Here is a 72,089-nt window from a genome sequence, read left to right as displayed (position 1 = left end):
GAAACAATGAAGTTCGCATAGCAGGGCAAGCATAAGAACATAAGAACAAAGGTAACTGCAGAAGGCCTATTGGCCCATACGAGGCAGCTCCTATTCTATAACCACCCAATCCCACTCATATACTTGTCCAACCTGTGCTTGAAACAATCGAGGGACCCCACCTCCACAATGTTACGCGGCAATTGGTTCCACAAATCAACAACCCTGTTACTGAACCAGTATTTACCCAAGTCTTTCCTAAATCTAAACTTATCCAATTTATATCCATTGTTTCGTGTTCTGTCCTGTGTTGATACTTTTAATACCCTATTAATATCCCCCCGGTTATGTCCATTCATCCACTTGTAAACCTCTATCATGTCACCCCTAACTCTTCGCCTTTCCAGTGAATGTAACTTAAGCTTTGTTAATCTTTCTTCATATGAAAGATTTCTAATTTGGGGAATTAACTTAGTCATCCTACGCTGGACACGTTCAAGTGAATTTATATCCATTCTATAATATGGCGACCAAAACTGAACTGCATAATCTAAATGGGGCCTAACTAGAGCAAGATATAGCTTGAGAACCACACCAGGTGTCTTGTTACTAACGCTGCGATTAATAAATCCAAGTGTCCGATTTGCCTTATCGGACAAGCGAAGACAAATCCTAAAGGGATTTTACAGTTATATCGAACTAAGACTAGGGAAAGGATAGGTCCATTAAAAACTAAGACAGGTCATACAACGGATAATGACAAGGTGATGAGTAGTATTTTTAATAAATATTTGATATCTGTATTTACTATAGAGGAACTTAACAATATGCCTTCAGCCAAATAAGTATATGTGGGTGGGGACGAGGACAGGTTGACTAGTTTAGCAGTTACCAGGGAGGACGTAATTAAAGAAATAGTAAAACTAGAACCAAACAAATCCCCAGGGCCGGATGAAGTGTTTGCCAGGGTGCTTAAAGAATGCAAAGAGGAGCTTTCCGAGCCACTGTCTACCATATTTAATAAATCAATAGAGTTAGGTAGAGTGCCAGAGTAAGAACATAAGAACATAAGAACAAAGGTAACTGCAGAAGGCCTATTGGCCCATACGAGGCAGCTCCTATTCTATAACCACCCAATCCCACTCATATACTTGTCCAACCCGCGCTTGAAACAATCGAGGGACCCCACCTCCACCACGTTACGCGGCAATTGGTTCCACAAATCTACAACCCTGTTACTGAACCAGTATTTACCCAAGTCTTTCCTAAATCTAAACTTCTCCAATTTATACCCATTGTTTCGTGTTCTGTCCTGTGTTGATACTTTTAATACCCTATTAATATCCCCCTTGTTATGTCCATTCACCCACTTGTAAACCTCTATCATGTCGCCCCTAACTCTTCGCCTTTCCAGTGAATGCAACTTAAGCTTTGTTAATCTTTCTTCATATGAAAGATTTCTAATTTGGGGAATTAACTTAGTCATCCTACGCTGGACACGTTCAAGTGAATTTATATCCATTCTATAATATGGCGACCAAAACTGAACTGCATAATCTAAATGGGGCCTAACTAGAGCAAGATATAGCTTGAGAACCACACCAGGTGTCTTGTTACTAACGTTCGATTAATAAATCCAAGTGTCCGATTTGCCTTATTACGAACATTTATGCATTGATCCTTATGTTTTAAATTCTTACTAATCATAACTCCCAGATCCCTTTCGCAATCCGACTTCGCAATCACAACACCATCTAGCTCGTATCTTGTAACTCTATCATCATTACCTAACCTCAGAACTTTACATTTATCAGCATTAAACTGCATCTGCCAATCCTTTGACCATTTCAAAACCCTATCTAGATCAACTTGAAGTGATAGTGAGTCCTCCTCCGAATTAATTTCCCTACCGATTTTCGTATCATCGGCAAATTTGCAAATGTTGCTACTCAAACCTGAATCTAAATCATTTATATATATTATAAACAACAGAGGTCCCAGGACATGCAGAGCCTTGAGGCACTCCACTTACAACATTTTCCCACTCTGACTTGATTCCATTTATACTAACTCTCTGTTTCCTTTGGTATAGCCATGCCCTAATCCAGCTTAATATAGCACCCCCAATACCATGAGACTCTATCTTTTTAATCAGTCTTTCATGTGGCACTGTATCAAAAGCTTTGCTAAAGTCAAGGTATACAACATCGCAATCCTTACCACTATCAACTGCCTCAACAATGCTAGAATAAAAGGATAACAAATTTGTTAAACATGAACGGCCATTTATAAAACCATGTTGCGACTCAATTATTAATTTATGTTTTTCAAGATGAAGACGAATTTTATTTGCTATTATGGATTCGAGTAACTTTCCCACAATAGACGTTAGGCTAATTGGTCGATAGTTAGACGCAAGTGATCTATCTCCTTTCTTAAAAACTGGTATCACATTAGCAACTTTCCAAAACTCTGGCACTCTGCCTGACTCTATTGATTTATTAAATATGGTTGACAGTGGGTCACAAAGCTCCTCTTTGCATTCTTTAAGCACCCTGGCAAACACTTCATCCGGCCCTGGGGATTTGTTTGGTTTGAGTCATGGAAGGTAGCTAATGTGGTACCAATTTTTAAGAAAGGAGATAGATCACTTGCGTCAAACTATCGGCCAATTAGCCTAACGTCTATTGTAGGAAAGTTACTTGAATCGATAATTGCAAATACAATTCGTTTTCATCTTGAAAAACATAAATTAATAAATGAGTCGCAACATGGTTTTACATATGGCCATTCATGTTTAACAAATTTGCTATCTTTTTATTCCAGCTTAGTTGAGGCAGTTGATAGTGGTAAGGATTGTGATGTTGTGTACCTTGACTTTAGCAAAGCTTTTGATACAGTGCCACATGAAAGAGTGATTAAAAAAATAGAGGCTCATGGTATTGGGGGTGCTATATTAAGTTGCATTAGGGCATGGCTATTCCAAAGGAAACAGAGAGTTAGTATAAATGGGGTTAAGTCAGTGTGGGATAATGTTGTTAGTGGAGTACCTCAGGGCTCTGTCCTGGGACCTCTGTTGAATATAATATATATAAATGATTTATATTCAGGTTTGAGTAGCAACATCTGCAAATTAAGAACATAAGAACAAAGGTAACTGCAGAAGGCCTATTGGCCCATACGAGGCAGCTCCTATTCTATAACCACCCAATCCCACTCATATACTTGTCCAACCCGTGCTTGAAACAATCGAGGGACCCCACCTCCACAATGTTACGCGGCAATTGGTTCCACAAATCAACAACCCTGTTACTGAACCAGTATTTACCCAAGTCTTTCCTAAATCTAAACTTATCCAATTTATATCCATTGTTTCGTGTTCTGTCCTGTGTTGATACTTTTAATACCCTATTAATATCCCCCCGGTTATGTCCATTCATCCACTTGTAAACCTCTATCATGTCACCCCTAACTCTTCGCCTTTCCAGTGAATGCAACTTAAGCTTTGTTAATCTTTCTTCATATGAAAGATTTCTAATTTGGGGAATTAACTTAGTCATCCTACGCTGGACACGTTCAAGTGAATTTATATCCATTCTATAATATGGCGACCAAAACTGAACTGCATAATCTAAATGGGGCCTAACTAGAGCAAGATATAGCTTGAGAACCACACCAGGTGTCTTGTTACTAACGCTGCGATTAATAAATCCAAGTGTCCGATTTGCCTTATTACGAACATTTATGCATTGATCCTTTTGTTTTAAATTCTTACTAATCATAACTCCCAGATCCCTTTCGCAATCCGACTTCGCAATCACAACACCATCTAGCTCGTATCTTGTAACTCTATCATCATTACCTAACCTCAGAACTTTACATTTATCAGCATTAAACTGCATCTGCCAATCCTTTGACCATTTCAAAACCCTATCTAGATCAACTTGAAGTGATAGTGAGTCCTCCTCCGAATTAATTTCCCTACCGATTTTCGTATCATCGGCAAATTTGCAAATGTTGCTACTCAAACCTGAATCTAAATCATTTATATATATTATAAACAACAGAGGTCCCAGGACAGAGCCTTGAGGCACTCCACTTACAACATTTTCCCACTCTGACTTGATTCCATTTATACTAACTCTCTGTTTCCTTTGGTATAGCCATGCCCTAATCCAGCTTAATATAGCACCCCCAATACCATGAGACTCTATTTTTTTAATCAGTCTTTCATGTGGCACTGTATCAAAAGCTTTGCTAAAGTCAAGGTATACAACATCGCAATCCTTACCACTATCAACTGCCTCAACAATGCTAGAATAAAAAGTTAACAAATTTGTTAAACATGAACGGCCATTTATAAAACCATGTTGCGACTCAATTATTAATTTATGTTTTTCAAGATGAAGACGAATTTTATTTGCTATTATAGATTCGAGTAACTTTCCCACAATAGACGTTAGGCTAATTGGTCGATAGTTAGACGCAAGTGATCTATCTCCTTTCTTAAAAACTGGTATCACTCAAACTGGTATAAATTTGCAGATGATACAAAAATCAGCAGGGAAATTAACACGGAAGAAGACTCACTATCACTTCAAGTTGATCTAAATAGGGTTTTGAAATGATCAAAACATTGGCAGATGCAGTTTAATGCTGATAAATGTAAAGTTCTGAGGCTAGGTAATGATGATAGAGTTACAAGATACGAGCTTGATGGTGTTGAGATTGCGAAGTCGGATTGCGAAAGGGATCTTTGGGCTATGATTAGTAAGAATTTAAAACAAAAGGATCAATGCATGAATGTTTGTAATAAGGCAAATAGGACACTAGGATTTATTAATCGAAGCGTTAGTAACAAGACACCTGGTGTTGTTCTTCAGCTATATCTTGCTCTGGTTAGGCCCCATTTAGATTATGCAATTCAGTTTTGGTCGCCATACTATAGAATGGATATAAATTCACTTGAACGTGTCCAGCGTAGGATGACTAAGTTAATTCCCCAAATTAGAAATCTTTCATATGAAGAAAGATTAACAAAGCTTAACTTGCATTCACTGGAAAGGCGAAGAGTTAGGGATGACATGATAGAGGTTTACAAGTGGATGAATGGATATAACAAAGGGGATATTAATAGGGTATTAAAAGTATCAACACCAGACAGAACACGAAACAATGGTAATAAATTGGATAAGTTTAGATTTTGGAATGTTTGAACTGAGAGGATTAATTCATTAGCTCTCCCACCTCCCATTAATCTAATCGCAGAGGCTATATTTATCTCAGAAATTCTTTCCTCAGTGCTCTGTAGGTTCAATTCCATCCTCAAGTTCAAGTTCAAGTACGTTTATTTAGACAATATTAATACATCTCAAAGGGATAGAGTAGCTTGGGCTATTTCTACCCTCCTCTACTTCAAGTCCCTCAAGGGCGCACAAATCCAGTGAGTAAAAATCTACAAATCACAATACAAAAATCCCATTTAACATTGCAGGTTAATATAGTGAACACAGCATATAAGTGTTAGATTTAGGAAAGACTTGGGTAAATACTGGCTCGATAACAGGGTTGTTGATTTGTGGGACCATTTACCGCGTAACGTGGTGGAGGTGGGGTCCCTCCATTGTTTCAAGAGCGGGTTGGACAAGTATATGAGTGGGATTACGTGGTTATAGATAGGAGCTGCCTCGTATGGGCCAATAGGCCTTCTGCAGTTACTTAAGTTCTTATGTTCTAAGTGTTACACTCTTGGGGCAAAATGCTTGTAGCTCCTAAGTATACTGTCTATCATACCATAATCACACATCCAAACAATTTGATGTGGTACGCTACTTATTTCCTTATTTTTATAGTTATCACACACAGAAATCACAATAACGTGATGCATCAAATGAACAACTTCACTGAGCTCGATCATGTCGTAGCTCAGTCGATTAAGGCAGCGTCTGGGATGCTCTTGGACGCAGGTTCGAATCCTCGTCACGGCCCTTGTGGATTTGTTCTATAGTTGTCAATAAGTTGACACTCTAATGCATAATGCTCCAAGGTGTGTCCGTGTGGCATACTACATAATTTACACTCCTTATCTTTTTCACCGACATCAACACCGTATTGCCAGATATATATTTGTATCCTACTGTTCATCTCATGTAAATTGAATACTTTACATACATACTTTACTTCCAAGTAGACTTTTCCTCTACCATAAGTGAAGGACGAATTTGTATTTATTATTACATAATGCTTAAAAGTGTTACTGCTGTTCACCATTGCCATTCTCTTAACCTTTCCTTCATCCTCTTGGATCATTTTGATTCTTATCTTTATTTGTTTCAACGTTTTCTGACATACAACATTGACAAGATTTCTTTCCGTGGCTCTCTTGGCTATTTCATCAACTGTCTCATTCGACAATATTCCCACATGTGAAGGGATCCACATGAATCTTACTTTATACCCAGTTTTGTCTAATGTCTTAACATTCTCTCTACACTCAATCACAAAATGCCGGTATACTGGTCGCCTGCTATTTAAAGACTAACGCCCCTCTACTATCTATAAAGAAATAGACATTTTTACCACATTTGACTACTTCCTGTAATCCTGCTAATACACCTTGGAGTTCAGCCTGTGTTGAAGAGACATTGGCAGTTAAGCGGCGTCCAATAACAGTACATATAGTGCCAATGTCAGTGTACTCCCAAATCAAGACTTCACATCCTGCTATTCCATCTCCAGCTTGACCCAATTCCACCCTCATAATCTCAATCACAGCATTTCTTCGGACCTCCTGAGATTATTCAAATGACTTCATATTGTACCTTCTCTAACAAGAAATGAGAGGTGCAGCATAATCAATAAGGGATCTCTCAGTACTTAAGTATATCATTCGTAGCACAGGCATGATAAATGCTGATAAATGTAAAGTTTTGAGGCTAGGTAATGATAATAAAGTTACAAGATACAAGCTAGATGGTGTTGAAATTGCGAAGTCGGATTGCGAAAGGGATCTGGGAGTTATTATTAGTAATAATTTAAAACCAAAAGATCAATGCATGAATGTTCGCAATAAGGCAAGACCTACAACGACTACACATCTTCACAGACGGATCAGTTGATCAAGAAAGAGGTTCTGCTGAGGCAGCAGTTTACACTACCAACCATGAAGCTTACTGGAGCATGAATAGTGGGTGCTCAACATTGCAAACAGAATTATATCCCCTGAAGGAGGCAATAAACTATACAATTGGAATAATTTACATGATGTCATCATTCATACAGACTCTAAATCTTCGCTCCAGGCATTGTTATCCAGTCAGCACAGAGATAATATACAACTCCTCACAGAAATTCAACATATAGGAAAAGAAGCCCATAATCTAGTCAATCACCCTAAATTGGATACCAAGTCACATTGGCATAGATGGTAATGAAAAGGCAGACTCACTAGCAAAAACTGCCACTGCTTTACCTGTTGTACAGGTTCAAATACCTCCAAGTTTCTCACAGATAAAGGAGCAAATCAAGAAGAAAATATTCTCAACTATCAAAAGTCGCCACAGAGCCAAAGTAGCAGAAGGAAGATCCACTGCGATATGGTACGAACAAGCCACTGGTTACTCCTCTTTCAAGCCTGGCAAAAAGATATCCAGAGACATTGCAGTAGCCATACACAGACTCAGACTTGGTTACAAGTGCTGCTGGAAGGTAATAAACCCAATAGTTAAAGAGTGTCACATATGTGGAACAGAAGCAGAGGCGCCGTTATTGCACTACTTACTGGAATGTGAAGCTACTGAAGCCCTGCGCATCAAACTAAACATTAATCCAACGACAGCAGCTGCATTAGATGCATATTCCACCGCGACTACACTGATTAGAAAAGCCGTTGAGAAATGGAATTCACTAGTGAGCTTCTGCTTCTACATCCGCCTCCAAGATAATGTTTATAAAACAAGACTAAAACCAATGCACTAAAACAGAAGCGATAAATAAACAGGGAAAAAGGAGGAATCTCCTCCTCCATTTTAAACTTAGACCCAAATATCACTGAAACAAGGTTATCGCGAATAACCGAACTCAATTACGGGCTCACCATAGCCCGTGCTACAGGGACACTTCGTTCTGAGTAGTTAAATCTGAAACAACAACAAAGCACAGGCACTCCCACTTCCTTTCCACTTCATGCCAAGGCCTTCAGAGTTTGTAATCTCTTCCGATATTGGCCCAACACTGTTCATCTCAGCTTCCAAACTCTCACGGGTATATCCAACATATGTGTCTAAATATTTATATATCTTAACTCTCTATTTTTTTACCATTTATTTTCAATATAATAGGCCTCCGACTTCTTCATTCGAACTTAGTTTTGTCTTCATTAACTGTGTGAATACTAAACTTAATAAAGTAAATCTTTGTGTAACTTCCAATGATTGATTTATATGTCACCATATCAATCAATCATTAGCTGTTAGACAAAGATTTACTTTATTTATTTAAGTACTCACTGTGTCATTCAGAACAAGAGGGTTAGGACTGGAGAAAATTAAGGTTGTGTCAAAAAGCAATTAATATGGGCTTGAGATGTTAAAAGACATTCGGAAGGTCGTTAGTGTAGATGATAAAGAGTAGAAGGCCAAGTATACTGCCCGGTGGAATACCAATGTTAATGGGTAGGGTGGGAGAATTGGAATCATTCACAGAGACATAGTTCATTCTGTCACTGACGTAAGATTGTTGGTATTGGAGGGAGTGACCTCTGACTCTGTAGTGTTGGAAGTTTAAAAGAAAGTTATTGTGGTTAATAGTGTCAAAAACCTTACGTAGGTCAACAAATAAATCAACAGGGTACTAATTTTTGTCAAGAGCTGCATGTATCAATCATGTACATGCATGTAAGTTGCATGTACACTTACACTAATAAGTGTATCTTTAATGCATTTTTTAAGCCAAATTGGCAGTTGTCTTTTTATCGGTTTCTTTTTAATATTAGTTGGCGTTTTCCAACTTCTCCACAACACCATTTGGTCACCACTTGGTCCGGGAGACATCTCCCGTTACGAAGGGTGCAGTTGCACCTCCACAGATCTCCAGTATCAGCTCTTGATACTGGTAATGGCTCAAAAGGGCCACCACTTACGGGCTATTCATGCCCGTGCCACCTTTTCGATGGTTTAATCGTCATCTTGGACACATTCATGGGAGACATCTCCCGTCACCCGGAAAGGATAGGTCCATTAAAAACTGAGACAGGTCAAATAACAGATAGTGATGAAGAGATGAGTAGTATTTTTAATAAATATTTTGTATCTGTATTTACTAAAGAGGAACTTAACAATATGCCTTCAGCCGAACAAGTCTATGTGGGTGGGGACGAGGACAGGTTGACGAGTTTAGCAGTTACCAGGGAGGATGTTCTTAAACAAATAGTAAAACTCAAACCAAACAAATCCCCAGGGCCGGATGAAGTGTTTGCCAGGGTGCTTAAAGAATGCAAAGAGGAGCTTTGTGACCCACTGTCAACCATATTTAATAAATCAATAGAGTCAGGCAGAGTGCCAGAGTTTTGGAAAGTTGCTAATGTGATACCAGTTTTTAAGAAAGGAGATAGATCACTTGCGTCTAACTATCGACCAATTAGCCTAACGTCTATTGTGGGAAAGTTACTCGAATCTATAATAGCAAATAAAATTCGTCTTCATCTTGAAAAACATAAATTAATAATTGAGTCGCAACATGGTTTTATAAATGGCCGTTCATGTTTAACAAATTTGTTATCTTTTTATTCTAGCATTGTTGAGGCAGTTGATAGTGGTAAGGATTGCGATGTTGTATACCTTGACTTTAGCAAAGCTTTTGATACAGTGCCACATGAAAGACTGATTAAAAAAATAGAGTCTCATGGTATTGGGGGTGCTATATTAAGCTGGATTAGGGCATGGCTATACCAAAGGAAACAGAGAGTTAGTATAAATGGAATCAAGTCAGAGTGGGAAAATGTTGTAAGTGGAGTGCCTCAAGGCTCTGTCCTGGGACCTCTGTTGTTTATAATATATATAAATGATTTAGATTCAGGTTTGAGTAGCAACATTTGCAAATTTGCCGATGATACGAAAATCGGTAGGGAAATTAATTCGGAGGAGGACTCACTATCACTTCAAGTTGATCTAGATAGGGTTTTGAAATGGTCAAAGGATTGGCAGATGCAGTTTAATGCTGATAAATATAAAGTTCTGAGGTTAGGTAATGATGATAGAGTTACAAGATACGAGCTAGATGGTGTTGTGATTGCGAAGTCGGATTGCGAAAGGGATCTGGGAGTTATGATTAGTAAGAATTTAAAACAAAAGGATCAATGCATAAATGTTCGTAATAAGGCAAATCGGACACTTGGATTTATTAATCGCAGCGTTAGTAACAAGACACCTGGTGTGGTTCTCAAGCTATATCTTGCTCTAGTTAGGCCCCATTTAGATTATGCAGTTCAGTTTTGGTCGCCATATTATAGAATGGATATAAATTCACTTGAACGTGTCCAGCGTAGGATGACTAAGTTAATTCCCCAAATTAGAAATCTTTCATATGAAGAAAGATTAACAAAGCTTAAGTTGCATTCACTGGAAAGGCGAAGAGTTAGGGGTGACATGATAGAGGTTTACAAGTGGATGAATGGACATAACCGGGGGGATATTAATAGGGTATTAAAAGTATCAACACAGGACAGAACACGAAACAATGGATATAAATTGGATAAGTTTAGATTTAGGAAAGACTTGGGTAAATACTGGTTCAGTAACAGGGTTGTTGATTTGTGGAACCAATTGCCGCGTAACATTGTGGAGGTGGGGTCCCTCGATTGTTTCAAGCACGGGTTGGACAAGTATATGAGTGGGATTGGGTGGTTATAGAATAGGAGCTGCCTCGTATGGGCCAATAGGCCTTCTGCAGTTACCTTTGTTCTTATGTTCTTATGTCACGCTGAGTGCACTTGCACCTCCACAGATCTCCAGTATCAGCTCTTGATACTGGTGATGGCTCGAAAGGGCCACCACTTACGAGCTATTCATGCCCGTGCCATCTTTTGGGTGGCTTCATCTTCATCTTCTTCATCTGTTTAAAACACGGGAGACATCTCCCGTCACGCTGGGTGCAATCGCACCTCCACAGATCTCCAGTATCATCTATTGATACTGGTGATGGCTCAAAAGGGCCACCACTTACCAATTCATGCCCGTGCCACCTATTGGGTGGCTTCATCTTCATCTTAACACATTCACAAGGGAGACATCTCCCATCATGCAGGGTGCATTCGCACCTCCACAGATCTCCAGTATCAGCTCTTGATACTGGTAATGGCTTAAAATGGCCACCACTTACGGGCTATTCATGCCCGTGCCACCTTTTGGGTGGCTTAATCTTCATCATCATTCTCCACAAGTTGGAGAAGGTACAAAACTAAGCCATGCGAATTAATTTAGGATACCAAAGAAATGCAAATGATTAAGGTATTGAAGATGAAATTGAACTTACGGAGTATTAGGGACAGAGTTTCTGAGATAAAATGTAGCTTCTACGATTATACTAATGAGGGGTCGGGAGCTAATGAATGACATCAGAACATAAGAAGGAAGGTAACTGTAGAAGGCCTTTAGGCCGTGCAAGGCAGCTCCTGTTTATATCACATTCGTAAGAATATAAGAATGAGGGTAACTGCTGAAGTCCTATTGGCCCATACGAGGCATGTAATATGTATATCCACCCAATCTCATTTATATATATATATATATATATATATATATATATATATATATATATATATATATATATATATATATATATATATATATATATATATATATATATATATATATATATATATATATATATATATATATATATATATATATATATATATATGTGTGTATATATATATATATATATATTAGTATATTTTGGTAGCAGTCTTTCCTGTAGACATATTTTATTAAATATGACCGAAAAAGTAAGATTAATAATTCTAACACGAATTTTCTCAATCTTTCGTACATTATGCTTCACTATTGGAGGTAAATCAAAAATCACTTCTCCAAAATTCATTTTTATTTCTAGTCTGACGCGACACGGGCGCGTTTCGTAAAACTTATTACATTTTCAAAGACTTCACAAATACACAACTGATTAGAACTTGCGTTCCCTGGTTTTATATCTACATTTGAGTGAGGTGGGAAGGGTGATGTGGCATTACATTTGAGTAAGGTGGGAAGGATGATGTGGCATTAGAGGATATTAATAGGGTATTAAAAGTATCAACACAAGACAGAACACGAAACAATGGATATTGAATAGAAGTGTTTGTAGAAAGCCTATTGGTCCATATTTCTTGATGCTTCTATATTGGAGCGGGGTCTTGAGGTGGGTAGAATATAGTTGTGCAATAATTGGCTGTTGATTGCTGGTGTTGACTTCTTGATGTGTAGTGCCTCGCAAACGTCGAGCCGCCTGCTATCGCTGTATCTATCGATGATTTCTGTGTTGTTTACTAGGATTTCTCTGGCGATGGTTTGGTTATGGGAAGAGATTATATGTTCCTTAATGGAGCCCTGTTGTTTATGCATCGTTAAACGCCTAGAAAGAGATGTTGTTGTCTTGCCTATATACTGGGTTTTTTGGAGCTTACAGTCCCCAAGTGGGCATTTGAAGGCATAGACGACGTTAGTCTCTTTTAAAGCAACGCTTTAAAAGAGACTAACGTCGTCTATGCCTTCAAATGCCCACTTGGGGACTGTAAGCTCCAAAAAACCCAGTATATAGGCAAGACAACAACATCTCTTTCTAGGCGTTTAACGATGCATAAACAACAGGGCTCCATTAAGGAACATATAATCTCTTCCCATAACCAAACCATCGCCAGAGAAATCCTAGTAAACAACACAGAAATCATCGATAGATACAGCGATAGCAGGCGGCTCGACGTTTGCGAGGCACTACACATCAAGAAGTCAACACCAGCAATCAACAGCCAATTATTGCACAACTATATTCTACCCACCTCAAGACCCCGCTCCAATATAGAAGCATCAAGAAATATGGACCAATAGGCTTTCTACAAACACTTCTATTCAATATCCATTGTTTCGTGTTCTGTCTTGTGTTGATACTTTTAATACCCTATTAATATCCTCTAATGCCACATCATCCTTCCCACCTTACTCAAATGTAATGCCACATCACCCTTCCCACCTCACTCAAATGTAGATATAAAACCAGGGAACGCAAGTTCTAATCAGTTGTGTATTTGTGAAGTCTTTGAAAATGTAATAAGTTTTACGAAACGCGCCCGTGTCGCGTCAGACTAGAAATAAAAATGAATTTTGGAGAAGTGATTTTTGATTTACCTCCAATAGTGAAGCATAATGTACGAAAGATTGAGAAAATTCGTGTTAGAATTATTAATCTTACTTTTTCGGTCATATTTAATAAAATATATATATATATATATATATATATATCTAACCTATGCTTGAAACAATTAATGGATCTTACTTCTATTATGTTACGCGGTAATTGGTTCCACAAATCACACGCAGGGTGCAGTCGCACCTCCACAGATCTCCAGTATCAGCTATTGATACTGGTAATGGCTACAAAAGGCCACCACTTACGGGCTACTCATGCCCGTGCCACCTTTTGGATGGCTTAATCTTCATCAATCATCAATCCACAAATCACTCAAATCAATACTGTTACCGAACCAATATTTACCCAGTTCTTTCCTAAATCTAAACTTATAAAATTTATACCCATTGTTTCGATTTCTATTGTGTGTTGATATTTTTTGTATCCCATTAATATCCCGTTTGTTCACCTCACATTTGTCAACATTAAACTGCATTTGTCAGCCTTTAGACCATTTCAAATTCGTATCTAGTTCGTTTAGAAGTGATTTTGAGTCTTCTTAGTTAATTTATTTCTAGATTTTTTTGTATCGTCGGTAAATTTTGCTGTTCAGACTTGGAACTAAATCATTGATATATAATATAAATAACAGAGGTCCATGGACAGAGCCTTGAGGCACTCCACTTACAACAGTTTCCACTCTGACTTAACTCCATTTAAACCAATTCTCTGTTTCCTCTGTTATATGCCATGCCCTAATCCAACTTAATATATTACCCCCCAATCACACGAGCCTCTATTTTTTTTTAATTAATCTTTCAAGTTGAATTGTATCAAGAGCTTTGCTAAAGTCAAGGTACACAACGTCACAGACCTTTTTATGATCAACTGCCTCAATTATGCCGCAATAGAATGAGAGTAATATTTTTAAACATAAAATATATTAATAAGGTGTTAAGTATGTCAACACAAAGCAGAGCAAAAAAAAGGATATTAATTGGAAAAGTTTAGGTTCAGTAAAGATCAGGGCAGGTACTGGGTGGGAACAGGTGTGGGGCAGGTACTGGGTGGGAACAGGTGTGGGCAGGTACTGGGTGGGAACAGGTGTGGGGCAGGTACTGGGTGGGAACAGGTGTGGGCAGGTACTGGGTGGGAACAGGTGTGGGGCAGGTACTGGGTGGGAACAGGTGTGGGGCAGGTACTGGGTGGGAACAGGTGTGGGGCAGGTACTGGGTGGGAACAGGTGTGGGGCAGGTACTGGGTGGGAACAGGTGTGGGGCAGGTACTGGGTGGAAACAGGTGTGGGGCAGGTACTGGGTGGGAACAGGTGTGGGGCAGGTACTGGGTGGGAACAGGTGTGGGGCAGGTACTGGGTGGAAACAGGTGTGGGGCAGGTACTGGGTGGGAACAGGTGTGGGGCAGGTACTGGGTGGGAACAGGTGTGGGGCAGGTACTGGGTGGGAACAGGTGTGGGGCAGGTACTGGGTGGGAACAGGTGTGGGGCAGGTACTGGGTGGGAACAGGTGTGGGGCAGGTACTGGGTGGGAACAGGTGTGGGGCAGGTACTGGGTGGGAACAGGTGTGGGGCAGGTACTGGGTGGGAACAGGTGTGGGGCAGGTACTGGGTGGGAACAGGTGTGGGGCAGGTACTGGGTGGGAACAGGTGTGGGGCAGGTACTGGGTGGGAACAGGTGTGGGGCAGGTACTGGGTGGGAACAGGTGTGGGGCAGGTACTGGGTGGGAACAGGTGTGGGGCAGGTACTGGGTGGGAACAGGTGTGGGGCAGGTACTGGGTGGGAACAGGTGTGGGGCAGGTACTGGGTGGGAACAGGTGTGGGGCAGGTACTGGGTGGGAACAGGTGTGGGGCAGGTACTGGGTGGGAACAGGTGTGGGGCAGGTACTGGGTGGGAACAGGTGTGGGGCAGGTACTGGGTGGGAACAGGTGTGGGGCAGGTACTGGGTGGGAACAGGTGTGGGGCAGGTACTGGGTGGGAACAGGTGTGGGGCAGGTACTGGGTGGGAACAGGTGTGGGGCAGGTACTGGGTGGGAACAGGTGTGGGGCAGGTACTGGGTGGGAACAGGTGTGGGGCAGGTACTGGGTGGGAACAGGTGTGGGGCAGGTACTGGGTGGGAACAGGTGTGGGGCAGGTACTGGGTGGGAACAGGTGTGGGGCAGGTACTGGGTGGGAACAGGTGTGGGGCAGGTACTGGGTGGGAACAGGTGTGGGGCAGGTACTGGGTGGGAACAGGTGTGGGGCAGGTACTGGGTGGGAACAGGTGTGGGGCAGGTACTGGGTGGGAACAGGTGTGGGGCAGGTACTGGGTGGGAACAGGTGTGGGGCAGGTACTGGGTGGGAACAGGTGTGGGGCAGGTACTGGGTGGGAACAGGTGTGGGGCAGGTACTGGGTGGGAACAGGTGTGGGGCAGGTACTGGGTGGGAACAGGTGTGGGGCAGGTACTGGGTGGGAACAGGTGTGGGGCAGGTACTGGGTGGGAACAGGTGTGGGGCAGGTACTGGGTGGGAACAGGTGTGGGGCAGGTACTGGGTGGGAACAGGTGTGGGGCAGGTACTGGGTGGGAACAGGTGTGGGGCAGGTACTGGGTGGGAACAGGTGTGGGGCAGGTACTGGGTGGGAACAGGTGTGGGGCAGGTACTGGGTGGGAACAGGTGTGGGGCAGGTACTGGGTGGGAACAGGTGTGGGGCAGGTACTGGGTGGGAACAGGTGTGGGGCAGGTACTGGGTGGGAACAGGTGTGGGGCAGGTACTGGGTGGGAACAGGTGTGGGGCAGGTACTGGGTGGGAACAGGTGTGGGGCAGTTACTGGGTGGGAACAGGTGTGGGGCAGTTACTGGGTGGGAACAGGTATGGGCAGGTACTGGGTGGAAACAGGTGTGGGCAGGTACTGGGTGGGAACAGGTGTGGGGCAGGTACTGGGTGGGAACAGGTGTGGGGCAGTTACTGGGTGGGAACAGGTGTGGGGAGGTACTGGGTGGGAACAGGTGTGGGGCAGTTACTGGGTGGGAACAGGTGTGGGGAGGTACTGGGTGGGAACAGGTATGGGCAGGTACTGGGTGGAAACAGGTGTGGGCAGGTACTGAGTGGGAACAGGTGTGGGGCAGGTACTGGGTGGGAACAGGTGTGGGGCAGGTACTGGTTGGGAACAGGTGTGGGGCAGGTACTGGGTGGGAACAGGTATGGGCAGGTACTGGGTGGAAACAGGTGTGGGCAGGTACTGAGTGGGAACAGGTGTGGGGCAGGTACTGGGTGGGAACAGGTGTGGGGCAGGTACTGGTTGGGAACAGGTGTGGGGCAGGTACTGGTTGGGAACAGGTGTGGGGGTAGGTACTGGGTGGGAACAGGTGTGGGCAGGTCCTGGGTGGGAACAGGTGTGGGGCAGGTACTGGGTGGGAACAGGTGTGGGGCAGGTACTGGTTGGGAACAGGTGTGGGGGCAGGTAATGGGTGGGAACAGGTGTGGGCAGGTACTGGGTGGGAACAGGTGTGGGGCAGGTACTGGGTGGGAACAGGTGTGGGGCAGGTACTGGGTGGGAACAGGTGTGGGGCAGGTACTGGGTGGAAACAGGTGTGGACAGGTACTGGGTGGGAACAGGTATGGGCAGGTACTGGGTGGGAACAGGTGTGGGGCAGGTACTGGGTGGGAACAGGTACTGGGTGGGAACAGGTGTGGGGCAGGTACTGGGTGGGAACAGGTGTGGACAGGTACTGGGTGGGAACAGGTGTGGACAGGTACTGGATGGGAACAGGTATGGGTATATACTGGGTGAGTTTATACAAATCTTCCACCATTTGGTCACCACTTGGTCCGGGAGACATCTCCCGTCACGCAGGGTGCAGTTGCACCTCCACAGATCTCCAGTATCGTCTTTTGATACTGGTAATGGCTCGAAAGGGCCACCACTTACGGGCTATTCATGCCCGTGCCACCTCTTGGGTGGCTTAATCTTCATCAATCAATCAATCAACAAATCTTACGGGCTATTCATGCCCGTGCCACCTCTTGGGTGGCTTAATCTTCATCAATCAATCAATCAACAAATCAATCAACAACCATGGACCTCTGTTATTTATATTATATATCAATGATTTAGTTCCAAGTCTGAACAGCAAAATTTACCGACGATACAAAAAAGTCTAGAAATAAATTAACTAAGAAGACTCAATCAATCAATCAACACGTTAGGCTTATATCAAGGTCCCCTCCACAGATCTCCAGTATCAGCTCTTGATACTTGATACTTGATACTGGTAATGGCTCATAAGGTCACCACTTACGGGCTATTCATGCCCGTGCCACCTTTTGGGTGGCTTAATCTTCATCAATCAATCATCGAGGTCCCCGCCCTCCCCCCCCCCCCAGGTCATATTACTGACCTCCCCCAGGATGCAACAACCCCCACGACAGGCTCACTAACTCATGGGTACCTAATTACTGCTTGAACAGGTACATTAAGTAATAAGAAATGTGTCCAACCATTTCTGTTCCACCCAGAAGTCGAACCCGGCATTCTCGATTGAGTTGACAACAAACCCAACTGTTCTACTGGGATCCTAAACGCAATTTAGCTTACCTAAATGAAGACCCTTAATGCAATTTTCAATAAACTGCAGCTTCACTTATGGATCAATAGGCCTTCTGCAATGTATTCTTATGTTCTGATTCCAGGAATTCTTGAGAATATACATTCTTAAAAGAGGCGAACAGTAAGGGGTGAAATGGAGACACTTATTACAAGGTGAGGTGTCACACTGCTATATAAATCGAGGGAAGGGGCACAATCTCCAGGTACGGTCTACTCGTGCCCGTGCCAGCTCTTGGATGGCTTAATCTTCATCACTCGAGCACAAAGTAGGCTAAGTTAACCATGATGGAGGAGGAAGAAGATCACGTTACAAAGAGCGATGACAGCCCCCCAGGAGCCAGGAGGAGTGAGGCAGCTGACGTAGTTGACCAGGACTGGCGCCATCTCTCCAGGCCTCGCTACGTGCCTCAGTCTGCACTTACTGTGGCAGGTTAGTACCTTACAATTGTTTATTGTCCTCATCAAATTGGCTTACCTCGTTATTTGTGGTATAATGGTTCAGGACGGACTTGGAACGTCGTCGTTTATTCAATTTCAGATGTGAGGATTGAGTATCAATTAGATGTAGATGGTTTTAGTTACGTCTGGATATCAGAAAATGTTATTGAAATGTTAGATGTAAATCAAGATGGTTTTATTAGGATCTTGGATGCTTGTAGAAGATTTAACCAAATTGTACCATTAGAGATATTTGCAAAAGTGTTTTCAGTTTAACATTAAAAAATTGCATTTAAAAGATCTAGATTTTCAGATAGATATCTAAAATACACGTTACTAATCCTCCGGCACAGTTTATGAGAATATAAATAATAGCACTGAACATCAGGAAATGAAGAAAACACGAGGTTTTGGACCATGGTCGTCTTTACATGACTTGATAATGGTCTCGGACCATTTTATGGTGTATGGTGTAGAAATATCTTCAGCTATGTTATTGGAGTTCATCATCACAGTGCTATCGTCACCAATAGCATTATCAAGTCGATTGTGTTATCACAATCTATTTGATAATGGTCCAGGACGGACCGAAACGTTGTTATTATTATTATTATTATTATTATTATTATTATTTATTGTTTCACATGACATAGTGGATGTAAAACGGAAATTTGAGTTGGCAACACTGCAATGCTTAGCATATTCACTATTAAGAAATGTTCAAATACTTGTAATAATCTTAGTCATGTTTATTTAACCATATACTGTTTTCTACAGTATTATAATTGTTTATTTTATGCTCAATTGGCCATCAGAGCTTAATTTATTTCAAAGGCGTAAGTGAAATCTTCCGTGTTGAGGCCTGAAGGTCACACTTGAGACAAATTCGTGAATTTCCTTCATGTCTTGAAAAATATTGTTTATGTACCTATCAATTTTTATTTTGGCATTCATATTTAAAGTTTATTGCCATTACAAACTAAATTATAATATAACTTTCCAGTCACGTTTTTACTGGCGCATTTTGATATAGTTGAATAACAGATGTTGACTGTATTCACTATCCAATTATCCTACATTGAACTGTGGTCGATCTTTGTGTCACTGATATTGCCATAGTTGCCAACATTTACATACACTGTTTGACACCAGTACCCCGATTCACTCAATGAAATACTCTATTTGTACATGCTGCTATGGCGGTGTGTCCACTCATAAGATGAGTGGCGCTGCCCAATAAACTCGCCCCTCGGGGCAAAATTAAAAAAAAATTAAATGGTATATTGCACAAGTATACCGAGTGTTCACATGTACATTTAATATGTATTATTCAATTGGATTTTTTTTTATTGGATTTAGCAATATTATGACATATTCTAATTATTTTTTAGGTTTGATAACATCATGCTGGGAGACGATCACTAACAGGCCCGGCATTGACTCCGCAGCGCTCAGCGGCCCTACAATGGCTCACTGGCACTCACTCGCTGGCACCACGATATGGCACCTTAGCATGGTTTCTTGGCGGCTTGGCACTGTGACTGGTCCCTGGGGCTCAATCGCCGGTCCTATGATTTTTCCCTGGAGCGTGCTCACTAGGCCTAAGATGGATCCCAGGTACTCATTTATTGGCCCTACGACGGACCCTTGGCGCTCATTTGCCAGCACACCAATGATTCCCTTGCACTCTCTTTCCGGTCTTATGATGGGTCCTTGGTGCTCGCTTACTGGTCATGCAGTGGGTCCCTGGCGCTGGAATACCTCCTCAACTATGATTCCATGGTACACATTTACAGGCTTTTCGCTCATGTCCTGGGGCTCACGTGCTGGCCTCACGCTGGGTCCCTGGGGCTCACGTACTGGCCTCACTCTGGGTCCCTGGGGCTCACGTGCTGGCCTCACGCTGGGTCCCTGGGGCTCACGTACTGGCCTCACGCTGGGTCCCTGGGGCTCACGTGCTGGCCTCACGCTGGGTCCCTGGGGCTCACGTACTGGCCTCACGCTGGGTCCCTGGGGCTCACGTACTGGCCTCACGCTGGGTCCCTGGGGCTCACGTGCTGGCCTCACGCTGGGTCCCTGGGGCTCACGTGCTGGCCTCACGCTGGGTCCCTGTGGCTCCCTTACTGGCCTCGAGGTGAGTTCCTGCGACTCACTTACTGGCCTCGAGGTGAGTTCCTGCGACTCACTCACTGCCCTCGAGGTGGGTTCTTGCGACTCACTCACTGGCCTCAGGGTGAGTTCCTGCGACTCACTCACTGCCCTCGAGGTGGGTTCTAGCAACTCACTTACTGGCCTCGAGGTGGGTTCTTGCGATTCACTTACTGGCCTCGAGGTGAGTTCCTGCGACTCACTCACTGCCCTCGAGGTGGGTTCTTGCGACTCACTCACTGGCCTCAGGGTGAGTTCCTGCGACTCACTCACTGCCCTCGAGGTGGGTTCTTGCGACTCACTTACTGGCCTCGAGGTGGGTTCTTGCGATTCACTTACTGGCCTCGAGGTGGGTTCTTGCGACTCACTTACTGGCCTCGAGGTGAGTTCTTGCGACTCACTCACTGCCCTCGAGGTGGGTTCTTGCGACTCACTTACTGGGCTCGAGGTGGGTTCCAGGGGCTCACTTACTGGCCTCGAGGTGGGTTCTTGCGACTCACTTACTGGCCTCGAGGTGGGTTCCTGCGACTCACTTACTGGCCTCAGGGTGAGTTCCTGCGACTCGCTCATTGCCCTCGAGGTGGGTTCCTGTGACTCACTCACTGCCCTCGAGGTGGGTTCCTGCGACTCACTTACTGGCCTCGAGGTGGGTTCCTGCGACTCACTCACTGCCCTCGAGGTGGGTTCTTGCGACTCACTTACTGGCCTCGGGGTGGGTTCCAGGGACTCACTTACTGGCCTCAGGGTGGGTTCCTGCGACTCACTTACTGGGCTCGAGGTGGGTTCCAGGGGCTCACTTACTGGCCTCGAGGTGGGTTCTTGCGACTCACTTACTGGCCTCGAGGTGGGTTCCAGGGGCTCACTTACTGGCCTCGAGGTGGGTTCCAGGGGCTCACTTACTGGCCTCGAGGTGGGTTCCAGGGGCTCACTTACTGGCCTCGAGGTGGGTTCCTGGGGCTCACTTACTGGCCTCAGGGTGGGTTCCAGCGACTCACTTACTGGCCTCAGGGTGGGTTCCAGGGACTCACTTACTCTCCTCGAGGTGGGCTCTTGCGACTCACTTACTGGCCTCAGGGTGGGTTCCTGGGGCTCACTTACTGGCCTCAGGGTGGGTTCCTGCGACTCACTTACTGGCCTCAGGGTGGGTTCCTGGGGCTCACTTACTGGCCTCGAGGTGGGTTCTTGCGACTCACTTACTGGCCTCAGGGTGGGTTCCAGGGACTCGCTTACTCTCCTCGAGGTGGGTTATTGTGACTCACTTACTGGCCTCAGGGTGGGTTCCTGGGGCTCATTTACTGGCCTCAGGGTGGGTTCCAGGGACTCGCTTACTCTCCTCGAGGTGGGTTCTTGCGACTCACTTACTGACCTCAGGGTGAGTTCCAGGGGCTCACTTACTGGCCTCAGGGTGGGTTCCTGGGGCTCACTTACTGACCTCAGGGTGAGTTCCAGGGGCTCACTTACTGGCCTCAGGGTGGGTTCCTGGGGCTCACTTACTGGCCTCAGGGTGGGTTCCTGGGGCTCACTTACTGGCCTCAGGGTGGGTTCCTGGGGCTCACTTACTGGCCTCAGGGTGGGTTCCTGGGGCTCACTTACTGGCCTCAGGGTGAGTTCCAGGGGCTCACTTACTGGCCTCAGGGTGGGTTCCTGGCGTTCGCATGCCGGCCTTACGATAAGTTCCAGCCTCATGCTTACCGGCTTTATGATAGATCACAGGCACAGATATAATAATAGCCTTATGAGGATCTGTTGGCGCATACATTCTGACCATGCGATGTCTTCCTGGTGCTCACTATATGATATTACGATGGCACCAAGGCGCTCACAAACTGGCCTCGCCTGGCACCAAGGAATGTCACAAACAGGCACTACGATGGTTCCCAGTCACTTACCTGCCGACCTGACGGTGGTGCCCTGCGACTCACTGACCTGCACTACAGTGGCCCCATTGCATTCACTCAGTAGTCCTACGAATGTCAAAGGGCGCTCATTCACAAGTAATATCGTGGCTCTCTTGTGCTCAATTACAGACTCAGTTACACACTCTTTGAAGACCTTATGGAGGTTACTCAACGACACAGCAAAGAATCTTTGTCGTTCACTCACTGTTTCTACAATAGCTTTTTGGGGCTCATTTACCAACTCTATGATGGCTCTTTGCCGCTCATTTTCCGACCCTATAAAGTCTGTATCGTACATTCGATTTTTTGTGTAATTAAAGAATGTCTCTAGATAAAGTATCCAATAACGTTTTTGAAATTTCAATTAGCCAGCAATTGTGCAGCGTCTGTAAGAAAGTACACAATCTCATACTCTCTGGTAAAGAGTTTTCAAGATAAATTTGAAAATTTATTAAAGATAAAGTATATTTTTCGTATAGGTACAAAAGTATAAGTATACGTTTGTACTTTAAATGTGCAGTTTAACACTAATTGTTTAATAAAGTAACTAAATAATTTGCATTTATTTTACCAATCGTCTTGTAGGATATAAGAACATGAGAAAACACTGCTTTCTCGTACTATACAAAATAAGCCTGGGACCGTTTCTTGCAGTTTACGACCTCTGTGGCTCTCCTAATTTTTTGCAGTAGTGCCCCACTAGTATCTTTTTTAATGACTGCAAGACAAAGACACATACTGCTTTAGAGTGTCTTAAGACAAATAGAATGCTTTATTCATGAACATATAATTAATTTCCATATCATAACATATCAATATGGTATGATATCTCACCTATGGTATGACACATAAAATAGGTGAGATATGAATAACTAAGTAAATAACACAGTAACTAGGACAGGGCGAGGAATATAGTATCTGACTATGGAGAAAATGCCTACTGTTTAAAAACCTTTTTAGTAATATTTTGTAAATGGCAATGGAAATTTTGTTTGCTGTGAATGTGAACACCAAGATGGCTTCCCAACTTCGCTGGTTAGATGGGAAGCGAAATTACTCTGGCAGTTTGTGTATTGTTAATTCTCTGATTAATTTGATGGACTTGTTACCAAACAAAATGTAAAGTCGGTCTCAAGCCCATTTTTGATGTGACGATATTAGGATTGAATTTTGTTTTGTAAATGAATTTTGTTTTGTAAATGAACTAATTCCTGAGCCCATTATGTGCTTCTGTAACCTTTTCCACTACCACCCACCAGATGAGATTGGGGTGCATAATAAATGAACTAAACTAACTAAAATGTCTTATCGATGCTAAGGATATGTTTGTTAGCAGTCAACCACTAACAGACTTAAGTTCAGTATTCACAATGTCGTTTAGAATAAGTGGGTTAGCATGTGAGAAAATGAAGGTTGTATCATCAGCAAATAGAATTGGCTTCATTAAATTGGTATTTAGAAGATCATTAATATATATAAGAAAAAGGAGTGGACCAAGTATAAGAACATAAGATCATAAGAATGAAGCTATCTACTGAAGGCCTATTAGCCCCATTCGAGGCAGCTCCTATTTATATCCACTGTGAGATTTTTCCTACACTTACCTCTCTAGGAGGTGGACCTCAAACAGAAGGGATTGCTTAGCCAACATATTAAGTGTTGTAATAGCAGATTTTACTTTAGGCAAGAGACCATAGGAAGGCGGGAGCAACCGCCGGGATTTACTTAGGGTGAAATCCCTATCACAAGGTTGTGGATCTCTGCCAATGCAAGTACAATATAACAGGTAGGTTCTCACATCAAAATTTAATATGATGTGTGGCGCTATGAATCAGGATCGAATTCCCAGAACGGGCCTTCATTAAAGATCACATTACTGGAACAAAAGTGCAATGCACAACATATGTGGAACAATTATTTGGAAGGGTTGACATAAAGACTGTTTTCTGTAACAATAACAAGTTTATTGACAAAGGGACTAGACTACTAAAACAACGATTTTACGTTACATTAATGTCTCTCGGTGGCACGTTAAATACATCTAATTAACAATTGAGTGTAGCAACGAGTATTGTCAATTGCCGCGAAGCTGAATACTGAACTAACCTGAACACAGGTGTGCCCACTGACGACACTAACCTGAACACAGGTGTGCCCACTGACGACACTAACCTGAACACAGGTGTGCCCACTGACGACACTAACCTGAACACAGGTGTGCCCACTGACGACACTAACCTGAACACAGGTGTGCCCACTGACGACACTAACCTGAACACAGGTGTGCCCACTGACGACACTAACCTGAACACAGGTGTGCCCACTGACGACACTAACCTGAACACAGGTGTGCCCACTGACGACACTAACCTGAACACAGGTGTGCCCACTGACGACACTAACCTGAACACAGGTGTGCCCACTGACGACACTAACCTGAACACAGGTGTGCCCACTGACGACACTAACCTGAACACAGGTGTGCCCACTGACGACACTAACCTGAACACAGGTGTGCCCACTGACGACACTAACCTGAACACAGGTGTGCCCACTGACGACACTAACCTGAACACAGGTGTGCCCACTGACGACACTAACCTGAACACAGGTGTGCCCACTGACGACACTAACCTGAACACAGGTGTGCCCACTGACGACACTAACCTGAACACAGGTGTGCCCACTGACGACACTAACCTGAACACAGGTGTGCCCACTGACGACACTAACCTGAACACAGGTGTGCCCACTGACGACACTAACCTGAACACAGGTGTGCCCACTGACGACACAACATTGCAATCAAAATTAATCAACAAGAACTTCGTCTGCTACAAAAATACAAGAACTACTTGCTGTTGTAATTAATTGCATTGTCATTAATTACAACAGCAAGCATTATGTTACGTTAATGTCCACTCAGTGACATATTTTAAAACAGATATTCAATAAGACTATTCGCCTTATTACAATAGCCAATCAAGAATAACAACAGTCTCCATTCTGTTGTCGCTTTGGTCTGGATAAATGAACTAGCTGAACAATGGTGTGCTCTCTGATGACACAAGATTGCAATAAAGAAACCCCCTGCAGTATTCTGCAATACAATTACTGTGCAAACAACATCCAGGCAGGTTATAATACAAGTCTCCATTCGGTTACGCTAACACTTTTTGCAACACCCTGCAATTAAGTTGCAAATGTAAACAAAGCTAGGCAAGGTCAGGAGGCCTGGTCGACGACCGGGCCGCGGGGACACTAAGCCCCGGAAGCACCTCAAGGTAAGGTGGGATCATAAGACACTCCTCCGGTAATCCCGAAGTTAAGAACATAAGAACAAAGGTAACTGCAGAAGGCCTATTGGCCCATACGATGCAGCTCCTATCTATAACCACCCAATCACACTCATATACTTGTCCAACCCGCGCTTGAAACTGTCGAGGGACCCCACCTCCACCACGTTACGCGGCAATTGGTTCCACAAATCAACAACCCTGTTACTGAACCAGTATTTACCCAAGTCTTTCCTAAATCTAAACTTATCCAATTTATACCAATTGTTTCGTGTTCTGTCTTGTGTTCATATTTTTAATACCCTATTAATATCCCCCTTGTTATGTCCATTCATCCACTTGTAAACCTCTATCATGTCACCCCTAACTCTTCGTCTTTCCAGTGAATGCAACTTAAGCTTTGTTAATCTTTCTTCACATGAAAGATTTCTAATTTGGGGAATTTGGAGAATTAACTTAGTCATCCTACGTTGGACACGTTCAAGGGAATTTATATCCATTCTATAATACGTTGACCAAAACTGAACTGCATAATCTAAATGGGGCCTAACCAGAGCAAGATATAGCTTAAGAACCACACCAGGTGTCTTGTTACTAACGCTTCGATTAATAAATCCCAGTGTCCTATTCGCCTTATTACGAACATTCATGCATTGATCCTTTTGTTTTAAATTCTTACTAATCGTAACTCCCAGATCCCTTTCGCAATCCGACTTCGCAATCTCAACACCATATATCTTGACCATCGTATCATCTTGTAACACCATCAACACCATGCAACACCATCGTATCTTGTAACTCTATCATCATTACCTAGCCTCAGAACTTTACATTTAACAGCATTAAACTGCATTTGCCAATCCTTTGACCATTTCAAAACCCTATCTAGATCAACTTGAAGTGATAGTGAGTCCTCCTCCGAATTAATTTCCCTACCGATTTTCGTATCATCGGCAAATTTGCAAATGTTGCTACTCAAACCTGAATCTAAACCATTTATATATATTATAAACAACAGAGACCCAGGACAGAGCCCTGAGGTACTCCACTAACAACATTATCCCACTCTGACTTAACCCCATTTATACTAACTCTCTGTTTCCTTTGGAATAGCCATGCCCTAATTCAACTTAATATAGCACCCCCAATACCATGAGCTTCTCTTTTTTTAATTAGTCTTTCATGTGGCACTGTATCAAAAGCTTTGCTAAAGTCAAGGTACACAACATCACAATCCTTACCACTATCAACTGCCTCAACTATGCTGGAATAAAAAGTTAGCAAATTTGTTAAACATGAACGGCCATTTGTAAAACCATGTTACGACTCATTTATTAATTTATGTTTTTCAAGATGGAGACGAATTGTATTTGCAATTATTGATTCAAGTAACTTTCCCACAATAGACGTTAGGCTAATTGGCCGATAGTTTAACGCAAGTGATCTATCTCCTTTCTTAAAAATTGGTACCACATTAGCTACCTTCCATGACTCTGGCACTCTGCCTAACTCTATTGATTTATTAAATATGGTAGACAGTGGCTCGGAAAGCTCCTCTTTGCATTCTTTAAGCACCCTGGCAAACACTTCATCCGGCCCTGGGGATTTGTTTGGTTTTAGTTTTTCTAATTGTTTAATTACATCCTCCCTGGTAACTGCTAAACTAGTCAACCTGTCCTCATCCCCACCCACATAGACTTGTTCGGCTGAAGGCATATTGTTAAGTTCTTCTTTAGTAAATACAGATATAAAATATTTGTTAAAAATACTACTCATCTCCTTATCATTATCCGTTATTTGACCTGTCTCAGATTTTAATGGACCTATCCTTTCCCTAGTCTTAGTTCGATATAACTGAAAAAACCCTTTAGCATTTGACTTTGCTTGTTCTGCTATACGAACTTCATAGTTTCTTTTTGCTCTCCTAATCTCTTTTTTAACATTTCTAACCAGTTGTATGAATTTCAGTTCTAAACTGACTTCCCCATTCTTGATCCTTTTGTACCAAGCTCTCTTTTTACCTATAAGGTTCTTTAAATTATTTGTTATCCACTTTGGGTCATTAGTATTCGATCTATTCAATTTGTATGGTATACTACGTTCCTGTGCTTTGTTTAGAATATTCTTAAATAAGTTATATATTAAATCCACATCGAAATCCCCTTTTACGTCACCTATCGCTGGGTTCATGTCTCGCTCTAAGACCGGCCCACACCCCATACCCAAGACTTTCCAATCTATTTGACCCAAAAAATTTCTTAGGCTGTTAAAATCAGCTTTTCGAAAATCTGGCACTTTAACAGAATTTTCTCCTACAGGTCTATTCCATTCTATGCTAAATCTGATTACTTTGTGATCACTGTTCCCTAGCTCACTCCCTATTTCGATGTCATTAATTTGTGTTTCCCTGTTAGTTAACACTAAATCTAAAATATTATTTTCCCGCGTTGGTGCCTTAATGTGTTGCGTAAGAAAGCAATCGTCAATTAATTCTAGAAAATCTATTGCTTCACTATTCCCTGTTTTGTTCACCCAGTTTATTCCACTAAAATTAAAGTCACCCATGACATAAATACTGTTAGATCTAGATGCTCTAGATATTTCATCCCATAGATGCTTTGCTTCCATTCTGTCTAAATTTGGTGGCCTATATATAACTCCTATTATAATATTATTTGCTTTTTCGTTTAATTCTATCCAAATAGTTTCTGTGTGTGGCTCAGTTTTGATTCCCTCTTTGAGACTACATTTCAAATTGTCCCTAACATATATGGCTACTCCCCCTCCTCGTCTAATATATCTATCTGTGTGAAATAGTTTAAATCCATTTATCTGATATTCAGCTAATAGTTCTCTATTTTCTACATTCATCCACGTTTCGGTAAGTGCAATAATATCTATTTTTTCTGTGCAGACAAGAGCATTTAATTCATTAATTTTATTTCTTAGACTTCTACTGTTAGTGTAATATATCCTAAGTGAATTGTTATTTTGAGGCCCTTTTCTTTCCCTGATCATTTTGCCAATTCTTTTCTCCCACGAACACATGCTTTTATTATCTCCTTCCTCCAAATCAATTCCCATACCACTATTTACTAACAGTTTAAACCCAAACAAACACCTCTAACCACTTCTTCCAACGAGTTCGCAACAGCAACAACCCCAGCCCTTGATAGATGCACCCCATCACGAGCATACATTTCATTTCTTCCATATAAGTGTCCCCAGTTGTAAACTGGGAACACTTCTTTACTTTACTTTACTTTAACTCTTTGTCTCCAGAGACGATAATCAAGCAATTGCCTTAATCAATTACACTATTTGATAGTGATTAATTACGTTAAACACAAACACTTGTCTCCCACAGACAAGAAAACAACAATAGTATAACAAATTATATTAATTGATCTTGGTGATTAATTACACCAAGACTATCAACTGGCAGTCAGCAACAAAGTACTCTACATTAATATATATAAGAAAGAGGAGTGGACCAACATACAATTGTCTCCTACATACAAATCAACTGAAAAAACAATAACTCGCTCATCCTTAATTACATTACACTTGACCCATCAAGCATTCAGTGAGTAATTACTAATTACTGTCAAGCAGACAGCTAATTAATCCCAATCGCGTTACGTTCACCAAGCTTACCACCCTCTTGGTAGTTTCTCCACATTCTATGTCAAGTTTCCTTTATTGAGCGTTAATTACCCCCTAATTAACAGTGAGCAATTAATTAAACGTTCCACGGACCGATAATTAATTATTCATGAATATATCCCACTCCACACGGCCTAAGTAGGTCTCATGAAACAATGTGAATTCACGGTAAAAGTGTTAATTACCCTAATTAAGTTTTTGTGTTCAATCATTTGTCTCACAGACGGATATAATTAATCCAACAAATTATGCTAGCCCATATGATTTCGCCCTACAGCAGTCAAACCCTGCGACGTTAATTATCCATCATTTAACTTGAGCTACCAATTAGTTACTCCACAGACAGATAATTAGTCGCAAGCAATTACGTTAACACAAATACTATCACTCCATCGACACACTATGTGAATTTACGATGAAAATGTTAATTACACAATTAGCTAGAGTGATCAGTTAGCTGTCCCACAGACAATTAATTGCACCTGAAACGTATCTCGTTAACTCAATGTCGCTATCCTTTCAGCAGTTCCCTCATTAAAGCATTGTTTAACCCCTTGGGTGACGTTAATGACCCCCCCCCCCCCCATATTAACTTTCACTGAATCCTTCATCATTAAATAACAATTAAAGATCTGGCCAAGTAACCTCAGGTTATATAGGTCACACTCTCAGTAACATATATATAAATATCACTGGTCAATTATACCTGCAGCATCCTGCACTGTTATTTACTATGAACACTTCGCCTTTCCAGTGAATGCAACTTAAGCTTTGTTAATCTTTCTTCATATGAAAGACTTCTAATTTGGAGAATTAACTTTGTCATCCTACGCTGGACACGTTCAAGTGAATTTATATCCATTCTATAGTACGGCAGCGATCCCTTTTACCCTTATTTAAATCGACGTTAGCTTGGTTTCTAGTCTTAGGTTCAGTATTTTAGTCCATCTGGGAGCTCCTGTTATGATTCGTAATGCATCATTTTGAATAACCTCAACGTTTGCCCACTGACCAGGAGAAAGAGTGAGTAAGGCAGGCGCTGCCTAATCAACTAGGGAACGAACGGCGTGTATGTAAAACATTCTTAACACTTTGTATCCTGCTCCTAGACGGGGCCCTGTGATTGCTCTCATTATATTTAGTCGTGATTTTGCTTTCTCCTTTAGATATTGAATTTGCTTGTTGAATGTCATTTTAAAATCTATCCAAACTCCGAGATATTGATATTGTGTAACCCACTGAAGGTTAATGTCTTGAATGCGTAGGTGCCTGTATGGAGTGTTGCCGCCTAGTCTCATTGCCTTAGACTTCTGTGCAGATATTTTTAGCCCTAAAACGCTGCATTCAGATGTTACTTTATCTTATGCACCTTGTGCTTTATTTAGAAGTGAAGGACCTGTAATGACTAATGCTAGATCATCAGCATAGCTTAGCAATTTAACCCCTTCTGTAAATGTCATGGTAACAAGGTTTTCCATAAGGATGTTAAAAAGACTAGGACTGAGGACTCCTCCGTGTGGAGTCCCATTCTCATGCAAGTGGTAGTCCGACACTTGTCCTTGCAACTTTACTCTGGCATACCTGTGACTTAGGTAATCTTGAATCCATGCTAGCAAATTTCCCTTTACACCTTTTTTAACTAAGGTGTGTAAAATTGCTTGCGGGCTTGCAAGTTCGAATGTTTTTTTCTAGATCAAGGAAGATCACTATAGCTGTACCTGAGTTAACTGTTCCTAGTAATGTTGCTATGCAGTTGGCAGTACCTACTCCTCTAGTGAAGCCGAATATGTGTTTATGAAGGTCTCCAGTCTTCCACAATAGCCTATTTAAGACCATCCGTTCTGCAGTTTTACTAATGCATGATGTTAATGAAATGGGTCTGTAATTGCCAGTTTCTTTCGGCTTAAGAATCGGTATGATGTCTGCTTTCTTCCAAGAGGTTGGTAGTTTGCCTTGCTGCCAAGATGTATTGATGACGTCCAATATTCCTTGTTCTCCAGCAGGACCTGCAAGTGCGATCATTGAGTATGTAATGTTATCAGCACCTGGTGCAGTGTCCTTACCACCTTTTTTGGCCCTGATTAGTTCTTGTTTGGTGAAGGGACAGTCACATTCGTCATTTATAGCTATGCTCTCATGAATGACTGTCAACCTCTCTTGTTTTAATTGTTCTTGCTCCCTTCGGACCATTGCAGGAAGCTGATATGAAGCTGTTCTTTCTGCAAATTGGAGAGCAAGTCTCTCAGCCTCCTGCAATGGGTTGAATACATGCCTGTGGTCGGGCTGGTCGACCTGATATAGTTTTAATCTGACCCCATATCTTGTCAAGACTACTATGTTCATTTAGAGTTTGACACCACTCAAACCATCTTGCCTCCTTTACTTCTCTAGAAACTCGTCTTGCTTCAGATATCACCGCTCTTAGCGGAGTTCTTCCTTCTGGTGTTAGGTTTCTCTTTAGATGTTTTCTGCAGAAGTTGACTCTGTGGTTCTGTTCTTTAACTTCATTACTATAGAACCAATAATTCTTTCGTTTCGTGTTACCTGTGATAATGATTGGAATAGCTTTGTTTGCAGCAGCTGCAATGGCTTCCTGCAGATTGGTCTCGTGTATGTTCAAATCCTCAGGTGGCGTGTATGTTGCATACCATTTTTCAAGTTCCTCTTGGTATATATTCCAATTGGCCTTTCTTAAATTCCACCGAGGTTGTGCTGGTGGAGTAGGAGGACGTTCTATGTTTAGTGTTGTGATAGTAGCATAGTGGTCACTGGTGATCACCGGGTCTACTTCCCACTTCCCCTGATGCTTGAGTGCTGTTGAGATGAATGTAAGATCAAGGGAACCTCCTAGAATGTGAGTGGGTTCCCCAGTGTTGAGACGTGTAATTTCAGATACTTCTCGCAGAGCTGCAGCTAAATGGCGCCCATCTGCATTGGCTGGCCCAGTCGCACCTAACTCTTGATGATGAGCATTAAAATCCCCAGCAATAATTACATTTTCCTGCGTGGCCAAGGCAAGCACTGCCTCTGCTTCTAGTTTACGTCTAGGGGGCTTGTAAACGTTGTATATGAGGAGCTCAATATTAGCCATATTCACTGTTACTGCTAATACCTCTACTCCATCCCCACATGAAACTGGGTCTATTTTCTTGCTGGGTATGGTGTTCCTGACTAGGGTCATTAATACTCTTCGTCTCTCCTGCTCATACGGTATAACATAGTGCTGATATCCAGCTAATCTGAAGGATTTCGTGGCTGGGAAAAGAGTTTCTTCCAAAACGATTATATCTGCTTTCGTGCTGATTGCAGCCTCCTGAAGTGTGTGGTTTTTATTTCCAAGACCTTGTATGTTCCACTGCAGCATTCGTAATGGCCAGACGACGGTTTCGGTTGGTTTTGCCTGTTCTAGTAGAACTCTTCTTCGGAATCGACCTCTATATTCTCCACTTCGCAAGTCGTGTCGCTGCAAATCGGACTGCATTGATTGTTCGTGGTCATCCCCGGCATTGTTGGAATCTGTGCATAACTGTGGTCCATCACTTTGTTGTTGGTATTGCTGCATGTCGGACTGCATTGATTGCTTGTGGCTGTTTCTTGTGTTGTTGGAACCTGTGCATCTCTGCTGTTCAATACGTCTTTGTTGGTGTTGTTGCATATCAGACTACATTGGCTGTTGTTGTCTGTCTCTTGTGTTGTAAGATTCTGTTGATCTTGGGTGGTCACTGCTTCTTGCAGTTGCTTTTGTGAATGTTCACAAAATTCAAGCTATGTCTCAAATGGGTCGAACTTGCAAGCCCGCAAGCAATTTTACACACCTTAGTTAAAAAAGGTGTAAAGGGAAATTTGCTAGCATGGATTCAAGATTACCTAAGTCACAGGTATGCCAGAGTAAAGTTGCAAGGACAAGTGTCGGACTACCACTTGCATGAGAATGGGACTCCACAAGGAGGAGTCCTCAGTCCTAGTCTTTTTAACATCCTTATGGAAAACCTTGTTACCATGACATTTACAGAAGGGGTTAAATTGCTAAGCTATGCTGATGATATAGCATTAGTCATTACAGGTCCTTCACTTCTAAATAAAGCACAAGGTGCATTAGATAAAGTAACATCTGAATGCAGCGTTTTAGGGCTAAAAATATCTGCACAGAAGCCTAAGGCAATGAGACTAGGCGGCAACACTCCAGACAGGCACCTACGCATTCAAGACATTAATCTTCAGTGGGTTACACAATATCAATATCTCGGAGTGTGGATAGATTTTAAAATGACATTCAACAAGCAAATTCAATATCTAAAGGAGAAAGCAAAATCACGACTAAATATAATGAGAGCAGTCACAGGGCCCCGTCTAGGAGCAGGACACAAAGTGTTAAGAATGTTTTACATACACGCCGTTCGTTCCCTAGTTGATTAGGCAGCGCCTGCCTTACTCACTCTTTCTCCTGGTCAGTGGGCAAACGTTGAGGTTATTCAAAATGATGCATTACGAATCATAACAGGAGCTCCCAGATGGACTAAAATACTGAACCTAAGACTAGAAACCAAGCTAACGTCGATTTAAATAAGGGTGAAAGGGATCGCTGCGTGCATGCTGACCAAGATATTGACTAGACCTAGAATCAGTTCACTTAAAGATATAATCACTGGAGCACTAACTCTGGACAGAACAGCCTCCAATAGCAACAGGTGGACCCATTGTGCGATAAACACCATCAATACATTCGATATAACAAACACAGTCACTGAGGAGGGTGTCGACGAAATACATGCAGACTTTGTTATGCAAGCCCCTTGGGAATCTCCGCCAGCAGACTATAAGATTATGGTTATTGAAGGAAAAAAGAACCAGACAAATCCTCATCTGCTACGTAACATTGCACAGATGCATATAGAAGCAAACATGGCATCCGACAGCTTCACATACTTCACAGATGGATCAGTAGACCAGTAGGGACAAGAAACCGGAGCTGCAGTTAAAGCAGGAAACTTTGTAAATAGTTGGAGGCTCTCAAATGGGTGTTCGACTTTACAAACAGAGATGCTAGCCATTCAAAAGGCTTTGGAACATGCTCTTGCTGAACACCGACAACATGTTATCATATATACAGATTCGAGAACCACCATTGAAATCTTGCAACAAGAACACATATGTGATAACATACATCTGATCACAAATGTCATATCATTAATGCAAACACTCAAACGACAAGGCCGACGGGTACTTATCAACTGGGTGCCGAGTCATGTGGGAATAATAGGAAATGACATTGCAGACGAAGCTGCAAAACTTGCAACTATGAGAAGAAATGTAGACATTTACATACCACAGAGTCTATCACAGATTAAGAAAGTAATTAGAAACAGAGCCATGCAAAAGATGTACAGTGACCACAACACAGCAGTTGCAACATCAGGATCTGCGGGTTGGTACAAGAATTCAACCAACTACGAACCACTTAGTTTGATGAAAGGGAACAGTAGTGCAACAGAAGTGCACTTACATCACATCAGGCTTGGATACCCATGTGCATGGGAAATAGGCTTACAGGTTCCGGAAGATGAGAGGAAATGTCAGCACTGTGGAGAAATGCCCGACAGACCACAGGAACATTATCTAACACAGTGCACAGTTACAAGCCCATTAAGATTTCAACTTAGATTCAACAGAGCAGAAGAAGTTGTTAAACACATATGGCAAAATCTTACTGAAGCGACCATACGAGTCATAAATACTCATACTCCGCCCAAGTAAACAGAAACAAGCAACACTTAGTGGGCCAGCCAGAGGCTTAGGGCCCACGCAGGAATATCCCTGAAAAAAAAATGCTGTTTGTTGACCAACTTGTATAATTGCTATTCTCTGCCTTGTTCCCCCCCCCCCCCCCCCCCTTATTTTATTTTTTATTTTTTTCTAACACAATTTATACTTTAAGCTCAATTACTATTAAGTTTTAGTCTAATTGTTTTTTTTTCCCTTACCTTGTCCGAAACGCTATGCGTACTAGTGACTTTAGGTATTGTATGTACTATCTCTATCTTTAAATCCTACATTATGTATGTAACTCAATGTATAATTTATTTTTATTTAGGTAAGGTACATACATACAAGAGATTTTACAAAGAATTATGGATTTATAGATAGGGCTAGTACATACAATGTCGAAAGCCACTATTACGCAAAGCGTTTCGGGCATGATAAACTTAAATGACTAAAGCTTAATACTAATTGAGCATAAAGAATAAAATAAGTTGAGAACAAATCAAAAAAGAGATAAAAAGTGGGGAACATGGCTGAAAAGCAGCACAAATACAATTCGGTCGACAAACAGCGTCATTTAAAAAAAGCAGACATGGGTTGACATTAGAGGGGTAAGGTAGGTTACAGGGAATTTATTAGGAATAGCTTCGTTTTTATCTTAAACTGGTTGAGAGAGGTACAGTCTTTAACGTGGTTGGGAAGGTCATTCCACATTCTGGGTCCCTTGATTTGTAGAGCATTTCTAGTTTGATTAAGTCGTACTCTTGGAGTATCAAAACTGTATTTATTTCTGGTGTGGTGCTCATGGGTTCTGTTACAACCTTCTATGAAGCTTTTGAGGTCAGGATTGGCATTACAGTTCAGTGTTTTATATATGTATAATACACATGAGAGAATGTGCAGTGACTTAATATCTAACATATTCAGAGATTTGAGAAGGGGTACCGAGTGATGTCTGGGGCCAGAGTTGGATATTGTCCTAATAGCAGCTCTGTGTTGAGTAATTAGAGGACGTAAATGATTTTGGGTAGTAGAACCCCAAGCACAAATACCATAGTTGAGATATGGATAGATGAGGGAGTAATAGAGAGTCACCAGGGCAGGGCGGGGTACATAATATCTGATCTTAGAAAGAATGCCAACAGTTTCTGAAACTTTTTTAGATATATTTAGAATGTGTCCCTGGAAATTCAGCTTGTGGTCAATGAGAACGGCAAGAAATTTGCCATCTAATTTGTTACAAATTTGGGTATTGTTTATTTTGAGATTTATTTGATTAGAGGATTTATTGCCAAACAGAATATAGAAAGTTTTGTCAATGTTAAGGGTGAGTTTGTTGGCAGTTAGCCAAAGATGGACTTTATTTAGCTCAGTATTTACTGTGGCATTTAGAGCAAGGGGGGTCAGGACTGGAGTAAATGAAGGTTGTGTCGTCAGCAAATAGAATTGGTTTGAAGTGTTGGGAGGCATTTGGAAGGTCATTAATGAAGATGAGAAAGAGGAGAGGGCCAAGTATGCTGCCCTGAGGAACACCAATGTTAATGGGTAGGGTGGGAGAAATTGAATTATTCACAGAAACATACTGGATCCTGTCAGTAAGGTAAGATTTGAGGTATTGCAGGGAGTGTCCTCTGACTCCATAATGATGTAATTTAAGAAGAATTTTGCCCGAAACGCATTGCGTAATAGTGGCTTTAGGCATTGTATGTACTAGCTCTATCTATATATCAATCCATTAATGTAACATCACTTGTATGTATATACCTTACCTGAATAAACATCTGAATCTGAATCTGAATCTGAAGGTTTTGGTGGTTAACAGTGTCAAAAGCCTTTCGCAGGTCCACAAATAACCCAACAGGGAACTCATTTTTATCAAGAGCTGCATGAATCAAGTTAATCATTTAACCTTTACCTTTATGTATGTACCTTTACCTGAATAAAAAATCTAAATCTAAATCTAAGTCCATCTAATTACCCAATGCCACCCTTAGCTACCCAATGCTACCCCAAAATTTACTAGAATAACATTAGTAATGAAGAAATATGACATATTTACCTATTATAATGATGGTATTGAATGTAAAATTTGAAAAAACATAGTTTTTACTCTTAAATAATTTCTGGATATGTACATAAGTACATAGAAGTTCAAGTAGCGAACGCATTCCAGCGAATAACCATCAGCCTCTATATAATAAAACTATTTATTTATTTATTTATTTATTTATATATATACAAGAAGATACATTGGGATTGTGAGGATACATAGTATAGTAATTACAATCTTGTAAAGCCACTATTACGCGCAGCGTTTCGGGCAGGTCCTTAATCTAAGAAAATTTTAAGTAGGTAAATACTTGCAAAATTTTTAAAAAAATGATAACAGTTACAAGGCAAGAAAAAAATAAAAGATGAGAGAAAATTGTATGTATATTAGAGCACATAGGTAGCTCAGAGTGATTGCAATGACAGCTTGAATGGTAGTTGGCAAAAATTGGTAGGCACAATAAAACATATGGCTAGCACATAAGGAAGACAGCAATGAACACAATGATAAAGTTGTTTGGGTTAAGTACATAAAAATTGGGAGATTGGGTAACACTAGATACAGAGCAAATTTAAAGCTCAGTGTAGGAAACTACGAAGATGAAATTAGGTACTTTTTGGTTTTGCTTTTAAATGAGGCAAAAGTTTGACAGCTTTTCAATTCACTAGGGAGTGAGTTCCATAGACTAGGTCCCTTAATTTGTATAGAGTGTTTACTCAGATTAAGTTTGACCCTGGGGATATCAAAGAGATATTTATTTCTGGTGTGGTGATAATGGGTCCTATTACATCTGTCCAGGGAGAGTTTCAGAGCATGGTTTGCATTTAAAAACAAGGTTTTGTAAATGTAGCTGACACAAGAGAATGTGTGGAGGGAGTTAATATTTAGCAAGTTTAGGGATTTAAACAAGGCAGCTGAGTGTTGTCTGAAACCAGAGTTAGTTATTATTCTGATAGCAGATTTTTGCTGGGTGATGATGGGCTTAAGGTGGTTTGCAGTGGTAGACCTCATGCACAGATACCATAATTAAGATAGGGGTGGATTAGTGCATAATATAGTGAGAGGAGAGCAGAGTTAGGAACATAATATCTGATTTTGGAGAGTATACCAACTGTCTTAGAGACTTTCTTAGTTATGTGTTGAATGTGGGTGCTGAAGTTGAGTCTCTTGTCTAGGAATAGGCCAAGGAACTTGCCATCATTTTTATTACTGATGTTAATGTTGTCTATCTGTAGCTGAATTGCATTTGATGATTTGCTTCCAAATAAGATGTAGTAAGTCTTTCGATGTTTAATGTTAGTTTGTTAGTTGACATCCATAAGTGGACTTTTTTTAATTCATTATTCACAACTTTATTTAGTGTATGTGGGTTGGGGTCTGAATAGATAAGGGTAGTATCATCAGCAAACAATATAGGTTTAAGAATATTAGAGACATTAGGCAGATCATTGATATATATAAGAAATAGAAGAGGTCCTAAGATACTGCCCTGTGGCACTCCAACGGTAATTGGTAGAGTGGAAGAAGTTGTATCATTGATGGTTACACATTGGTGTCTGTCTCTAAGATAGGATCGGATGTAGTCAAGGGCAAGGCCTCGGATTCCATAATGCTGGAGTTTGAGTAAGAGGTAGTTGTGATTGACAGTATCAAAGGCTTTTCTTAGGTCAATGAAGAGTCCAATCGGAAACTCATTTTTGTCAAGGGCTGAGTAGATAATGTCAAGGAGACTAATGATTGCATCATTGGTGCTCTTTTGGGACCAGAAGCCAAACTGGCAGAGGCTGAGTATGTCGAATTTTACGAGGTAGGAATAGAGCTGTTTGTATATAATTTATTCAAATATTTTTGATAGAATGGGTAGATTTGATATTGGTCTATAATTGTTTATGTCCGCCGGATTGCCTCCTTTATGGACTGGCGTTACTCTTGCTTTTTTAAGGATATCAGGGAAGGTGTGACACTCTATAGATTTGTTGAACAGTAGAGCTATGGGTGGCGCAAGAGTATGGGAGGTGCTCTTGTATTCAATGGACGGAATTTCAGTGGTGCTCCCTGCCTTGGTTTTTAGTGAGTGTATGATGGACACAACATCTGCCGGGCTGACTGGTGAAAGGAGAAGAGAGTATTTGGATAGCTGCCTGAGAGATATTTATTTATTATTTATTTATTTATTTATTTATTTATTTATTTATTTATATACAAGAAGGTACATTGGGTTAGAGAGAATACATAGCATAGTTTTTTCAATCATGTAAAGCCACTAGTACGCGCAACGTTTCGGGTAGGTCCTTAATCTAACAGATAATTTTCAGTAGGTAAATTCTAGCAGAATTAATAAAATGATAACAGATGCATTGCAAGGAAAAAAATGAGATGAGAGAGAATAGTAAGTATATTAAAGCACATTGGTATATTAAAGCTCTGGTTGATTACATTAACATGATTGGTAATTTAAACAAGATTAACAGACACCGTACAGCAGATTGATAGCACATATAAGAAGACAGCAATGATCACAATGGTAAAGATGTTCGGATTGGGTACATAAAGATAGGGAGATTGGGTAACAATAGATACAGTGCAATTTTAAAGCAAGAAGGTAAAAAAAACAGTGTTAATATGTGTCTGAGTCTGTGGGGTTTTACTGGCAAGATTAGCACCAACCGATGAAAACAAGCTATTAAATTAATTTGCCATTTCTAAATCAGTTGACGGTGTATTCCCATCCTTATAGAGTTTTATTTCGTTATGTGAGTGTAGTTTAGTTCCTAAGATATGGTCACTGCTTGCATCACAAGCGGGGATGTTTCTGGCGGGGGAGAAAGAAACAATTGCACAGCGCGTCCCGCGGCGTTGCGCGGGCAGTTTGGGGCCCTATAAATACGGGCGCACAATGGGGCTCTGCGACCACCATTTGGTCACCACTTGGTCCGGGAGACATCTCCCGTCACGCTGGGTGCAGTTGCGCCTCCACAGATCTCCAGTATCATCTTTTGATACTGGTAATGGCTCGAAAGGGCCACCACTTACGGGCTATTCATGCCCGTGCCACCTCTTGGGTGGCTTAATCTTCATCAATCAATCAATCAGAATATGTACAGACATCTCCCGTCACGCAGGGTGCAGTCGCACCTCCACAGATCTCCAGTATCATCTATTGATACTGGAAATGGCTCAAAAGGGCCACCACTTATGGGCTATTCATGCCCAAGCCACCTTTTGGGTGGCTTAATCTTCTCTCTCTCTCTTCCTCATCACCACCGGGAGACATCTCCCGTCACGCTGGGTGCAGTCGCACCTCCACAGGTCTCCAGTATCATCTATTGATACTGGTGATGGCTCAAAAGGGCCACCACTTACGAGCTATTCATGCTCGTGCCACCTTTTGGGCGGCTTCATTCACAAGGGAAACATCTCCCATCATGCAGGGTGCATTCGCACCTCCACAGATCTCCAGTATCAGCTCTTGATACTGGTAATGGCTTAAAAGGGCCACCACTTACGGGCTATTCATGCCCGTGCCACCTTTTGGGTGGCTTAATCTTCATCAATCAATAATCTTGACGAGAGACACTTGGTCCGGGAGACATCTCCCGTCACGCAGGGTGCAGTCGCACCTCCACAGATCTCCAGTATCAGCTCTTGATACTGGTAATGGCTCAAAAGGGCCACCACTTACGAGCTATTCATGCCCGTGCCACCTTTTAGGTTGCTTCATCTTCATCAATCAATTCAATCTGTTTAAATCACGGAGGACATCTTCCGTCACGCAGGGTGCAGTCGCACCTCCTCAGATCTCCAGTATCATCTATTGATACTGGTGATGGCTCAAAAGGGCCACCAGTTACGAGCTATTCATGCCCGTGCCACCTTTTTGGTGGCTTCATCTTCATCTTAACACATTCATAAGGGAGACATCTCCCGTCATGCAGGGTGCATTCGCACCTCCACAGATCTCCAGTATCAGCTCCTGATACTGGTAATGGCTTAAAAGGGCCACCACTTACGGGCTATTCATGCCCGTGCCACCTTTTGGGTGGCTTAATCTTCATCAATAAGGGGCTCTGCCTCACTCCGCCTGCCCTCGCCGCTGCCCTCGCAAAACGATGCTCTTTATTCATCCAGGATTGTTAATTAAGGTTTCTCTTAATTCCTGCTGCCGGGCTCCCTCCCCCGTTTTTCGTCTCCGTATTGATTCAGCTAGGGTTTCCCTCTCGTCTGTGCTCTTGCCTGTCACGATAACACTGCACGCCGCTTCTGCCCACCCTTACTGCCTTATATCTTTCAGCCCGGGGGAGGTGAGCTACGCGACAAAAAATCGACGCACGCTCCGACTGGACCAGGTATCGCTTACATGGTCAGGAATCAACACTCTTCGGATCCTACAAGCACAGATCCTACAAGCGCTCCTGTCACCAGGCGAGATTTCTCCAGGATCCTACGCGCTGCCCTCTCGGCGCTAGGCTTGACTTCAGATGACTATGCAAGATGACTTTGCATTCAGATGCAAATTTGCCGATGATACGAAAATCGGTAGGGAAATTAATTCGGAGGAGGACTCACTATCACTTCAAGTTGATCTAGATAGGGTTTTGAAATGGTCAAAGGATTGGCAGATGCAGTTTAATGCTGATAAATGTAAAGTTCTGAGGTTAGGTAATGATGATAGAGTTACAAGATACGAGCTAGATGGTGTTGTGATTGCGAAGTCGGATTGCGAAAGGGATCTGGGAGTTATGATTAGTAAGAATTTAAAACAAAAGGATCAATGCATAAATGTTCGTAATAAGGCAAATCGGACACTTGGATTTATTAATCGCAGCGTTAGTAACAAGACACCTGGTGTGGTTCTCAAGCTATATCTTGCTCTAGTTAGGCCCCATTTAGATTATGCAGTTCAGTTTTGGTCGCCATATTATAGAATGGATATAAATTCACTTGAACGTGTCCAGCGTAGGATGACTAAGTTAATTCCCCAAATTAGAAATCTTTCATATGAAGAAAGATTAACAAAGCTTAAGTTGCATTCACTGGAAAGGCGAAGAGTTAGGGGTGACATGATAGAGGTTTACAAGTGGATGAATGGACATAACCGGGGGGATATTAATAGGGTATTAAAAGTATCAACACAGGACAGAACACGAAACAATGGATATAAATTGGATAAGTTTAGATTTAGGAAAGACTTGGGTAAATACTGGTTCAGTAACAGGGTTGTTGATTTGTGGAACCAATTGCCGCGTAACATTGTGGAGGTGGGGTCCCTCGATTGTTTCAAGCACGGGTTGGACAAGTATATGAGTGGGATTGGGTGGTTATAGAATAGGAGCTGCCTCGTATGGGCCAATAGGCCTTCTGCAGTTACCTTTGTTCTTATGTTCTTACTACGCTCCGCACCCAGCTGTCTCGGGACGGGCTCGCCACATCAGAAATAATGGCAAACGGCAGGCGGAAGAGTAGTGCTCACATCCTACGTCAGACGGGACGTTGTTGCTCTGCTACATTGAGTGCCTCACGCGGCCAGCTGGCACTCGCCCTTCGGGGGGGGGGGGGGTCCGGCCGCTGGCCTGCGGTGGGGGTGCAGCGCCGGTCCCCAAGTGTCCCGCTGTCCGCAGCTAATACTTTGCCCAGTCTAGGTGCTAGTAAGCCCTACTTGTAGTCACACCCCCTTCTCCTTATCCATTAGGTCTTTTACGGCCTCTTGGCCGGGTATATTACGTGTTATGTGGTCTCTCACTTATTAGTTATTCTTTGTGTCCTGCCTGTTATATCCTAGTGTTATATAATTACTACACATTTGCACTCGGCCTTAATTCTAGTACCAGTTAACCTTTAGGTTTCTGCAGAATTAGTTTCCATGTCACTATAGGCTAAGGTCTCATACTTACTACGGGTGTACCTTTTAAGTTAAATCTAGTCCTTGGAATTGTTACTGTTAATTCTTACTTTATATATTTACTTTATATATTTACTTTATATATTTTAATATAAACGTTATATATTCCTTAAATTATATTTGAAACTTTGTATATTTACATGTTCAATATTAAGTTTTATATAATATCAACTTTGTTAAGTCTATAATATAAACCGTGTTTAATATAAACTTTATATAATTACTTACTTTATGTGAACTTTATATATTTACATGTTCTGCAGAATTTAATCTTCAATAAACTTTAACGCCCCATACTGCCAGTATCTTTCTCCCCCTGGTCAGAAAATGGTCACTGCTTGCATCACAAGCGGGGATGTTTCTGGCGGGGGAGAAAGAAACAATTGCGCAGCGCGTCCCGCGGCGTTGCGCGGGCAGTTTGGGGCCCTATAAATACGGGCGCACAATGGGGCTCTGCCTCACTCCGCCTGCCCTCGCCGCTGCCCTCGCAAAACCCCACCCTCCCCCCCTTTGCAAGCGGCTGCTTTTGTACCCCCGTCATGCTTTGCACAGTTGTCCCGATTGTCTCCCCACTGCATGTGGGAAGGGGGGTGCAGCGCCGGTCCCCAAGTGTCCCGCTGTCCGCAGCTAATACTTTGCCCAGTCTAGGTGCTAGTAAGCCCTACTTGTAGTCACACCCCCTTCTCCTTATCCATTAGGTCTTTTACGGCCTCTTGGCCGGGTACATTACGTGTTATGTGGTCTCTCACTTATTAGTTATTCTTTGTGTCCTGCCTGTTATATCCTAGTGTTATATAATTACTACACATTTGCACTCGGCCTTAATTCTAGTACCAGTTAACCTTTAGGTTTCTGCAGAATTAGTTTCCATGTCACTATAGGCTAAGGTCTCATACTTACTACGGGTGTACCTTTTAAGTTAAATCTAGTCCTTGGAATTGTTACTGTTAATTCTTACTTTATATATTTACTTTATATATTTACTTTATATATTTTAATATAAACGTTATATATTCCTTAAATTATATTTGAAACTTTGTATATTTACATGTTCAATATTAAGTTTTATATAATATCAACTTTGTTAAGTCTATAATATAAACCGTGTTTAATATAAACTTTATATAATTACTTACTTTATGTGAACTTTATATATTTACATGTTCTGCAGAATTTAATCTTCAATAAACTTTAACGCCCCATACTGCCAGTATCTTTCTCCCCCTGGTCAGAAAACTAGAGATTGTTTTCCATGCGCTTTTCATGTTGCCTTTTGCTTCATTGAATCTATTCACATAATATGCAAGTTTTGCCTTTCTTATGATACTGGTAAGCATTGGTGAGTACCTTTTAGCTACTTCCTTTGAAACTAGGCCAATCCTAAGTTTCTTTTCATATTCATGTTTCTTGTTGATTGATTTGAGAATGCCACTTGTGAGCCATGGATTGTTTAATCTTTTGTCAGTTATTTGCTTGGTAAGAAGGGGACAAAGAAGGTTGTAGAGGCTTAGAGTTTTGGAGAGGAAGAGGTTAGTTAATGAATTTATATCCTGGGTATTATTGAATTCAGAATCCCAGTTAATATTGTGAAGTGCATTTGTAAGATTGCCTAAAGCTGATTCACTGTGTAACCTAAATGAAAGTTTCTTGCCTTTTGGTGGTGTTATGTCCATGTTCGCTATGAGAAAGGTAGGATAGTGGTCACTTGTTCTGTCGTAGATTATACCAGATACAAGGGGAGCTGTTATGTTTGTCCATATGTGGTCCAATGTAGTGGCTGATGTTTGAGTGACTCGGGTAGGTTTGGTGATTGTGGGGATTAGCATACAGGAGTTCATGCTGTTATGGAAATAGTCAACTTGAGAGCAATTTTGTTGACCCAGGTCAATATTGAAGTCTCCTCCCAGAATGATGTGGTTTTTGTTGAGATTGTTGTTTCAATAAGATTCCTTATGCTATCTGAGAAAGAAGCCATGTTAGTATTGGGAAATCTATAGATGGCTCCAATAGTCAAAGAGGATTTAAGGGATTTAATTGTAAACTGAGCAAAAGTATATTCACAGTAGTCATCTCTATCACTAATGACACTGTTGCAGATAAGTGTATCTCGGTAATATATAGATGTGCCACCACCTTTTTTATTAGGCCTACAGTTGTTTTATTAGGCCTATTGTCCTATATGGAGTTAATTTCACTTCTAGACACCTATTTGATAATAAAACTTAAATGTTTTCTGGCTATTTATGCTCAATATTATTGTAAATATGCATTCTTGTAGTTAATATCATTAATTGAATTAGTGACAATTTGAGCAGAGAAGTTCGACGTGTGTACAGGAGGTTGATATGCCAGCAAACACTCTACAGGCAACAATGTGTCTTGGATAAGTCGCTCCACAACATTGTCGCTTGGACCGTCGGCTTGCTTTGGCGTCACTAGCCCCTTATTTTCGTCTAATTTGGTTATAAAATGATATTTTTTTGGAGTAAAAATGTTTTTTCATGTGCTACATTCAGTACCAACAATATAATGAGTAAATATATCATATTTATTCGTTACTAATAAAATGTTAGGAAGCTTTGTGTAGCTTTGGGAAGGATACAAGACGGACCCCAAGACGAAGCTTTGGCAAGCAATGAAAAATGCAAATTTTATTTATCTATTCATTTATTTATTTATTTATTTATTTATATACAAGAAGGTACATTGGGTTTGTGAGAATACATAGTATAGTATTTACAATCTTGTAAAAGTCACTAGTACGCGCAACGTTTCGGGCAGGTTGGGTAGATTTATACTACATATATCTTCGGTTTTACTTTAAATATTTTCCTGGTAGAGGTTTCACATATAGATCTTGTTTCTGTCTTCCTTCAGACATAAATAATTTTTAGTTCAATAAGTTAACTAGATATTTACAATATTCTTTTGGCGTTCGACTTTTCCAACATGGTTGCACATTATTTAAATCCGATGTATGGGTTGACCCATCTGATACTTGGGTCAGATTCCAATATGGTTCGGAGCAAATGGGTCGTTGATATGTGGGCAAAATATTTATTTCTGGTTGATTACTGTTGAAGTTCACTGTGAGTTATGGCATATTTGGTCTCCATGCACTTATCTCTTGATGAGCAGCAACAAGGCCATATAGTGTTGGGTGAAGATGAAATTAACTGGAATATTTTGCCAAAGTGCCAGTGTTTCCGTTAGCATTTTTTTTCAGGTTCAACTCAATAAAATATTGTATTATTGAGATATTATTGTATATTGAGGTAGACAAGATTAACTCTATTGCTATAGTTAGTAGTAAATTACTACCAAAAATGCAACTTTAATAGGAACGAATTCAAATTACATAAGAATCAATGAAATTAGGTAAGTAAAATTAAAGATTCAATAGAGATTGACAGGTTTAATATTAAATATGATTATGGAATAAACAAACGTTAGTTCAGCTCATTTATTATGCACCCCATACCCATCCTGTATGGGGGTAGTAGAAATGGTTATAGAGGCACATAATGAGCTCAAGAACTGAACCCCCACAATTCATTTAGCTATGTAAGTTACAATATTCATGAGCTAGTTACAAAATTCAATGCACAACAACAATGGGCTCGAGACCAACCACAAGTAGTTTATATATTAAGCAACTGACGTATGTTGGGAGCTAGTGTCGCAACTGATATGTTTTTCCTGCACACCTCCCCCCCCCCCCACCCCCATCCATTGGGTAGTGGTGCATAGGTTACAATCACTTAGTTACAACCTACAGTTAGCAACCTGGGGATATTTGGCAAAGATTTCTGAAAGCATATCATTTTGAATGAAATATTTATACATCTCTGAAACATTTGTTATAGAATTGTCTCTAAATTCATGTATCTTTTCGCACTCCATCACATGGAGACGGAGAGTGTGCGAATAATTGTTGACACAGTTTACATTTGGTCAGGTCTACATCAGCAGATAATGAAAATTCCCAGAGATACTTGTAACTGAGTCTAACCCAAACAGTAGTAACATTTAGAAGTCTGCTGATTTTATTGGATGATCCATAGATGTGTGGCTCTTCTTGCATCATAGTATGATGATGGAATTACTGGTGGCGATTTCACTTTGCCTCAGATCTACAAGATTTTGCTGAAATTCTTGGTGTACTATTGCTCTCATACTGCTTATTGGCAATCAAAGGTTAAACTCAATTTCTCCTTTAAAGGCAGATTCTTTGGCTAACTCATCATCTCTTATTATGCATACAGATGCCAACATGAGATAGAGTCCACCTGAAGTGAACTCTGTTACCATCTTTAATATTTTGACAAACTTAATCTGAATTAATTAGCACTGATTAAAATAATCTTAATATAATATAATCTTAATGATAATTAACTATAATTAGTTTATTTATGATCCTATAATTAATATAATCTTAATAAAAATATGATCCTATCTAATACTAATCAATGATTAACCTTAATTAAATTACCATTAAATTTAAATATAATAGATATAATAATACAAAAGAGTAGGCTTTTGCTAAGATACTGAGGTAGATGCTTACAAACGTACATGGAGACTTTACTGAGAAGTTAGGAACTTTTATGGATGAATTAACTAATCAAGCAAATGACGGCATCTTGGACAAGGTTAGGCTAGGCAAGGCTCGGTCACTCATGAGACATTTCCAGTATTGACATTGGCAGAATGCTGGCTTTCAGTTATGCGACAGTCATTTAAGATCATTAGTTGTTGGTCTCACATCATGTCATATATTTTTTCCTGTTCTTTCTTTCTTTACAATGACCATTCCATTCCTAGTGTAACACTGCTTGATAAGATTTGGGCTTTTGTTTGCGAATTTGACGCAGCCTGTAAAGGAGGGATCCATGCTGCTTGGTAAGACACTCGTTGACATAAAGGTTGATTTTTTGACGTGCAGCTGATTGAATGAGGTTCAGAGCAGGATTATTTCCCACACTCAAAGTGTTTAGCTTATCAGCTGAATGTGTCATCTTATGCCTCTTCATACTTCCACACTGACTGAATCTCTTCCCACAATCTGGACACTCATAAGGTTTATCACCCGAATGTACTAACATGTGAGTCTTCACATGTCCAGGACGACTGAACCTCGTCCCACATTCTGGACACTCATAAGGTTTGTCACCTGAATGCACTAACATGTGACGAATTATAGCTCCACGGTCTCTAAATTTTTTGCCACACTCAGCACATTCAAAACGTCTTTCATCCGCATGCATCTTCCTGTGAGTCTTCATGTGTCCACGCTGACTGAATCTCTTCTCACACTCTGGGCATTCATAAGGTTTGTCACCCGTATGTACTAACAGGTGAGTCTTCATACTTGCATGCTGACTGAATCTCTTCTCACACACTGGACACTTATGAGGTTTGGCACCTGAATGCACTAACATGTGCTTCCTCATATCTCCAAGATGAGTGAATACCTTTCCACACTCTAGACAATGGTGAGTTTTCATCTTCTTGATGACAGGTGCAGTTTGTGTAAAAGTTCTCAGGCTGACTGCCGAGTGTTATGTTTGAAGATGTGTCAGGGTCCAGCGTCAATGTTGACGGTTATTCAAGCCTTGCGTGCGTGTTGTTTCTTAGAGTTAGACTTGATGTGAGCACTTGGCGGTCAATAGAGTTGCTACTTCTGTATGATAGGTCCAGTTTGTGTTAAGGTTTTATGCTCGTGTCTGGACACTTATCAACTGTTGTTGACAAAATGGCGGTCGACGCTAATACAAGCGTTCCAATGTTTTTTTTCAGGTTCCGTATCTTTTTTTTCCTGCTTATTATTTTTTGCTTATAACTGGTTTCCTACATTTATCAGCTATATTTTTGCACATCAATTCCAATTAAAGAATGTATTTGTAGTTCTTTCTTTATACATATACAAAACGATTATATACTTTTTTGAATGAATCAGTTCTCTCTTGGTCGATAGGATACAAGTCATATCGTACAAAAGACGATTCGTTAGCAGATTTTTTGGAACCTACTTAACCATATCTATCTCAACTCAACCTAATCTAACCATACCCAAACTAACCTAACCTAACTCAACTAGCCCAATACAGCCTAACCTAAGCTAATACAGCCTAGCATACCAATGTATACAGTTTTAACCAACAGAAAACGAGCTTCGTCGAATCGTTTCGCGTCGTCCATATCATGGACGACGTGAAACATCATCACCATACCATCACATTTTCATAAAGATGAAAACTCACCATTGTCTACAGTGTGGGAAAGTATTCATTCATCTTTGAGATATGAGGAAACACATGTTAGTGCATTCAGGTGACAAACCTCATAAGTGTCCAGAGTGTGAGAAGAGATTCATATAGTCGTCCTAAACGACCTACTCCGGTACTCACCTAGTTGCACTCGCCTAGTCCTAGTTCGCCTAGTTGCACTCGCCTAGTTGCACTCGCTCTTTATCATTGTGATCGTTGCTGTCTTCTTATATGTGCTGTCAATCTGCTGTATGGTGTCTATTAATCCTTTTATTTATTTTTATTTATTTATTTATTTATTTATATATATACAAGAAGGTACATTGGGTTTGTGAGAATACATTGGATAGTACAATATTTACACTCTTGTAAAGCCACTAGTACGCGCAGCGTTTCGGGCAGGTCCTTAATCTAACAGATAATTTTAAGAAGGTAATTTCTATCAGAATTGATAAATGATAAAGATACATTACAAGAAAAAAATGAGATGAGAGCTTAGTAAGTATATTAAAGCACATTAATAAATAAATAATAAATGTTTATTTAGGTAAGGTACATACATACAAGAGATTTTACAAAGTTTGTTGGATTAATAGATAGAGCTAGTACATACAATGCCTAAAGCCACTATTACGCAAAGCGTTTCGGGCAGGAAAAACATTAATGACTAAAGCTTAATACTAATGGGTATAAAGAATAATATTGTTATATTAAAGATAATGTTATATTATTATATTATATATAATAATGTTATATTAACATTGTTATATTAAAGCTCTGATTGATTACATTGACAGCTTGATTAGTAATTTAAACAAGATTAATAGACACCATACAGCAGATTGACAGCACATATAAGACAGCAATGATCACAATGGTAAAGATGTTCAGATTGGGTACATAAAGATTGGGAGACTGGGTAGCAATAGATACAGATAAACAAATTTAATAAACACCATACAGCAGATTGGCAGCACATATAAGAAGACAGCAATGATCACAATGATAAAGATGTTCAAATTGGGTACATAAAGGTTGGGAGATTGGGTAGCAAATAGATACAGTGCAATTTTAAGGCAAAAAGTGAAAAACTATGAAGATGAAATTAGGTACTTTTTAGTATTGATTTTGAATGATGTAAAAGTTGAACAGCTTTTCAATTCAATAGGGAGTTAGTTCCATAAACTGGGTCCCTTTATTTGCATAGAGTGTTTACACAGATTAAGTTTAACTCTGGGGATATCAAAGAGATATTTATTTCTGGTGTGGTGATAATGGGTCATATTACATCTGTCCAAGAAGAGTTTCAGAGCAGGATTTGCATTTAAGAACAGGGTTTTGTAAATGTAGTTGACACAAGAGAATTTATGGAGTGAGATTATGTTTAGCATGTTTAGGGAGTTAAACAAGGGGGCTGAGTGTTGTCTGAAAGCAGAATTTGATATTATTCTGATAGGAGATTTTTGCTGGGTGATGATGGACTTGAGGTGGTTTGCAGTGGTTGAACTCCATGCACAGATACCATAGTTGAGATAGGGATAGATTTGTGCATAATATAGAGAGATGAGAGCAGAGTTAGGTACATAATATCTGATTTTGGAGAGTATACCAACTGTATACCAAGAGTATACCAATCTTGTTTAAATTACCAATCAAGCTGGTGCACTCGCCTAGTTGCACTCGCTCTTTATCATTATGATCATTGCTGTCTTCTTGTATGTGCTGTCAATCTGCTGTATGGTGTCTATTAATCTTGTTTAAATTACCAATCAAGCTGTCAATGTAATCAATCAGAGCTTTAATATACCAATGTGCTTTAATATACTTACTAATCTCTCTCATCTCATTTTTTTCTTGCAATGTATTTGTTATCATTTTATTAATTCTGATAGAATTTACCTACTTAAAATTATCTGTTAGATTAAGGACCTGCCCGAAACGCTGCGCGTACTAGTGGCTTTACAAGAGTGTAGATACTGTACTATGCTATGTATTCTCACAAACCCAATGTACCTTCTTGTATATAAATAAATAAATAAATAAAAATAAGTTGAGTTTTGGCTCTTTGGCCCCGCCTCTCAACCGTCAATCTACTGGTGTACAGATTCCTGAGCTTCTCGAGCTCTATCTGGCAAGTATCTTAAATCAAGGGAGCTATCAGAGATGTATAGATTAATGAAATTTAACTCTCGGTCCTTTAATTGTATCCGCAAGCTAATACTTTCAATACCTCTATATCTCTGAGGGATTCCAGTTATCTCGGCAGGTATGGTACTTTTGACATAACATGAGACCCCCCTAGTTCCTCCATCAGCATATAAGTGAAAACCTCTATAGCCATTTAGCCTCAGAATGCTACCATCCCTATCCCCAGTTTCCTGGAGTGCTACTATGTCAATATTCTCTCTAAGAGTATAATAGTGTACATCCACCGCTCTAGTTTTTAATCCATTAATGTTCCAAGATAATATTCTCAATTTACTTTCATCCATGATTAATAATAAAACTACCTTTGCCCTGTCCGTCACATTCCATGAGTTACGAGAGTACCTTAGAAACTTCCTTCCAACACCGTAACATTTTTTCTTTCTCCTTACCTTCACAACTACTACTAACATCGAATGTAATATTATTCATATCTATTTTCTTTGTTATTTCTGTAACCCGTTTTACTTTAACCGTTCTTTCACCATTTGTCACAACAGGAGGTTGAACACCGCTAACACTACTAGAAAGTGTATTCTGACTATCCTCTATCATCGTTACGTCATGCACATCATTACTTTCTTCTACGCACGTTTCACTTTCCATTTCACGTCTGTTTCACTTTCAATTACACGTCCTGTTTCACCACCATCTTCACCCCCGTGATCTATAGATTATCGTTCCATAATACCCTCCATAGCCAATTTTTCAAATGCCTCAATCCTCTTATCTAGTTTTTTTAGATACTCCAAAATTTGATTACCAACCTCAGAGGTGACCATATTGTCCTGAACCTTGTCGTCACAAGGTTTCAGTTTTTCCACTGCATGATGTACTTTCCCTAAGCTCGCCTTTACTTTCTCCGTCCCTTTTTCCCACACATTGATCATAGGGGCTGTCGTTGGCTTCCATCTGTTTCTTCCATGTTCCTCTTGCACAATCTTTCCTTGCTGCGAGGATACATCTATCCTGCTTGTAGGACCCGTCCTAGTCTCTTTCTGATGAGGCTTCATGGAGCATAGAGAGGAACCAGCATTGTGGCTGCCTCGACAGTTGCAACAAAATGGGACGATTTTTTCACTTCTTTCAATCTTGACTCTACACTCTCGCGAGTCGTGTTTCTTCCCACAATACCGACACCTGGGGTCAAACTGGCATTTCCATGCCATATGTCCCCAACGTGAACACTTCATGCACAGTATGGGCTCCTCAACGTATTTTGCAACGTTCCTATAGCCTAGTCCTTGCACAAAAATTTTCTCCGGCGCCTCACCCTTTACCAAGGCAACAACCTGGCTTCGTTTGTCACCACGAACACTGTTCCTCTTTGCCCAGACAACATTATCATTGTTAAGAAGAAGACAGTCAGGATCCAAATAAGTTGGAAACTTGAAAACTATGATCTTTGTGTGCAACATACCTTCTTCTGGAGGAACCATCACTACATTCTCAAAACCAACCGTCGTTAGGCGTTCCACGGCCTGTTCAGTCCCAACTGTTATGTAGGGCCGGTGAAGACCCTCCTTGAAGAGTGGTTAGTATTCCAAACATTCTTTAGCTAGACGTACCGTCCACTCTAGCTTTTGGTGGAAATTCAATTGGCATGTTGTAGGGAACAACAGCCTCTTCCTTCTATTAAATTGCTTGTCTTGAGTCTTGCTGAGTAGGGTCTCATTCTTTGGTCTCTTTGTAATTTCATCGTCACTCTCACTGTCTCGCTGTCTGTTATTATTTCTCCGTTTCTTTCGGTTCAATACTACTGTTGTTGTTGTTTAAGATTCGCTACTCAAAACATTAAGTTCCAGTAGCACGGGCTATGGTGAGCTCGTAAGTGGAGGCTCTTTGGAGCCATTATCTGTATCAGTGGCTGATACTAGAGATGTGGCGATGGATGGGGGTCTTCATGATGGTTTTCAGCCTGGAGGGCTGGCTATACCAGTTATGGAGCTGGTGGGGTTAGTGTAGACCTCTAGGTTTTCCGTTTTTTCTTTCCCTGCGACTTTGGCTGATCAGTGCTGTCGTTAGAGTTTGGTGACGTGGCCTCCATGAGGAAGTCTTGAACCGTGTTGGTGTCGTGTCCACTACTACTTCAAACGGTTTGTTATCATCTTGTCTGTCCTCCTCATTACCACTTAGGCATACCGCCTCAGCCATTTCTTCGACGCTGTCAACAATCGAGAAATAGTAGTGTAAGAAGACTCATAACGTGTCCGTTTTGCTTTTTTCGAGGGACACGTTACGTGTCGTGTGTTTTTGGTTACTCCGGTGACCCTTGCACAGACATCGCTAATGGTCAATGACGTCACCAGCTAGCCGCTCAGTGTTTTTACACAGGTGCATTCAAGGGGATTAAAAGGTCCTGACTTGGGGTACCAGTTTTTAGTTACCTCTGCTAGTGATGGCCTTATAGTTCATGAATCCATTCAGGCACACCTCTATCATGTTGCCCCTATGTCTTCTTCGCCTTTCAAGTGAATGTAATTTAAGCTTTGTTCACCATGCTGGTCATTGGCCCCTGCCATTTTCGCTCAAGGGGATTAAACGGCCGCCTCCAGTCATCCCAAAATTTCGTTCGCTCAGTGACCCTGCACAGGCATGTTAAAGGGGATTAACAAGCCGGTCATTGACCCCAGGGTTTTCTCGAATTTTCTGAAGATACACTTGTGGTAGGGGATTTTAATGCCAGACATCCAGCTTTAGGATCAAGGGGTAAAGCAAATAGGAATGGTTGCAGATGGTACCAGTTTTTGCAGGAACATGAAGATGTTCAACTGCTGGGCGAGCCCTCTCCTACTCATTTGAGGGGAGGGAGATTAGATTATGCTTGTTTAATAAATGCTGAGGGCATAGAGGGGAATTGTCTTACTGTGGATGAAATGCTAAGTGATCATTTTGCATTACAAATACAGCTTAAACTAGATAAAAAGCATGCCTGCCTTCAGAGGAAAAGGTTAAAGTTTAATGAGGGAGAATTAAGGGGTCTTGTTGGCCATATTAAGTCTTGTTATGATATTTATAAGCCAGTTTCGGCAGAAGCATTTTATGAAGATTTAATTAAGGAGGCAGATGTATTTAATGCAACATTGAACAGGAAAACATCTAGTATAAAAAAGCATCCCCCCAGAAAAGAAAATTATACACATGACAAGATGCTTAAGGGGTGGACATTAACAATGAGGAGAGCTCACAGGGATTGGAATAGGAATGGTAGGACTGAGGAAGGGAAGAATGCTTTACTGGCAGTTGCTAGGCTGTGTGGGGAGAATAGAAAGGAAATTAGGAGCAAGTATTGGCATGAGTTTGCAGAGAAAGTTGGGAGTAACAGAAACTTGAAGGAAATCTGGCAAGACGTAAATATAATAAGGGGTAAAAAGCATAATTTTGTTGCACATCCTGACCCTCAAGGAATTGCAAATGGTTTCGTAAATAAATGGGCGGAAGCTGCCAAACTTAGTTCATTACCTGCTGTAACGAGAGAGTCATTAGATTCTTGGAAAGATCTAAGAAAGGATTTTATACTTACAGCAGGTAACAGTGGTGATGTCACTTGCACAGGTATTACCAGAGAAGAACTAATAACGGCGATTAAAGTTGGGAAATCTACCGCCCCTGGGGAGGATGGAGTAACTTATGAAATACTTAATGAACTTGCCACTATGACGAAAAGCCCACTTTTAGACCTCTTTAATATTAGTTATAAAGAGGGCAGTATTCCCAATAAATGGAAAAAAGCTATGATCATCCCTATCCCTAAAGCCAATGGAGAGTACAGACCTGTGCCTTTAACCAACCTCGTGTTTTTGTAAAATGATGAAGAGGATCATTTTAAATAGACTTTTATATATAATAGGTGATCAGCTGTCTAGTAATTTGTTTGGGTTCCTCAAAGGAAAAAGTACCTCTGATTGTATTATTAAATGTCTAGCTAATGAAAATGATTATTATAGAATTTTTATTGATTTACAATGAGCTTTTGATAAAGCCAACAAAGAGGTTATTTTATATGAATTAGTTGGTCTTGGTGTTAAAGGGAGATTATTGCGCTGGATAGGGGATTATCTTTAAGAAAGGAAGGCTCAGGTGTGGTATCAAGGTTGTATGTCAGGTGTGAGGTCTTTTGAACTCGGCACACCTCAGGGAGGAGTGTTGAGTCCCACCCTCTTTAATGTACTAATGAATAAGATAGCATCTGAGAGATACTCAAATGGGGTAACTCCGATCATATATGCCGATGATATTTTGTTTCAGGGCAAGCATATTTCAAAGGTTCAAACAGTGTTGGACAATTTCGGAAACCTGTGTCACCATATGGGACTGGTGGTTAACGAAAGCAAAACTAAGTTTGAATGTAGAAGTCGGAGGTCCATTATATTGAAAATAAACGGTAAAAATATAGAGTTAATATATATAAATATTTAGGCATATATGTTGGATATACCCATGAGAGTTTGGAAGCTGAGATGAACAGACTGTTGGGTCAATGTCGGAAGAGATTACAACCTCTGAAGGCCTTGGCATGATGTGGAAAGGGAGTGGGAGTCCCTGTGCTACGAATGATATACTTGAGTACTGTAAGATCTCTTATTGATTATGCTGCACCTGTCATTTCTTGTTTTGGTAAAGGTAGGATGGGCAAGTTGGAGAAGGTACAAAATGAAGCCATGAGAATTATCTTAGGATGCCCAAGAAATGCTATGATTGAGATAATGAGGATGGAGTTGAATCTGCAGAGTATTGGGGATAGAATTGTAGAGATAAATGTAGCCTCTGCCATTAGATTAATGAGAGGTGTGGGAGCTAATGAATTAATCCTCTCGGTTCAAAAGGTGGGAAGCAGTGAACAGTGTATGATGAAGAAGAGAGTATATATGAATACCTTATGTACTAATGTTACAAAGTATGATGTTATTACAGAGTGTATTGTTGTGCCCAAGAGAAAATTCACACCACCATGGGAGGATTGTAATGTAGATGTAGTAATTACTCCCGTGCAAAAGAAAAAAAGTATGTATGAAATAGGAGAGCTGAGGGCAACATATGATTGTATAATTAGAAAACTGCCTACGGAAAACACTCTACATGTATATTGTGATGGGTCAGTAGCTAGGGATGGGAAGGCAGGATGTGGAGTCTTGATCAGGGAGTACACTGACAACGGCACTGTAGATACTGTTATTGGACGCCGCTTAACTGACAATGTCTCTTCAACGCAGGCTGAACTCCAAGGTGTATTAGCAGGATTACAGGAAGTAGTCAAATGTGGTAAACATGCTTGCTTGTTTATTGACAGTAGAGGAGCGTTAGAATCTTTAAATAGCAGACGCCCAGTATATCAGAATATTGTGATAGAGTGTAGAGAGAATGTTAAGAAATTAGAAAAAACTGGGTATAAAGAAAAATTAATGTGGATCCCTTCACATGTGGGAATACTGTTGAATGAGGTAGTTGATGACATAGCGAAGAGAGCCACTGAAAAACTCTTGATGATGTTGTATGTCAGTTAACCTTGAAACAAATAAAAACAAGAATCAAGATGATCCAAGAGGGTGAAGAAATGATAAAGAGAATGGCAATGGTGGACAGTAGTAACACCCTTAAGAATTTTTCAATAATAAATACAAATTCGTCCTTCACCTATGGCAAAGGAAAGTCTACTTGGAAGGATTGAATTTACATGAGGTTAAGATTAGGATACAAATATATCTGGCAATACGATGTTGATGTCAGTGAAAAAGATAAGGAGTGTAAATTATGTAGTATGCCGCACGCCCACACCTTAGAACATTATGTATTAGAGTGTCAACTTATTGATAACTATAGAAATAAGGAAATAAGTTGTGTACCACATCAAATTGTTTGGATGTGTAATAATGGTATGATATACAGTATACTTAGGAGCTACAAGAATTTTGCCCCAAGAGTGTAACAATTATATGCTGTACTTACTATATTAACCTGCAATGTTAAATGGGATTCTTGTATTGTAATTTGTCTATTTGTACTCACAGCATTTGTGCGCCCCTTGAGGGACTTGAAGTAGAGGGGGGTAGAAATAGCCTAAGCTACTCTATCCCTTTGAGATGTATTTATTGCTTATCTTATCTTCCAAACAACCCAGAGACTATAGTATACATTGCTGGTATTTGTCTTAAAGTTCTTATTGACACTGGATCAAACATTGACACCATTGCTGAGTGCCACTATGAGAATTTCAAAAAACGGTTCCCAATGCTTGAAAACTACAATAGTAAAGCCACTGCCTATGCTTCAAAGGTAGCCTTGCCAGTGATTGGAACTTTCACTGCAGAGATTAAGTCAAAGAGTGCAAGGCTCATTACTACATTCCATGTTGTTAGGAATGCAAAGGAGTCTCTACTCAGTTACAAGACTTCAACCAAATTGGGGCTACTTCAGCTTTCTAATGCTGCAGCAGTGGAATCTGCAAACAATGTTGATGCTATTGTTGCTGAATTTTTTGATCGATTTGAACCAATTGATTGTTCTACTGATAGCAAAGTTCATCTGCACATCAACCCAGATGTAATTCAATTTGCCGAGGAATATGTACACTCTGTAACCTGTGATGCAGTCCCTAAGGCTCTCACTCTTGATGAAATCCGTACTGCAAACCTAGAGGACCCAACTCTGGAAGCAACAGTGGATGCATTGACTAAGAAAAAGTTTCCACGCATCCCACCCTCAGGAGATGACCAAGATGCATTCAAAGCACTTGAACGCATCCAGACAGAATTAAGTGTTACACAACAACGCGACACCGTGCTGCGAGGTACTCGTATCGTCATTCCAGCTGTTCTCCAGCAACGTGCTCTGAAGCTTGCACATCAAGGACACCAAGGTCTTGTTAGGACCAAACAGCTGCTACGAGAAAAGGTGTAGTTTCCTGGCATTGATCGTCAAGCAAAGGATATGCATGATGCCTGTGTCCCTTGCCAAGCTGCAGTGGATACTTCAAGACCAACACCTCTACAACCTTCACCACTACCTGCTAATGGGGGTGGAGTTATTTTCTGTGACTCTAAAAGTTCTCTGCTGTCCTTAAATAACCCATCACAATGTATGTCGGAAGTAGCTTGTAATATTAAATGGAATGTAATTTTTGCCAATGATAATAACTCTTGTATAAAATTTGTGTGGATCCCATCCCATGTTGGAGTTGGAAAACATGACTTTGTAGATCGATTGGCCAATGAGGTTTGCAGGAAAGAAAACATTGATTATGACTTTGGACTATCTAATGCAATTATTAGAAACATACAAATTAAAGAAATTAATTCAGATTTAGAAGAACTAAGAAATGCCCAGAGACCTGAAAGCTGCAGTATTAAAAGTTATGACAAGTTTTGTAATGATAGGTATTTGTATGGTCAGCACAGTAACCGGACCAGGCAATGTGATGTAGTCATTGCGCGAATTAATCAAAGAATTACTCATCATTGCTATCTAAAATAATTAGAAGAGTCAAAAATAATACTATGAAGATAAATTTACCCAAACAAAAGGCAACATTAAGAATACATGGAGCACAATTTCACAAATATTGAGATCAAAGAAGAGTTTAAATAACAAACCAATACTCCTGTCAAATAACGATGGTCAGCTTACAGCCACTGATACTGCTATTGAGTTCAGTAGGTTCTTCTCTTCCATTGGGTCATCCCTTGCAAATGATATTCCATCTTCTAGTACTGTTCAGGACTATCTTACAGGTAACTATCCACAGTCTTTGTACCTAACACCTGCAAATTCTACTGATGTTAATGAGATAATCCTTTCCCATAAAACCAAGTCTAGTGCCCTTGAGGAGATACCAACTTTAATTTACAAAAAAAGCCTCCAGATCTTTAGCCCCTGCTATTGCATTGCTCTTCAACAAGTCACTTGAACTCCAAACCTTTCCACATATTCTAAAAAAAGCGAGAGTAACCCCTGTCCATAAATGTGATGATCTCACTGATGTTAACAACTACAGACCTATATCAATTCTGCCAAACTTGTCAAAAATATTTGAAAAACTAATCTACAAGCAGCTTTACTCTTATCTAGCCAAACACAATATACTTAGCTCTTTTCAATATGGCTTCATAAAAAAAAAGCACTAACGATGCACTTATTAGTATGATTAACTTAATTCATGCAGCTCTTGATGAAAAAGAGTTCCCTATTGGGTTAGTTGTGGACCTGCGTAAGGCTTTTGACACTGTCAACCACCAAAACCTTCTTCTTAAATTACATCATTATGGAGTCAGAGGACACTCCCTGCAATACCTCAAATCCTACCTTACTGACAGGCTCCAGTATGTTTCTGTGAATAATTCAATTTCTCCCACCCTACCTATCAACATCGGTGTTCCTCAGGGCAGCATACTTGGCCCTCTCCTCTTTCTCATCTACATTAATGACCTTCCAAATGCCTCCCAACACTTCAAACCAATTCTATTTGCTGACGACACAACCTTCATTTACTCCAGTCCTGACCCCCTTGCTCTAAATGTCACAGTAAATACTGAGCTAAATAAAGTCCATCTTTGGCTAACTGCCAACAAACTCACCCTTAACATTGACAAAACTTTCTATATTCTGTTTGGTAATAAATCCTCTAATCAAATAAATCTCAAAATAAACAATACCCAAATTTGTAACAAATTAGATGGCAAATTCCTTGGCATTCTCATTGACCACAAGCTGAATTTCCAGGGCCACATTCTAAATATATCAAAAAAAGTTTCAAAAACTGTTGGCATTCTTTCTAAGATCAGATATTATGTACCCCGCCCTGCCCTGGTGACTCTCTATTACTCCCTCACCTATCCATATCTCAACTATGGTATTTGTGCTTGGGGTTCTACTACCCAAAATCATTTACGTCCTCTAATTACTCAACACAAAGCTGCTATTAGGACAATATCCAACTCTGGCCCCAGACATCACTCGGTACCCCTATTCAAATCTCTGAATATGTTAGACATTAAGTCACTGCACATTCTCTCATGTGTATTATACATATATAAAACGCTAAACTGTAATGCCAATCCTGACCTCAAAAGCTTCATAGAAGGTTGTAACAGAACCATGAGCACCACACCAGAAATAAATACAGTTTTGATATTCCAAGAGTACGACTTAAACTAGAAATGCTCTACAAATCAAGGGAACCAGAATGTGGAATGACCTCAACCATGTTAAATACTGTACCTCTCTCAACCAGTTTAAGATAAAAACGAAGCTATACCTAATAAATTCCCTGTAACCTACCTTACCCCTCTAATGTCATCCAATGTCTGTTTTTTTTAAAGAGCGCTGTTTGTCGACAGAATTGTATTTGTGCTGCTTTTTCAGCTATGTTTTCATTCCATGTTTTCATTTTACTCTTTATGCTCAATTAGTATTAAGCTTTAGTCATTTAAGTTTTTTTTTTTTTTTTTTTTTTTTTAATCAACACTGTCAACGTATTGTATTTGTGCTGCTTTTTCAGTCATGTTCCCCCTTTTTTATCTTTATTTGTATTTGTTTTCAACACTTTTTATTCTTTATGCTCAATTAGTATTAAGTTCTAGATATTAATGTTTTTCTTGCCCGAAACGCATTGCGTAATAGTGGCTTTAGGCATTGTATGTACTAGCTCTATCTATATATCAATCCATTAATGTAACATCACTTGTATGTATGTACCTTACCTGAATAAACATATTTATATTTATTTATTTATTTATTTATTTATATTTTATGCCCGAAACGCTTTGCGTAATAGTGGCTTTAGGCATTGTATGTACTAGCCCTAACTATAAATTCATCACTCTCTGTAAAATCTCTTTTATGTATGTACCTTACCTAAATAAACATTTTGATTTTGACTTTGAACAGAAAACCCCCTAACCTTTGCACGAGCATATAAAGGACTGTCCGCTCTTTGCTCTCCGACTCATTCCTCCACTCTACTCATCAGTTAAGATGATGTCGACTGTAGCTGGCAGCTTTTCATCTTTTTCGGAGTACTTCTACTCCGACTGCATCATCTACGATATGGACGCCACTAGCATAATGAGTGGAGTGGTTGAATATTTATGGACCCGATATCCCTATGCTCGAATTCATCGGAGCAAGTTACCCTACAAAAATCGTGCAGAGAGAAGAGATCACAGCGTACCTGGAGAGATTGTCTATGGAGAACCCCCCAATTCAACAATAGAATTGGTGATGACCCTCATCTCCCTCATCTCATCGGATTAATAACGCATCATGCTGGAAGAAAATCTTCTAAACCACTAAACATGTCGATGAAGAAAATCAAGACATTATTTGCTGCCGACCTACACTACTACAGCGGACTACAGTTGGATACATAGTAAATGCAATGCTATTGGTTTACAAAATCTCTGCGTAAGGCCTTTGCAGTCATCTTAACAAGAGAAGAAGTTTAGTTTAGTTCATTTATTATGCACCCCATACCCATCCCGTGCGCGGCAGTGGAATTAAGGATTACAGAGGCACATAATGGGCTCAGGGACTGAACCACACAATTCATTTAGCTAAGCAAGTTACAATCTTGATGAGATAGTTACAAAATTCAATATAAGTCGTCACATCAACAATGGGTTCGAGATCGACCTCAAGTACAGGTTCTAAATTAAGCAACTGACATATGTGGAGAGCTAGTGTCACAATTTATATGTTTGTCCTACACACCGCCCCCCATCCAGTGGGCAGCGGAGGATAGGTTACAATCACTCAGTTACTACCTACAGTTAGCAAACTGGGGGATATTTGGCTAAAATTTCTGGTAGCAGATCATTTTGAATGAAATATTTACACATCGCTGGAACATTGGTTATAGAATTGTCTCTAAATTCACGTATCTTTTCGCACTCCATCACATAGTGACGGAGGGTGTGCGAATAATTTTGTTGACACAGTTTACATTTGGTCAGGTCTACATCAGCAGATAATGAGAATTCCCAGAGATACTTGTAACCGAGTCTAAGCCGAGCAGTAGTAACATCTAGAAGTCTGCTGATTTTATTGGATGATCCATAGATGTGTGGCTCCTCTTGCATGATAGTATGATGATAGATGGAATTACTGGTGTCAATATCACTTTGCCTCAGATCTACAAGATCTTGTTGAAGTTCTCGGTGTACTGCTGCTCTTAGATTGCTCATTGACAATCCAAGGTTACACTCAACGGCTCCTTTAAAGGCAGATTCTTTGGCTAACTTATCAGCTCTATCATGCATTCGGAGGCCAACATGAGATGGAGACCACATGAAATGGACTCTGTTACCATCCTTAATAATTTTGTTGTATTTGTGTCTAGCTTCGGACACGACCATGTTACAGTTATGTCTTAAAGAGTTGAGAGCATTTAAGGATGATAAGAAGTCACTTACATTTAATGTATCAAGTTTGGAGACTTGTACACATTTCAGTGCAAGGATCAAGGCAAATAGTTCAGTCTGAAGGGTAGAGGCCCAGTTGTTTATACGGACTCCCCACTCAAAGTACAAGCCATCGCCCATTGTCAGAACAACTGCACTTCCAGCTGCACCCGTGGTGCGGTGTAGGGAACCATCAGTGTATATGATTTGAGAGAGAGAATGCTCTGTGGACAGAGCATCAATATGGCTTAAGGCGTTGAGTTTTGCCTCAAGGCGAAGCTTGGGCTGATCTCTAATTTGCTTCTTGGATGGAAAGGGAGGGATTAAAACTGGAAAGGGTGTAACCTCCCACGGTGCAGGAAAGTGCCGTTGTTGTTTCTCTTGGTACAAATCATGAACCTGATACATTCTGAGTTGAGTTCCAGTTTTTGTTATCCATTTGGAACAATGCTGATCTTCAATAAAGAAATTCTGGAGGGCGTCTGTGCAAGGATTAGGATGAGTTAGCCTAAGCATTTTTATACCAATTTGACAGTTAATTTCAGTAACAAGATCAACAATGCTCAGAATATTAAGTTCCTTTCTCATATTAAGTATCTTTGTGGTACGAGGGCACACAAGGATTATTCTCAAGGCTTCGTTATGCAATTTTTCAAGCCCTCCAAGCTTTCTTTCAGGCATCAAAACAAGCAGAGGTGCAGCATAATCCACTAAAGATCTGATGTATGCAAAGTACATCATTTTGACAATTCTGACATTGGCACCATAGCCTGAGTGATAACCTGCAACAGCCTTGAGAGCTCGGAGCCTCTCTTTATACTGACGACAGAGTCTGAATACAACAAGACCATACAGTGGCACCTCAAGGCCAAGGTATTTGAATCTGTTTACATAGTCAAGCTGGGAGCCATCAGACAGTTGCATCTTGCGAACAGTTCCTCCCTGCCTGGTTGGGCGCCAATTTAGTATCTTTGTTTTCTATGCTGATATAATTAAACCTAGGTCCTGACATGCGTCTAATACAGAGTTAAGAGTGTTCTGCGTGTTAGAATACCCAGTGGTGTGTATCATTATATCATCAGCATAGCTAATGATATGGACGTTGGGTTTACTCGGTATAGAGTTTAACAGCGTGTTTATTAAGATATTAAATAAGGTAGGACTGAGGACACCTCCCTACGGGGTACCTAGTTCAAAGTCTCTTGTTACACTCCTATGCCCCTGGAAAAATACAGATGACTTCCTGTTGGATAAGTAACCCCTGATCCAACAAAGAAGCCGACCACCAATATTCATTCTTGCAAGCTCACTGAAGATAACATGTCTATTTGCAATATCAAAGGCAGACTTAAGATCTAGGAAGGTGGTATATGACTTTTCAGTGTGCAGGGTAAGAAAGGTGGTGATGCAATGATGCACACTCGTTCCATGCACGAAGCCATATATCTGGGGGGATAGCATGGTTCTTATTCTATGGAGGAGACGGTTTAGGACCATTCTCTCGAATGTTTTGAAAACGCAGCTAGTAAGGGAAATTGGGCGGAAAGCATTATCTTGATTTGGCTTGGGAATTGGAATGATTATACTTTTGGTCCAAGAGATAAGAAGTTCCCCAGTAACATAGCTCATATTATACACCTCAAGCAGGGGATTCTCCTGGTAGTAAAGAAAGTAGACGCAATATGTCATAAGTGATACCATCTTCACCGGGGGATGAAGATGGGATGAAGTAATTCAAACTCAGTAAATGGCACGTTGCATTCATCTTCCTTGTGGAACATGAAGTCAAAGAGCCTTTCTCGATCTCCGTAATCACCATTTAATCTGAACTGTTTGTCTGTGGGAAGATTATTGAAGCTAGAGGTGGTTGCCCAAGCATCGACTAACTCGTTTGCTCTGTGTAGAAGGTGAGGGTGTGCTACTTGGCCGATCTTATCGCCTTTAATTCTTTTAATATTCTTCCATGCCTGGCTGAGGGGGGTGTGAGAGTTGAGACTGTTAACAAAAGTTTCCCAGTTATCTTGCCTGAGCTCTGTCATGCGCTCCCTCGCCTTGGCTAGGGCTTTCTGAAAGAGCTTGAGCATTGCTGGCGTACGTGTTTCCCTATATGCAAGCCCAACTCGTCTGGCAGTGCGTTTCAAAGTACGCACTTTGGGGTCATTGTAATAGGCATGGCGTTTATTACCTTTCATATCGTTCCGACTATTGGATGGTGCAGGGGGTCGACCTAAAGGGTCAGCAAACATCTGAATGCTCTGTACTAGATCGTCGTTAAACGTCTGGACTGTGGAGGGATCATAAGTGCTATACCACTCTGACACATGAGCAACAAAGTCTTCACGTCGAGCAGGAGGAACACTGGGCCGTTTGCGTTTAAAAGTTCCACCGGGCAGGATGGTATTTCCTATACATAGAGCAGTCAATCTAGGGTGATGATCTGACAACAAATCTGTTAAAATAGATGATGTGCACCAGACGTGAGAGACGTTGAAACCAACATAGAGGTCTAGAATGCCTCCACAAATATGCGTGGGTTCAAGGTCACCCACATTAATATAATAGAGAGAGCAGCTTCAGTTGCCTGCAGGAATGGCTCAAGACTCTTAATCATGGGTGATTTCAACCATGGAAAGATAGACTGGGAGAATGGGGACCCACATGGTGGTGCAGATACGTGGCGAGCTAAACTCTTGGAAGTGGCAACAAGGAATTTTCTGAGCCAGCATGTCAAGGAACCCACAAGAATGAGAGGCAATGATGAACCAGCTAGACTCGACTTAATATTCACCCTGAATGAGTCAGAAATAAGGGAAGTCAAAGTTGAAGCCCCCATAGGAATGAGTGACCACAGTGTACTGACCTTTGAGTACTTGGTGGAGGTAGGGATAACCTATCCAAGGATGGGAGTGGAGGGGAAAAGACTGAATTACCGAAGAGGAAAATATGACGAGATGAGGAACTTCCTAATGGGAATACCATGGGAAACAGAACTTAGAGACAAGAATGTGCAGGTCATGATGGATATTGTCACCCAAAATTTCCAGGAAGCTGCAGACAGGTTTATCCCCGTCCAAAAGGAGAAAAACGAAAAACAACAGAAAAACCCATGGTTCAGCCAGGAATGTAAGGTAGCGAAACAACTGAGTAAAAGAACATGGAGAAACTACAGAAATAACAGAACACCAGAGAGCAGGGAGAGGTACCAGAGGGCCAGAAATGAGTACATCAGAGTGAGGAGGGAAGCAGAGAGACAGTTTGAAAATGACATCGCGAGTAAAGCCAAGACCCAACCAAAGCTGCTCCACAGCCATATCAGGAGGAAAACAGCAGTGAAGGAACAAGTGATGAAGCTGCGGAAAGGGGAGAACAGATACACAGAGAATGACAAGGAGGTGTGTGAAGAACTCAACAAGAGATTCCAGGAGGTCTTCACAATAGAACAAGGAGAAGCCCCTGCACTAAATGAGGAGGCGGCAACCTTGGAAACCTTGGAGGAATTTGACCTCACCAGTGATGAGGTCAAAAGGTGCCTGCTGGAGCTAGATGTGACAAAGGCTGTTGGGCCTGATAGAATCTCACCATGGATACTAAAGGAAGGTGCAGAAGCACTAAGTGTGCCACTCTCTATGGTGTATAACAGGTCACTGGAAACAGGAGACTTACCAGAAAGTTGGAAGACAGCTAACGTGGTCCCAATATACAAAAAGGGTGACAGGCAAGAGGCACTGAATTACAGGCCAGTTTCCTTAACTTGTATACCATGCAAGGTGCTAGAGAAGATCGTGAGGAAAAGGCTCGTAGAGCATCTGGAGGGAAATAACTTTGTAACGCACCACCAACATGGGTTCAGAGATGGTAAATCGTGCCTCACAGGTTTAATAGAATTTTATGACCAGGCAACGAAAATTAGGCAGGAAAGAGAAGGGTGGGCCGACTGCATTTTCCTGGATTGCCAAAAAGCCTTCGACACAGTACCCCATAAAAGGCTGTTAAAAAAGTTGGAGCAACAGGCAGGAGTAAAAGGGAAGGTGCTCCAGTGGATAAGGGAGTACTTAAGCAACAGGAAACAGCGAGTAACGGTGAGGGGGAAGACATCAGAGTGGCGAGATGTCACCAGCGGAGTCCCACAGGGCTCAGTACTTGGACCCATCCTGTTTCTAATATATGTGAACGATCTTCCAGAGGGTATAGACTCATTCCTCTCGATGTTTGCTGATGATGCAAAAATTATGAGAAGAATCAAGACGGATGAAGATAGACAGAGACTACAGGATGACCTGGATAAACTGGAGGAATGGTCTAGAAAATGGCTGCTGAAGTTCAACTCTGGAAAGTGTAAGGTGATGAAATTAGGCGAAGGGAGCAGGAGGCTGAACACAAGGTATCATCTGGGAGGGGAAATCCTGCAAGAATCAAATAGAGAGAAGGATCTGGGGGTTGATATCACACCGATCCTGTCCCCAGAGGCCCACATCAAAAGAATATCATCAGCGGCATATGCTAGACTGGCCAACATAAGAACTGCCTTCAGAAACTTGTGTAAGGAATCTTTCAGAACCCTGTATACCACTTATGTAAGACCAATCCTGGAGTATGCAGCTCCAGCCTGGAGTCCATACCTAGTTAAACACAAGACAAAGTTAGAGAAGATTCAGCGGTATGCCACCAGGCTCGTCCCGGAACTGAGAGGATTGAGCTACGAGGAAAGGCTAAAGGAGCTGAACCTCACATCCCTGGAAAACAGAAGAGTAAGGGGAGACATGATAACCACCTACAAAATTCTCAGGGGAATTGACAGGGTGGACAAAGACAAACTCTTCAGCACGGGTGGGACACGAACAAGGGGACACAGGTGGAAACTTAGTACCCAGATGAGCCACAGAGACGTTAGAAAGAATTTTTTCAGTGTCAGAGTAGTTAATAAATGGAATGCACTAGGAAGTGATGTGGTGGAGGCTGACTCCATACACAGTTTCAAATGTAGGTATGATAGAGCCCAGTAGGCTCAGGAATCTGTACACCAGTTGATTGACAGTTGAGAGGCGGGACCAAAGAGCCAAAGCTCAACCCCCGCAAGCACAATTAGGTGAGTACAATTAGGTGAGTACAATCTACACATCTTGGTGACTATTTAGTAGCGACAGCAGTTGATTCCCGTTACCGTTACTGAAGCGAGAGCCACCAATGTCCTTGTGTCTAGCATTGTAGTCACCAAGAATGATGGTTGGCTCTGCTTGAGCGCAGGCCGGAAGATCAATATAATTTAACTTTCCTGCTGGAGCATATAGATTAAATACATTGAGAACAGAGTTGCCCACATAGATCCTCACTCCATGATACTGTTGACCGGCAGTTTGTTTTTCTGGCAGAAGTTGATGGGGTAGGGATTGTTTGATGTATAGAATGCAAGAGTTACTGGATCTGAGGTTGTAAGAAACAAATGAGGGCAATTTCGGGGGTGAGGATCTTGCAGGAACTCTGCACTCCTGGAGACATACAATATCGATGTGTTCAGTTGTTACTTTGTGATGTAAATCTCAGAACCTTTTTTTGAGGGATGCAATGTTCCAGCTAACGATGGATAACTTAGTTATTTGTGCATTTAAAGTCAGCATTATATATTGATATTATTAGTTCACTTAATATATATTATCTATATACATATTATCTATTGCACTACGATATAAGTCCAGGAATATTTCTTAGTTTATTACCAATGTCACACATTTGTCTCCAGTGGTCTAGTACAATTTGTCGGTCATTTCCAGCTATAGAGTCGTTTTGAACATACTTTAGCACAACTTTGGCAGTTAACTTGCGTGGAAGGGTTCCACTACACAAGATTTCAAGATCACTAGAAGTTTCCCCTGATGGGCAAGCGAACACATGTTTGGAGGGTTCAGGGGTGGATGAGGGAGTTTGTCGGTCATTGCTTACAAGTCCCCTCATACACGTGAGCATCATCGAAATATCACTGGTGGATTTTTTCTCATGTTGGAGTTGCTCTTGCAGCCGCTCCGTTTGCTGCTGTGACTGCTGCTGGTGTTCCTGCAACCGGTCACGAAGGGCAACCACTGCTTGAACAGTGGAGTAACCCAAGGGCGAGGTGGTAGGGAGGCTGAGGTTGCGATCTGTCTCATTTTGATCCAGTTCCTTATCCCCCACTTCCAGTTGACTGCGGGGTCCAGCTGTGGATGGTGGTCTCACAGTAGGTGACATTATTCCAGAACCAGTAAGTGGCCACTCTACATCAGGGGAAGGCCCACCACTGGCAGAAGATGCAGCACCTGGTTCTTGTGGGGGAGCTGGGATGATGACAGGAGTCTTCGGTCTGGCACCGGTCCCCTTGTGCACTTCGTAATTTAAAGGTGGTGAGTTTGGCAGCCAGCTGGAGCGAACATCACCTCCAGATGGCTCTGAACAGCGAGTGGGACTGATTGCAGCATTTGGCAACTGCTCTTCATGGTGGTGTGAAGGGTATGGCGAGTGTTGTGTCAACACCTCCGGGAGGCAGGTTCCTGGCACCTGACGGGCAGGCGCAGGTTGAACAGACACCTGTCGTCTGGCCCCGTGATGCACTTGGTGCTTGGCAGATGGTGAAGTATTTGGTATCCAGCTCTTCGAACACTACGTCCAGGTGGCTCTGCACAGGAATTAGAGCCGGCAGCTGCACCTGGCAACCGTCCTCCCGGGTGGGCGGGGCCGGGCACCTGGCCGTAAGCAGCTGGTCGCTTGACACAGTCAAGGTGCCAGGCTTGAACACCGCTCCTGCCACAGTTTATGCATTTTTCACTTACTGACTGCAGTTCCTTTATGAGTTTAAAACACACCTCAGATTTATGAGGTTCACCACACACGGCACAAAAAAAAGGTTTTGCTTGTTCAGTACCTGGCTACGTGACGTCCCCATCGTTGACACTTATAACACCTACGAGGGGGAGGGTTGTAGAGGGCAATGTTATAGTGCCGACCTAAAGCTGCTCTACAGTAAATTCTGTCCAGTATAGGCGTGACACCTTTCCATGTGGCAGCTATGAGTCCATTTCTCAGGCATTTAGAGTTTACAATATTTTCATCACAAAGATATTCAGGCTTAATGAGTTTATTAACATTGAATATGACAATGCTTACTTTTGGACGCCTAGGTGCTGCATTTTTCATCTTAATGCCTGCATACTCTGTGTTTAGCAACACATTTACAAAAGCACTATCGTTTGTAACGAAGACATATTCACTTTCATCTCTAGGTAACTTAATGACCTTATCATAATGTGCCTCAGAGGCTTCACAAAACCACTGGACTTTTTCCTCTACTGTGGTTCCCAGAGGAAAATCTAGCCGTACATGTCTGGCAGCAGCCGAATTTTGTGGGTTTGATCGTGTCCTTCTCAACTGCTTACGGCGCTGACTTCTACTCATTTGCACCGTGAATCCCTCATCATCTGCACCGCCTTCTGATGTGTCGTGGGGCACCACTGAGGAGGTGGCACCATCATTAGAGAACAATTGACGAGCGTGCGATGGGTCCACAAAGTCACTATCTGGCAACGGCGATGTGCTGCCCGGCACCTTATCCGGGGCAGTTGCCATGGCGTTAAAGACACAACACCTATATGCAGAGTATTACGGTACACTCGCTCCACAGTGAACCACAAAGCAGCACATCAGCAAATGGCCTATTCACAGGGTGGAAGGGGCCGCCAACCATCAAACAACATCAGCAGAAATAAATCGGCCAGCCTGCATATATGAGGCTCCACTATTTTCAAGGTCACAGCACACCTTGCAGGTTGGCGCGCAATAATTTGAAGTTGGTGGTACATGCATAAGTATCTGCTTAACAGATACTTAACACTCGACAAAAACTTGACATACACAGGCAACAAACCGTAGTACTTGAGAGCTGGCGGAGAGATGTGCAAGAAGCATGTTGATCATGAAGGCGTTCCTGGCACCATATCCTCATTCCCTGGCCAGGCGAGGTGCTAGGCCTAACAGAGCGTGCCACACCAGTGCCCTTACACTTTGTATATTCACACAGTTTTGTAATTAAAGTTTCTAACCACACTCAATCGTCACAGCACTATTTCACATCAACTAATGTAGAAGTGGGAGAGTTAAGGCATGACTCAAAGTATCTCCACTGAACTGAGGCTGCATTGTTTCGTGGTCACTATAACGTCTTCGATCGAAGAACAAGGCAAACACGGCTCAGCGGTAGTATGACGCAAGACTTATTGTCGTGTACCTGATACACGTGTGGTTTAGGCCCAACAGGCGAGTGAGGAGGGGACGCCTGAGGCCTGATCAACAGCCTCCCCTCGCAGGTCAGCAACACAGCTACAAATGCCACTTGTAATTCACCAGTGCAGGTGATAACCAAGTTTCAGACACACCTGGTGTGTATGTGTGTGTCCCAGATTGGCTATTAGGCTTCGTAACTATCGGAGGGACAATTACACCCCCGATAACGAGTGCAAACGCAGGGAGGACCCTGAAACGTCCGTCCCTTACGCTGCCTATGACACGACTGAAGAGAAGAAGAATATAAAATTAATTGCATAATTTTCCCTTTTGGACTGGGGATGGGGTGTGGTAAATATTGGAAGAGTTACGATCGTGAAGTGTGGAGACCCATAATGAAGAAGTTGGAGCAACATTACCAGCAACGCGGGCTAAAATTTGTGATGGTTGACTCCGCAAGCAATGTGATCCCTGCGACGATGCCTACATATGGTGTACTGACACATAAGTGAAGGATCGAGTAGCCTCCGCCTGTCGTCGGATGAAGAAAATGAACATTAAAGCGGATGTGGTCGAAGCAGAAGGAGAAACTACATCACCGACTTGCAGACACATACCTATAATAGATCTCACAGGGAATATCGAACTCATTGATTTAACAGCGGAGTAGAAATGTGGATAAATATATACGATTTACATTGTTAATTTTATTATTATTATTATTATTATTTGTACCATTTTCCCCTTGCTTGCAATTAATAAATATAAAATAATATATATATATATATGCGGAAAATCCACAGAGAAATATGAAATGAGGTGAACGTTTCGGCTTTGTTAAAGC

At 41.3% G+C, this 72,089-nt stretch overlaps 1 protein-coding gene across 1 annotated transcript; it reads right to left on the bottom strand.

Moving 5' to 3' along the window:
• Positions 1-47,954: 47,954 nt before the first annotated feature.
• Positions 47,955-48,641, bottom strand: LOC138364540 (zinc finger protein 570-like). The gene has a single exon (XM_069324194.1). It carries the CDS (start codon positions 48,639-48,641, stop codon positions 47,955-47,957), a length of 687 nt encoding a protein of 228 aa, XP_069180295.1.
• Between the last annotated feature and the right edge of the window lie 23,448 nt (positions 48,642-72,089).

This window comes from Procambarus clarkii, chromosome 13 (assembly GCF_040958095.1).
Source record: "Procambarus clarkii isolate CNS0578487 chromosome 13, FALCON_Pclarkii_2.0, whole genome shotgun sequence".
NCBI lineage: Eukaryota > Metazoa > Arthropoda > Malacostraca > Decapoda > Cambaridae > Procambarus > Procambarus clarkii.
The sequence above is the reverse complement of the archived record's forward strand: the minus strand, read 5'-3'. Positions and strand labels throughout refer to the sequence as shown.

Coding starts and splice junctions, on each gene's coding strand:
- LOC138364540 (XM_069324194.1), bottom strand. CDS start 48,641: ATGAAAACTCACCATTGTCTAGAGTGTGGAAAGGTATTCACTCATCTT.